The sequence below is a fragment of the Podarcis erhardii genome, assembly GCF_964252035.2.
Source record: "Podarcis erhardii genome assembly, chromosome: 2".
NCBI lineage: Eukaryota > Metazoa > Chordata > Lepidosauria > Squamata > Lacertidae > Podarcis > Podarcis erhardii.
Genome location: NC_138498.1, coordinates 63,988,807 through 64,060,895, shown reverse-complemented (window position 1 = coordinate 64,060,895; position 72,089 = coordinate 63,988,807). Strand labels below are relative to the sequence as shown.

The 72,089-nt window shown below is 44.4% G+C and overlaps 1 protein-coding gene across 1 annotated transcript; it reads right to left on the bottom strand.

Moving 5' to 3' along the window:
* Window positions 1–41,711: 41,711 nt before the first annotated feature.
* On the bottom strand, window positions 41,712–70,647 carry NDST1 (N-deacetylase and N-sulfotransferase 1). Its single transcript, XM_081851428.1, has 14 exons — window positions 70,102–70,647; window positions 65,025–65,507; window positions 63,327–63,414; window positions 62,845–62,999; window positions 60,383–60,568; window positions 59,992–60,120; window positions 57,481–57,663; window positions 56,781–56,877; window positions 55,230–55,353; window positions 52,957–53,131; window positions 51,700–51,870; window positions 49,225–49,334; window positions 48,049–48,151; window positions 41,712–46,423 (listed from the first exon to the last, which is right to left on the bottom strand). The coding sequence occupies exons 1-14, from the start codon at window positions 70,606–70,608 to the stop codon at window positions 46,304–46,306; spliced, it is 2,631 nt and encodes an 876-aa protein (XP_081707554.1). The 5' UTR covers window positions 70,609–70,647; the 3' UTR covers window positions 41,712–46,303.
* Window positions 70,648–72,089: the final 1,442 nt, after the last annotated feature.

Below are 72,089 nucleotides of genomic sequence, written 5' to 3'. Positions count from 1 at the left end.
CGACTGCTGTCCAGCCTATGTCAGTGCAATTTGTGTCTCCTTTCCAACTTCATTCTGCTCAAGGATTTTGCTTTAAGAATTGTGAGAGAACTCTAAGGCAGTTCTCTTAGCTGGAGACACCCTTGCAAATACCAGTCGTCCTCTCTGGGTTAGTTAAATTTCTCAGCCCAACTGGAATCGTTTTTGGGTGAGCTTTTATTGTGACTCAGCATCACTTCTCAGACTCCTGCCTTGTCCTTGGTCCAGCATCACCCTGCTTGAAGCAGCAGTACAGCAGAATACCGTGGCTTGGAGAAGATGCGACTACACCGTGGTAATTGTAGAATTGCAATTGTTGTCAAGCTGGGTGCGAGGAATGGCCTTTGCTTCTGTGCTTGTCATACAGTATTTATGGAGAGAGCCAGCAGAATCTGCACACATCCAGGGAGAATGAGAAACATATGTTTGCCGTTGTCCACTGGCCTAGAAATACTAACCAGATCAGCTTGCACATAGTCAATATGCTGCTGGCTCTGGGAGGATCTCATGGGTGGTCTTGTCGTGAACTGGCTGGGCATCCTCAGCTTTGCAAAGATTCTTGATTGTGTCACATGGTGCCACATCTCAAATCTCTTTCCACAGCAGGTGAACAGGATGGTCTTGAAAGCAAATACAGTAAAAACAATGTAGCTTGCAATCGTCAATATTCCTTAGTAAGTAGGGTTGGCATTGACACCATTAGCAAGAATGGGGTCCTCTGTTCTGACCTGGATATATACAGATTTCTGCAATGGGCTAGAAATGGGGAACTGGTCTCTGTCCAAAAGCACATGCCTGCACTGCTTAGGTAAACTGACAGGTGACTGTGCAGAACACGGCAATCAAATAAGGCACAAAAATGCCTATAGAGAAATGTACTCAAGTGATATGGGGCGTTCATGTTGGAGCTATGTGGGAGGCAAAATGTGCTCATATAAAAATAAAAATAAAAAATCCTTCCAAAAGGCACATCTGTAAGAAAAGAAAAATACTGAAAGCAAGGCAGGGTGTTCTCCTAGGAAATCATCCAAAGCTTGCTGATATCAAAGGGAGGAATGAAATAGCCGTTAGATCATCGCCCTTGTGGTGTTGTTTTAAACAGGCACACAGATTTTCATGCCTGTGGTTTGCATTGAGAAAGCTGAGGACTCTGCTCCTTTAATGTGACCATCCCTTGTCCGTTTAATATCTTCCATTTGGCTAGAGGAGACTGAGCAATGAGAAGTTTCATGGGTATTAGTGGCCCAGAAGTGTCCTCTTCTATTTCATATGCTGTGTTTTATGAGAAGCTTCTTAAAATCACCAGTTCACTTTGCCAAATCTGTATATAATTTGCTCCCTATATGTAGGGTTGCCATATTTCAAAAAGTAAAAACCAGGACACCCCGAAAGTTGTTGAGCTTTTTTTTAATAAGAAACCACCGAAATTGTGTAACCCGCAGGGAATATGAAGAAGATTCTTCCTTTGTGTCCATGGCTTGAATTTGACATGTGTTTGTTTGTTTGTTTGTTTGTTTGTTTTTGTTTGTTATTTAACAAATTTCTATTAGTTTTCAAATCCTTGCAAGCTTTGAAGATTCCAAACATTTCCCAATTCCTACTCATTGGTTTTAAAGGACAAGCCAAGTTAACTGCCTGGCCTGTGCAGAGCAATGGGGTCATGGCTGCATCCGCAGCTCTGCCATCATGCATGGCAATTGGGGCAGAAGGTGAAAGGGAGCAAGATCACAGCACCATCCTGAAACCTGTGCAGTGATCAGATCCAGATCAGGCCTGACGCCGTCACATGACAGCAGTGAATTTGACTTGGGATCTGATGAATCCCAAGCTAGGTTAGTCTCTCCTGTTCCATATGAACCTAAGACAAGTCTGCTGGGTCAGAGCAAGGGCCCATCTAAGTCCATCCTGGTCTCACAGTAGCCGACCAGATGCCTGTGGAAAGCCTGCATGCTGGACATGAGAAAACAGCACTTTGGAGACCTGTTGTTTCCCATCAACAAACTGAAGCTCAATCAATGAATGCTCAAGGATGGGTGGAACTGGATCATGTCTTTGTGACTGAAATATTATGAAGGGTTGCAGAACAAAACTGTGTACGATTTTGCTTTGGCAGTAGCTCATTAGCAGACGCAGAGCTTAAATAAATCTAGCTTTGCATTTTATTTGAATCACACAGTCAGGCACACAAAAAACCACAACCCACCCACCAGAAGTTGCTTTGCACATCCAAACCCACAACATTTTGGATTCTGTCTTGGAAAACCAGCTGTGGCCTAGAGCCACCATCAATGGTTTCTGAAGCGCCAGTGTTGTTCCCTAAATTGTGGCTGATAAGGCTGCATAAGCAGCTCTGGCTCTGACTCATTCTTCATTCCTCACAGAGCACTTGGGCGTAACAGGACTGTTGTGAGATAACCCAGAATTCTCCCACTCTTCTTGCAGCCAGAAATAAATTATGCAAACTACAAAATGTGCTCAGTATTTAAACAAATCAGTCAAATGATACATAAACATCATCCGGCCTCAGTGAAAGGCCGTAGCCACATTCTGTGGCTAATATATAAGGAAAGGAAATGGAGGTCTATAGGGAGAAGCCTGGAACCATGAAATGGCGGGCGGATCCTCAGCCTGTTTGCCTACAATTCCTCCTAGACCCTCCCCACTTCCGATAGTGCCTATCATTCAGTGCCTCTTATCAGCTAGTGCCTAATATTTAGCAAATAAGAAGGAGCAGGAAGGAAGTAAAGCTTGAGAAACCACTGGGAATCAGCAAGGGAAGAATAGGTTGCCTTTCTGTCTATCACCCTCCACCAGTTATTGCAAGAACCTCACAGGTTCCCAAAGGCAGCTTGCAAAAAGTTAAAATTAGAACACGTAACACTTACTATGTATTCCAATAGCTGGGAAAGCACTTGAGCCTGAGTGAGTATTAGCAACATGGAGGTTTGACTACATCCATTGATCATCATAGGATAAAAAAATTAAAAATCATTCATTCATTCATTCATTTTAAAAGCATATTTATAAACCGTCAACTAAAAAAGATCATGGTGGTCCACAATAAAATAATTAAAACATCATAAAATAAAATATGTGGGACAAAATATGTGGGACCAACGCTGAATTAAATCAATTCTCTGAAAATGCACACAGAAACATTTTCAGTAGCATATTGAGTTTTACATGTAATTCACTTCATAGTGAGATTAATCTACGCACGTAGGGTCACTTAATTCACTGCTCCTTCATTTCAGGATGAAAAACTATTGCAAAAAAGAGTAGTAGTATTCTTCAATATGCTGCAGTGGAGAGTTTTCCACAAAAACACAGTGACCTGTCAATGACCTAACAGAGAGAAGCAGTGTCATGGCTGCAACCTTGAAATGCTTTATGTTTATAGACAGGAGCCAGGATTTAAAATAGTGAAACCACTTAATCATTTCACTAACTGAGTAAAGGAAATCTGTGTGCTCATCACACCAATTCTGAAAATCCAGCACCTTTATGAATTGGGTCAGGGAAGAAAACAAGGAATGGCTACACCCATGAGGTAAAAAGTGTTAATCTCGATTATTTGCTGTTTCCATATGTATTCTAACACTGCTTTTAGAAAACATGTTCTCACCAGCACATCTGCTAAGCAGTTAGCCAATGACTTATTGCATCTCCCTGAAGCATCCTTGTTATGCCAAAAGCCCTTGAAGAAGAAATGTATCTGGCTGTCTAGTCTTGCTTGTCCTAGCAGCTTCCTTTCCTTCAAAGTTGCCACTTCCCTACCCACCCACTCCCAAAAAGTGATTGCTCTCCTCTCTGAAACCCCTGAACTAGGTAACTGGGGTAGGTGTTCCTGCCAACTCAACAGCTGGAGTGCTTGGGTTGAACAATGCCAGGTAATGGGGTGGGGTGGGGTGGGGTGTGTGTGTGAGAGAGAGAGTGTGTGTGTGTGTAGATTCTCACTGTTTTTACAGATGGAGTTAGAATGTGCACCGTAGCCCAATGCTGTGCTCTGCATTGCATTATGAGCTGCTTTCCCCATCTGTAAGAAGGCTTGGAGTGCTGGTGTGCATTTCAAATGTATGCTGTAGATGTGACCTAAAGCTGAGATTTTAACCCTTCAAGGGGGCTGCTACATTAACATATTTTGCAGCTCCAAAGTTGATTGGATATGTCCCTGGTAGGCTCCAAAACACTATTGAATTGGGATGTTTGAAGAATTTTAAAAATGATTGATGGTCAGACCACTAGTTTTATTCATCATCTAAATCATCTGTGCTTTTTTTTCTTTAAAAAAAAAGTTTAGGGGTACTTTCATTTTGACTCAATAAAATCACCATTTTATAGTTCAAATTGGGGGAAATAAATACAGTAAATGGACAAAAGTACAAAGATTCACAAAATGTTTAGGGGCATGTGTACCCCTGCGTACTCCCAGGGGGGAAAGCACTGCCAATAGTTAATATCTGGAATTCATAATTCTTTGCTGTCACTATCTAGGTGTGTTATCTGTTTCCCCTACCATGCTCTCAGGACAAATTTGCATTTGTATGCAGCCCAGAAATGAGAGTTCAAGCCAAGCCAAGCCGCATGCTCTGTGGAACACGTAACACTTCAGTTTGGAATTCTGAACAGTCAAGTTTTTCCCCAGGTTAACGGAGTTCAGGTTCTGCTCACCAGTTTGTGAGCAAGCTGAGTTTGTGTCCCAGAACTCCCTGACTCATGTCATTCCTAATTCTAGCTCTCCCGATCAGACAACAAGAAATCAAACTGCATTCTTGACCCATGGACTCATCACTAAGAACCTTCTCTGATAAATAGAATCTTGTCCTGCTCACCTAAATATCTTGCTAAATAATGTACCCAGTGTGCCAGGAGGGTCTTGTAATGTAACCACTTACTGTATGTTTTTAGATTCCCCCCTGGTTTGCCTGGATTAAATGACTGGGCAATCAGATTCACGAAGCAAGGAGAACAGGATAGGAAATCTATTTTTCCTTCCTGACTTCTTACATTTCACCTGCTTCTACCTACACAGCCTCCTCTTGTGGCAAAGGTGTTGGGAGGGTTGAAACATACTTGTTGCAGCTTGTACAATGGAGCGCGGTATTAAAATAACACAGAGCACAGGTCATTCCATTTCCCATTACAGAATCAGAAGACAGCTGCAAGCCTTGTTGACAGACCAGAGCTTCCCCAGAGTTCAGAGCTGTTTGGATCAAGAGTTTCAGTTCTTTGCCATGTGAAAATTATATGAAGGGGGAGGGGCGAGAAAATAGCAGACTTTGCTGTCAGCTACCCATCAAGCAACCCAACCAAAGTTCTACCTGCCTGTGGTTTTGCAAAGAAGAATGCAATGAAAAGACTTGGTGGCTAGACATTGCCTGGAATGTTCATAAATGTGGGCAGGAATCTGGTGCTCCAATACATCAAAGGAACTGGAATATATGGACACATTTTCCCCCACCCTTTTTTTTAAAGTGTCTCTAAGTAACTTTCTAAAACCACTCCAGTTTACCTCTGAGACTCATATTTCCTTACATAAAATGCAAGAAAAGAATACTGTAAACCTTTGCTGCATTCAAAAGAAGAATTTATAGAACTAAAACTATTTTTGCACTGTGAATAAGCCACACTCCTCCTGGTTTCCAGGAAGAAAGGAAGGCTGAGATTTTAAGAAGAGCAGCTTGAAATCACTGCCCACCTCAAAAAAGAAAAGAAAGGGGCGAGAGTAAACTGTAGCAGAAAAGCAACACTTGCCTTGGAGGAAGTTTCCCCATCTCATTTCTAGGGACTACCCAGTAAATAAAGCCTGCAATCTGCATGCACAAACAGATTTCTCTGCATATGGATCAGCTACAGATGGAGTGGAACAGAGTCTGGTATGGGGCAAATGACGCATTCAGCAAAGTGGATGAGAGGCCAGCAGGGGTGGAATTCAGGGCAGCGGGTGGGTACCAGTTCCCAGCCTACCTAATTATTATTGCCTTGAGGGTCTCAGCATTTAACCTTGTAAATTCTGTTTGGCTAACAGAAAACAATAAAAAAAATATTTAGAACATTAAGGTTTTTTATTTTACTTTAATCAAAAAATATTTATAGGCAGATGTATGCATGCATACACACACCATTAGACAGGGAAGCCAGCTCCTGGGAGCTGAGCCCTTTTGGGCCGCCAAATATTTTGGGGTGGGGGCCAGCCCCCCAATGTCCAAAAAGCATGGAGGTGAAGCACAGAGCCGAGTGTGGCATGGCTGCAGTGACCAGCTTCTTCTTCTCCTCCTCCTGCCATGGAGGGGAAGAGGGTCAAAGCAGTCCCACACTGGTGGGGGTGTGAGGAGGAGCAGCCGGCCATTGGAGCCACATGGTTGCCATATTCTGCTGCACCCCAGATCCTCCCGACATCCTGGTGTCACACGCACAACATCCCCCCTTCCCCACTGCCCTCAAAAACTGGTACCTCTGCCATTACATTACAGGAGGCTGCAGCACAGCTGATATTTCTTGTTATGGGTTTTTTTGGCCTGGTTAAAATGATGACCCACAGTGAGAAACATTGTGATATAATGTGTGGGTTCCCTCATATCATCTTTAGACATGTTGCCTTCTTGATCAGGTACCAGTGTTGTGACGTGGGGTTTGTGATTTCAGCTCTCTTGACATAATATGCTGGAGACAGTTCTCTAGTAACACTTCTTTATTAACGCAACAAGACTGAAACTTGAGGAGGGGAGAGCTACATTTATAGGGACAGGGAACAAGCTAGAAAGGATACATTTTGGAGGGAACAATATCAGGCAATCACAGTCCTGCCTTTTGGAGGCAACCAATAAGACAGAGGATCCAAATACAGCAGCTTAAATGAACCAATAGTAGCTGTACCCTCTGGAACCAAAAGGCAGTTACTTTACCCTAATGCAAATACAGACAATAATAATACAGATATAAAAATCCTTTGACTCAATACACAACACCAGAGGGGTTGTTGTTTTTTTAGAAGGGACCATGCATCACTGTGGCTCACCCTGCCAAGTGAACCCGTTGTCATATAATTATAATAATAATAACAATTTATTATTTGTACCCCATCCATCTGACTGGGTTTCCCAAGCCACTCTGAGCGGCACCCAACAGAAGAAGAAGAAGAAGAAGAAGAAGAAGAAGAAGAAGAAGAAGAAGAAGAAGAAGAAGAAGAAGAAGAAGAAGAAGAAATAAAAATTCAAACATTAAAAACTTCCCTAAACAGGACTGCCTTCAGAGGTCTTCTAAAAGTCAGATACAGTGGAACCTCAGTTTTTGAACGTAATCCATTCCGGAAGACAGTTTGACTTTCAAAACGTTCAAGAAACAAGGCAGAAAGGGCTGACTGCAATTTCAATGGAGAAAATTGGAAAAAAAACCTCAGCAGAAGCTGTTCGACCTCAGCGGAAGCAATTACTTCCGGGTTTTCGGCATTCAAAAACCAAAACGTTCAGCTTCAGAGATGCTCAAAAACCAAAGTTCCACTGCAGTTGTTTATTTCCTTGACATCTGATGGGAGGGCGTTCCACAGGGTGGGCGCCACTACCAAAAAGGCCCTCTGTCTGGTCCCCTGTAACCTCACAGTGAGGGAACCACCAGAAGGCCCTTGGCACTGGACCTCAGTGCTGGACCTTCAGGTATACTGGACCAAGGCAGTTTACCAACACTTTGAATATGTGACCAAGTTGTACATAGGGCCTCCCGGCTGTGGCCAGAAGTGTTTTTGACCAATTTAGGATAGTACAGTATTTGCATACCTCATATTGTTAGTATGTCACCTTTCCATAGTTGAAACCATGCTCAAGGTGGCTTACATGACAGAAAAAAATTACGTAATTACAAATATAGCAAAAGTAGTCCTAAAAAATATATAAAACACATCAAAAAGTACACAACCCAATCAGCCAATTTCCACATAAATCATAAGATCTCAAAATAAAGATACAAAAAATATATCAATATCAATAACAGCAACAAGCTCCCTACCTAAACGATACCCCAACCCTAGCCCAAACATTTACTAACCTGTGGGTCTTGTCTCGCAAATGGGTTGCAAAGCCTGCCCAGGTGGGTCACAGGCTTTATAAGTGAACCCAAATATCACATGGGGTGCTTACATTCCCATGAGCAAAACTGTGAATAACTTTGTAAGTTCTATTTCAACAACTTCCACATTAATAGGGACATTAAGCAAATTTTTGCTTGGGTGCCTGAAGTGATGGTTAGGTACAAGGAAACGTGCAGTTAAGATGCACAAAACTGATGGCTCCCAAAGACCTGAGGTCCAAAATTTGTGTAACAATTAACAGATAAATAAATAAATTTGGACTTGGAGGGGTCACCATTCTAGGAAGGCTGGGAACCACTGAGATAGTACACTAGCTGTGTCTTCTCCTATGCCCAAGAATCCAGCCTGTGCGTAGGGGTCAAGAGGCTTCCCACATGAATTAGCATAGAGTACAAAAGCATGTGATGCTGTAGCCAATATTCTGCGTTCTTAGGAACATGGCCCATTACTAAACAGAACTATGGTTCTCTGACTGGAGGTGACATATTGGCTATGGCCTTGGGTCTTCTGCATAGGGTGTGTTTTTACAAGTGAAGCAACATGCTAAGAAGGAAATTGCTCCCTCGTTCTTTGTAGGCTTCGCAGAGTTAATGAGCGAGCATGTCTCCAGGCCCAGAGCCCATTTCAACACGTGGTTTCAATAAGCGGCACTGGGAGGGATACAATAGCTTCTTGTGAAAGAAGCATATGGTTCACTTCAACCACAAGGAAATGGCAGGTGGTAAGGGTGGGAGGGAGATGCTGAAGTTTACAGAAGGAGGGAGGTAACAAATAGAAAGGGTCCCCCTCCCAGCCCATATTTTTTTAACAGTGCTATGGAAAAAGGCATATTAAGTATGTAAATGCTGTTGGAAAAGGACCCCACTAATTTTAATGAGTAGAAATAAGTATGTGGGGCAGAGGATTCATATCAAATGGATATACGTAGCTCAGAAGGAAAGAGTAAGGACAATGAACCCCAGAAAATATGTTGCTCTGTGAGAGGCATTGTGGAGAGACTTTGCCAGAACCAATTAATCACACTTTATAGCTTGTTGCTGAAGCAACAATAAATAATGGAAAACACGCAAGAGGAAGCAACCTTCTGCCCTGTTGCAACAGGAAGCTAATCTTGGAGAGGTTGATGTCTAGGAGAGATACATTTGGAGAAAATTTGTTACTCCTAAATGGTGTCTCCAAACACTGAGTGTGAGTGTTTAATCCCCTTCGAGTTTTGATTGAGAAACAAACCATCTTTCCTAGGCTGTAGTGGTTTTGCATTCTAAGAACTGCCAAGTACATTTTGCCACCAAATAGTAACTGGAAAGCCAGACCAAAATGGGTAAGAGATGACAAAAGAGACCTTTATTTCCCATTTCCTGGACAATTGAGTACAGGTTTCCATAGAAGAGTCATCTTGTAGCCTCATCAAAAGTGCTTCCAGTCCCCAAATCAATACAATGGCTGATATCACAATGACAGGCAGGCAGTAGTCACCAGTTTATTGAAAAAGATACCAATGGTGTAAAATTGCCCATCTGCTAACTTCCGTCTCTGATATTAATGTCTTGTGCTACACTTTCCCGCTGTTGGCAGCCTGTTCTATGTGAATGGCCCCAACTTACTATTTTAAAGAGTCTAGATAAAGTTACTGACCCCCCAAAATGACACGACCAACTCAAGCTATACTTTTTTATTGCTCAAACGGTACATATTTTTGCAACCCCTTATTCAAAACCAATGGGGATAGGATTTTATAAGAAGAAAATTGTGATGTTTGACATTCTTGCAAGGTCTAGTGTTGCTCGCAAAGCATATATGCAAGTTTGATAATAGCTCTGGTGTCCTACAAACAGAAATGTCTTCCATCGTAGAGAATGAATTATTTCACTTTCAAGGTTGAGGAATTGAAAAAAATATTTTGAATAGTTGCTATTGAAGAGCACACTCCATAATGAAATGCTTTTAAATGAAGCTAAGTTTTTCTTGAACGATTTTCAGAAGTAGGCACTGTAATATTTATTTATTTTTAAATCCCCTACCCTCATATCTGAAATTCTGAATAGTGATCAGAAACAATGACTAGACCATGTTGCTTTAGCCAAACAAACCTGGGTGACATTTTCCCTAGTGTAGTTTATCTAGTGCAGGCTTCCTCAAACTTGGCCCTCCAGGTGTTTTGAGACTACAGTTCCCATCATCCCTGACCCCTGGTCCTGCTAGCTAGGGATCACGGGAGTTGTAGGCCAAAAACATCTGGAGGGCCGGAGTTTGAGGAAGCCTGATCTAGTGGAATGTGTTTTGTTTGTTACCTGAGCACCGTTTCATGTGGTGTCCAGGATGTAATTCAATGCTTCAAGTGGGGTCTTCCTAGACTATTGCAATCATAAATCCCAGAGAATAACTTATGACTCCCAAGAATCTCAACAATGTCAACATTCTTCTCCCTCCTTGTTGACTTTTTATTGTCTCACCGCATTGTCTAGACATTGTTTCCTTCAAATTGTCCAGCTTCTGTCTTCCCACAAGAGAAATGCAATAAATAGATAAAAATACAATTACGCCATCATAAACACAGGAATACTGGCTGGTGTGGGCTAAGTATACATGTGCTTTAATGTAATTTATGGACATCACCAAGCAATAGAAGGTCAATGACTTGTCTCATATACACAAACAGCTGATTAAGAACATCCGAAGAGCCCTGCTGATCAAGCCAATGGCCTATCTAGCCCAGAATCCTGTTCTCACAGTGGCCGACCAGATGCCTGTCAGAAGCTTGTGAACCAAACTAACTAAAAAAGAAACCTGGATGGGGTTTTGTTTGTTTGTTTTTACCAAGGCATGATATCTGCTTCGTGTAAGGGTCTTGAAAGATTAACAGCTTGATGATTATACCTAGAACTTGGTACCACTTCCTACACAGTGCTTCTTTGTGCTGAGTAAATAATTATTCTAGGGAGCGAGGTGGAAACATCTAGTGCTTGCAATGGCAGTGTTCTCAGAAGCAAAGGACTCATCCCAAAGAATCAGACTTCTCCTTGGCTATCAGTGAGAAATAGTAAACCATAAATTCTCAAGGCGCTGAATGTGTAGTTTTTAGGTAGTGATGAATTCAGCTGTGAAAGAGTTCTTTTTTCACTGTGATGTTCATGATTCATGGACACATGATTTTTAAATTTGTAGGTTGTCAATCTCATACATTAAATAAAACAAATCTCAGTAACTTTTACTGAAGTAAACAAGACTTCCCGCTTTATTCCAAGGAACACGATAGACTGCTTGGTCAATAACTGGAATGCATTCCAGGCAGCCACTGTGTCCCACAACGCTTTAGTAACTAATTGTGTGATATATATGGCAGTGTTACTTGCACATATATATATTTATACTTTATCATGCTTATCCAAACCATTTATGAACAGGTATAGAAAATGATCCTTATGGAAATTGGTGGCACTTCTCTTTGAATAATGTTCAGTTACTATCTTCACTCTGGTCTTTCTGAGCAACACATTTCATATGTTCTTTCCAAGTATTGATGTACATGTGCCAGTGCAACAGAAATCATTATTGCTTAATTTACACATTTCCTGACTTATTCAATGCTCCTCCTGACAGCCTGTTTATTGAGCGCTCATTCATATTTGCTTGCACAAAGTTTAGACTGTACCTGGTCATTACTGAGCATTCATTCTGATTCAAGGCATTTCTATAACAATAAGCTTTCATTTTGCTTTGATTACAGCGTGTTTATGTCAGGAGCTCGGCCTACTCTCAAGTAGGACCCTGACAGAGACACATGCCCAACTGGCAGGTTCTCTCCCTCCTGGTCTTTCTTTCAGGAGATTCAGCTTTCTTCAGCCTGAACATCACAGCAACTGATGCCAACAGGCATCGGCACACTTAGGGATCCACAGAGTTTGCGCAGCTTGCGTAACAGACCTCAGCAACTCAGCATTTTGGCTAATCTACTTTATTTACATATAAACACACACGGAGCACTGCAACATGACTCCCTCTCTCTCTAGCATCAGACAGCAAAGAGAAAAAGAACAAAGGACAATAGTCCCACTTCACGGAACACAGTAACACAAACATCCTGTCTCCGTCACTTCCCACTGTATGGAGTCAAAACATATACCGTCATGTGAAAGACAACAATCCCATGACTGCAATCATGGAGCTGGAATTCGAACAGTTTACACAACTTCCCATTCATAATTCATTCATCCCACACTTTTCAGTGTATTTCCCTATCACTTTTCTAACTGCAAAAGGTCTGTGTGGGCTGATTTTTTAAAGTAGATTTGTTGCACTAGGGTGCCAGAACACTATGATCCAGTTTAATTGCCCAGACCTAAAGTTCTGGTATGAGCGGAATCTCCCCCCAAAAATAGTGAAGTCTGAGGGCATCCTTCTAGAGCTATTTTTCATAACATACTTCCTCTCCAGTGGATGGTCTCAGGATGATCTCTAGGTATGGTCATTTCCCAACAGGTCCAGGTGGAAATGGGCAAATGAGGCCTTTTCTTCTCTCACCTGTTGACTGTCACTCCATGACAAGGAAATTCTTCAGTTAGCTCTTCTTTCACCATCCATAAAAGTAAAGGATATTTAGTGTTCAACAGATAATGCACACAGAATCATAGAATTGTATACCCTCCACCATTCCTCTGATGAAAATAGGGACATCCCATTCCATAATGATAATTTTACTATTTATACCCCACATATCTTACTGGGTTGCCCCAGCCACTCTGGGCAGCTTCGAACATATATATTAGCATAATAAAACATTATACATTATACAGGATTGCCTTCAGATAGCTTGGGGGTCAGATAACTCCATGCCCTCCAACATTTCTCCTATAAAAATAGGGACATCCTAAGGAAAAGTGGGACATTCCAGGATCAAATCAGAAACTGGGAAGCCTTCTCTAAATCAGGGACACTCCTGGGAAACAGGGACACTTGGAGGGTCTGGAATTCTAGACTTGGAAGGATTATGTAGTCCAGTGGTTCTCAACCTGTGGGTCCCCAGATGTTGTTGGACTACAACTCCCATCATCCCTGAGCTCTGGCCTTGCTAGCTAGGGGTGATGGGAGTTGTAGTTCAACAACATATTTTAGTCCAATGCAGAATGCAGAAATCAACAACATATTCTAGTCCAACGCAATGCAGAAATCTCAACAGGAGGTTCCCCATCCAATCTGAAACCAAAACGGACCCTGCAAATGTGCTAGCAGTTTTATTGCCACGAAGGTTTCAAAGCGAGAAATTTAGTTCTGTCTCTCTCTCTTCTTTTGTAAGAGCTGCTCAAGACACAAGTGAACAGAGTTTTCTAACAGCAGATGAAACCATAAATCTCTTTTTTCATCACTGAACTTTCCACAGAAGCCATCCCAGAAGGAATGTTGGAATCTCTTGGCCTCCCTCTTCTGCCACAGTTCTGCCTTTATTCCGAGCTCTCTTAATAGGTGGACTTGGACCTCAGTCCTCCAGAGCACTCTGCCAAAAAGAGCTGCTTATTCCTGCCAAACACATAAGGCAGCAACTAAAGGCCCAGAAGCAGCAGCTCAGGAAGTGGCCAGTGTTTCTTGCCCACTCAGAGTTTCTAACACAAATCAAAACAATCATCCACACCTGAAAAACCTCGGCTTGGACCATACCACACCTGCATCCACACCTGAAAAACCTCGGCTTGGACCATACCACAAGCTAATAGAGGATCAGAGCTAAAAAAATCCCTACTCAGCCCAAAATGGCAACTGGCTAATCGTGTACTGATATCCCAGGGAAAGGGGGGCCGGGGGCCAGCTGAAGACTGAAGAGGGATAGGGGAAGGTGGAACCAGAATATAAATTCCAGCAAGGCTGTGCCCTCCAAAGCAGTGCTAATGTGCATCCACCTGCAACATTTGATAACAAAGCTGTACTGATGGAGTCCAGAGAGAAGTCTTTGATAACACTTGACTGAGGAAACTGAAGGAAACCTTATATCTTTTGAGGAGGAAGGAACAGAGAGGGGTTGTTGTTGTTGTTGTTGTTGTTGTCTTTCTTAAGTCAGACCTTGTACACAGCAGGGAGACATTCAGCCAAAGACACAGAGTAAAACTCTCTCAGAACTGCACGAACAGAGGGCTCATCCACACTTCTCTTTGCTCTGCCACTTTCCCCTAGGGAAACCCACAGTTTAGTGTTGAACTGGAACAAATGGCAATAGGGTTTTCTGCGGATTGCCACTTGTTCCGATTTAATGCTTAATAGCAGTTTTCCCAGGGGAAAGTGGCAGAACAAAGGCAAAACCCATTCGACCCGTGATTTCCAGGCGTGGAAGGAGCAGAAATGTGGATGAGCCCATAGTTAATGCTTAAATTACAACATGAATAATCCCTGCTGTTGCACTTCCAACAGTGTTTGGCCTCTTGCTGGCTTGACCCACAAACAGGTCCTTCTCATACTTCTGCATATGCAAGCAGAGGAACAGGATTGCAAAAACTACAGTAGTTCAGGTTTAGCACTTTTCAGCCTCAGCACAAAAATTAAAATGCATCCTTCAGTCTCTCCATGGATATCAATGGAACTTCAGTGTGTTTACCCTTTGGCTTGTTGTTTTACTTTACGCTACTAGGAAGAGCACAGAAAGTTAGGCACATGGGAGGGAAAATATTTTGGGAAAGCGACAAGGCGATCCAAATAAAACTGCTCAGATCTGTGCTGGAATCCCAACTGCTGTCAAGTGGCTTCGGAGGTTAAAATCTTTGTGCTCCAGAGCCGACAAATGGGCAGAAACCTTCGCAAGGGTGCGGTTTGCAAAGTGCTCTGGGAAGCTCAGCTGGAAGATGCTGTTTGGAACACAGCACATTTTGTATTGCTATTGGCAAAGCAGAGTGCTTTCATTTTTGGCACAGCTTAAAGGAGCTCAGTAGGCAAGATCATGGAAAGCTGGCAACTTCAGATGAAAGATTCATTAGGCTCGGGGGGGGGGGATTGGAATAAGGCAGCTGAGCTGACTGAACAATGCTTGGTAAAACAAAAACAAATCCCTGAGCTTAATTAGCTCCAAGAATATACATATACATACACACACACACACACACACACACACACACACACACACACACACACCAAGCCAGATCATTACCCTTAAAGAATATGTTTCCAATCGTAGCATTTTCTTGCATTTTGTGTGGCCTACTCTCTGTCATCTTGGGGGACTATGAGGTTGCAGAGTGTCTGGCAAGCTCTCCAGTGGCCCCTGTTACTAGATGCCCAGATGGGGGCTGATGGGCCATAGCACTCCCAAAATGGTGGGCTTGGAAGGGTTGCCCCAATTTGATGTATGTCATAGGGCAATCCTTGACCTTGGTTAACCCTGAAAAATAATCAGCCAGCAGGCAGGCAGGGTTGATACAGGATACATGCCCAATGCCTACGCCAAAACCTGCTGACATCTGTAATTGATAAAGTTGTGGCCTGTTCAATCCCAAAATGGTTGTGCTGTGCTCACTGCAATTTCCCATGCCTTGGCTCCACTGCCTGCAGCTTCACCATGCCTGGACCCGCAAAAGAGGACCATTTGTGTCCTGGTGGTTGTTAAAGTTTTCAGTGCAGGGAGGACAGATGCAGAGCTAAAATGGGAAGTAGAAGAGGGCTGATTACAGCCACGGATCCTGCAGTGGGATACCTTCTCATATGCGGAGAACCAGCGTTATAACCATCTGCAAATGCTTTCGGACAATTGAGCTGAGGCATACATCTCAGGGTTCCTCCCTAGATCTCTGTTTCCTGAGTTCTTACTGGAACTGCCTTGGAAGCGGATTAATCATTCCGTTCTATTCCAGCTCAAAGCTCTGGAAGAGTGTGCGCTGCAGACCGCAAGGCTAAACGAGACCAGCAAGGGAAAATGGGCTGGGAAGGAGAAACAGAAATAGCAACGGAGGGATGTGGATGCTGCTCAAGCCCATTAGCATTCCCGTCCTCAGGATTTTACACAGGAGGAAACTGAATCAGGCGCGCTCCTGGAACAGCAGGAGCTCAATTACACTTTATGGTTCAATGGACTCATCTTCTACACAGGTAGAAAAGTTAACACTCCCAGGGTTTATATGCACAAATGTGTTTTTCAGTCAATACAAGGGCCTCATTTATTCCTGTTTACATACCCAACCAGTATAATTAAAAACGAGTGCGTTGCTGGAACCTGCCCGTTTATTTCCAACGAATCACTTGCCAAGTTCTCTGCTTGCCCAGCTCAATTTAATTTTAGCCTAGTCTCAGTTTAAGCAAATGACCCGAGTGCTATGAAAGTACTTGCTGATGCATTCATTGTTGGCTCTGTTAGGGCGAATGGGGCACTGCCCTACCAACTAATGTCTGTCCCCAGCCAGACCCCACCTGCCTGTCTTCTTACATACAACTGGTCCAGGGAGTGGCTCTGCCACTCATTGGCTCCACCTTCCTGTGATGTTGGTCTCCCTGCCTTCCGTCCTGCCAGTCCCAGTGGGTGCCTGATGGTTCTGGTATTCCAAAGAACAGTCAGAGCTTCCTTCAGCCTGTTGGCTCTCAGTGTGGCCACCCTTCCTCTGCCCTCCACTTCCCACCTCTGAATTATGCTTCCTACTGACCTTTCAGGCAAAGGTGGGGGAGAAGGATTTTTATGTCCAAGGTGTGCCCCCTGCTTCCACACTGCCTAAAGGAACAGTCCATGGAGGCTCAGGTCAATTCTGTGTCCAGGGCAGCAGTCTAGCAGCTCCACCTGGTACTAAGACTGAGACTCTACCCACTCGCGGACTGTCTCACCAGAGTGGTGCATGCTCTAGTTATCTCCCACTTGGACTACTGCAATGCGCTCTATGTGGGGCTACCTTTGAAGGTGACACAGAAACTGCAACTAATCCAGAATGCAGCAGCTAGACTGGTGACTGGGAGCAGCCACCGAGATCACATAACGCTGGTCTTGAAAGACCTACATTGGCTCCCAGTATGTTTCTGAGCACAATTCAAAGTGTTGGTGCTGACCTTTAAAGCCCTAAACAGCCTCGGCCCAGTATACCTGAAGGAGCATCTCCACTTCCATCGTTCAGCCCGGACGCTGAGGTTCAGCTCTGAGGGCCTTCTGGCGGTTCCCTCACTGTGAGAAGTGAGGTTACAGGGAACTAGAGGTTACAGGGAACCTTCTCAGTAGTGGCGTCCACCCTGTGGAAAGCCCTCCCAACAGATATCAAGGAAATAAAAAACTATCTGACTTTTAGAAGACATCTGAAGGCAGCCCTGTTTAGGGAAGTTTTTAATGTTTGGTGTTTTATTGTGCTTTTAATGTTTTGTTGGGAGCTGCCCAAAGCCCAAACCCAATCAGATGGGTGGGGTATAAATAATAAATTATTATTATATCATTATTATCTGATGAACTTGCAATGGGTGAAGGTAGTACCGAAAAGAAATCCATCCGTGATAGACTGCAACCTGTTGTTTTTTTCCTGAGCATGATCCAAAAGAAAATGTTAATACTGGACTGGTACCACCAACCTGACCTTTATGCCATGTCACAGTTTGAACCCTAAAGCAAAGAAACACAGGTTGCTATAAGAGGGGAAACAGAGAACATCTTTGGCTCAACTTGCAGCTTACTTAAAATAAGGCACCGCACCCCAACCACCAAGCAGCATATGGATCCTTAAGAGATCAGGTCCACACAGAGAAACCTGTCTTCATGTTTCATTTTCACTGGATTAGGGCTGTCAGCTGTTTTGTTGACTGAGCCCCAGCGCCTCTTGTGAACATGTAGTAAGTGGAAAATTTGAAAGTGAAGCTTTCCCTGTCACTCATCATGTTAGCTGAGAAAGTCACAGGACCCCACCAGGGGGGAAAAAAGAAATTATTCACTCTAAGGTGTTGGATTGGGACATTTCTTAAATTTTAATAAATCACCTGCCAATTGCAAGTGTTCAGTAAGATTAAATTTGTAATTTTCATCATTTCGTTATTGTTCTGAACTTTAATTAATCCTTGGTCACCAAAAAGGACCCCAAGATAATTTTTGGTGGTGTGTAATCTCTTGTTTGCAGGAATCTCCAATGTAGTCAACACTCAGTAGATCTAAACCTAAAACAGTGGCTCTCTCTCTCACCACCACCACCCCAGGTAATGTCTGGCAGATAAAGGTTGGCAGTGCCAGACAAATCATCTTTCAAGGGAAACATAAGAAAGAGCCTGTTAACTGTGAGTTTATATAACAATAAAAGTAGTAATTAATGATAATGATACTTCACATTCCTTTTTTTTAAAATGATATTTATTGAAGTTTCAAAAAGGTTACAAAAATGTAAAAGAGAAAAAGAAAAAAAAGAACAAAAAATACAAAATACACACAAAAAGAAGTAAAAATAATATAAAAACAATTTTTTAAAAAAACCACACATCATCCTTTCCATATCTTAACTTTCCTTTACTTGTTTCCCTGACCTCCTCACACCTCCCTTTTTTGTATTCTAGTTCAATTAATAATTTCAGCAAATCCTTCCCATTTTTTCTTTTATCTTGATAGTTCATCTAAATATATTGTAACTTTGCATTTTCACCTAATAACATTCAATTTTCAATTAAATAATTTATCTTAAAAAACCTAACCTGTCAATTAAGTCAGCAAATCCTTCCATCTTTCAGTACTGTATTCTGTCATTCAATTTGCCTTAATTTATTTTAACCTTATCTTACCATAAAATATCTTAAAACTTAAGACTTAATACTTATTTATACATAACTCCATATTATTTCTACTAAAGCCAAATAGTTTCCTTCCAACGTTTTTCCTAATATTCATTAATTTTACAATAATTTCCAAAATAAAACTTTAAAAATTTTCTTCCAATCTTCATCCAGCATCTCTTTTTCCTGGTCTCAGGTTATGTCAGTCCTTATTGTCCTTTTCTTCTGATCCATCAACCTGGTAATCTTATGTCTGAAGCTCTTAAGTCTCTTCCATGTCCCTTCTGCAGATCGTCTTCTTGTTTATACTTGCACTTTACCTTATCTTTTGTTGATCTCTTTCTTAGTTTCTTTCCTTTCTCATTGAAGAGTAGATCTCGGGGATGTTCCAACTCAAAAATGTCTCCATCTTTCCTCAAGGGATCAGCCCATTCCTCATAGTTCCATTCCCCACAGTCAACAGCGTAGTCCAGAGGATATTTAAAGACATGCTTCAAGGACCCTCCAAACTTAAGGGCCCCCACAATTCCAGATCTCCAGGTTCAACCTTCAACAACAACAGCTTATGCTCCTGTGGGGCCTCATGCTTCTCCATTTGTATTGCTTGAAGTTCAACAATTTCCTCCCCTGTCTTCTGCATTTGCACTTGCTCCATCAAATCAGGTTCTTGAGTTGGCTCCTGAGTAATTCCTGTATAAATATTCACTGTTTGTCCAAGATTTTTAACTGCAACAGTCATCAAATCCATCTTCTCATGCAACTGTTCTAACAGGGCGCTCGTCTTGCAAAGAGCAAGCACCAAAGTTTCTTTCAGATACATTTTTGTTCAAGGTCACAGTCTGTTCCCAGGATCCTAATCACCACAGCTGGAAAAACCCCAGATCGACTCCAGCAACAATTTAACAAACTCCCTCTAGAGGAGGCAGTTTCTATTTGTATCCATCTTAAAAGCAAATCCAACAAAAGAAAATTACTTTCACTTTTTGAATTTTTAATTCCTTTTAAATGCAAAGGGCAACATTGAAGATAATTTGTATCTCTTCTTTAGCTGTCTGTCAAAAGATGTTTCTTTCACAGTCAATGAACTCACCAAAAGTCTCTGTCTCTGACACCCCGTTCCCAGGTTTGAGACGGTGGAAATTTATCTTTCTTTACTCTCTCTCCTGCAGGTATAAACAGTCAAATTTCCCCTCTTTACTCCTGCTTCAAAGAGGGGTTTGGATGGTTAAAACAGGAGGAATTTTAGATCCTTATGAACAGCTTTTCAAACTTTAGCTTGCACAATTTTTGCTTTGGATTATTTACAAAAACGGAAGGCGGACTTCCTGTTTAGAGCCTTCCCGCTTGAATGCCAAATTAAAATGTTTCTTAGCCCAATTTTCCATTGTACTCACGGGTACTTGTTTTAGAGTCCAATTGTCCACAGGAAAAAGTCAGCGCTCTCCGGCAACGGCTGTGCGGCTTCACTCCGTAAAAATAGTGGTCGATTCAAGACACCACGCCACTCACCCCCACATCGCTTCGGACCCCCCAAAAAGGGGTTTCCTTGCATGTAGGGTGTCAGCCGAATCCCACGTTCCCAGGCTTCCTCCGCCTGGGATTTTTAAGGGGTCTTCGCCTTCGCCGTGGCGGGAAGACCCGATTTTCGCGGAGGGGGTTCCTCTGGATCAGAGGAATTCCGCCATTGCCGTGGCGGGAAGACCCGATTTTCGCGGAGGGGGTTCCTCTGGATCAGAGGAATTCCGCCATTGCCGATGGCGCTAACCCGGAAGTCCAATACTTCACATTCCTAAAGTGCTTTAGAGCGTTCAGGCTGCTTCAGACATATTCATATTGAAATGACTTAAACATTGAACAGTGGAAAGACTGGCTATATACATTATCCATAAATTAGCTAACACCATTAAGCCATCCTACACATACTTACCTGTGTGTAACTCAGTTTTAAAAGAAGTCAACGGAGCTTACATCTGAGTGGACACTGCTGGGAGGCGGGGTCTGTGTTTCTTCTCACACAGATGGGAGAGAAGGAAGATGGAGGCAAACTAGGAAGAATATTGTGTTCACTGCAGCTTAATTTTAGTATGGAATGATTCTTTCAACTTAGAAAGTTAGATAGTATTACTTAGCACAGTGAAAATTGTTATTTAGACATGGTTCTAGTAAGTTGGCAACCCTAATAAACAGAAGCACCAGTGTCAACTTGTGTATTTGGCAACCTTTGCCAATGCTTGTTTGAGACATTTATGCTCATTATTTGTTACATATACAGTGGTACCTCAGGTTACATATGCTTCAGGTTACATATGCTTCAGGTTACATACGCCTCAGGTTACATACGCTTCAGGTTACAGACTCCTCTAACCCAGAAATAGTGCTTCAGGTTAAGAACTTTGCTTCAGGATGAGAACAGAAATTGTGCTCCGGCGGTGGGGCAGCAGCAGGAGGCCCCACTAGCTGAAGTGGTGCTTCAGGTTAAGAACAGTTACAGGTTAAGTATGGACCTCTGGAATGAATTAAGTACTTAACCCGAGGTACCACTGTAATGCTTTTAGAATATACAAAACCTCTTAATTCTGTCCTATCCTTTCATTATAAAGCTAGTGTCTGCAACCCAGAAAAAAATGAAAACTTAAGCATAATAGATGAAGCTTTGAAGTTCACTAGCTGTTTGTTCCAACCTTGAGGATTAAAAAAAAGATAAAGTCCCTTAGCAACTGCTTAGTGATGGCCTAGTAGAAAGGATATAGTTGGGGTGTGGGGGTGTGGATGGCTTTTGCCTAGAGGCAGAGAGCAAAAAAGCTAGGTGGAACTACTAGCTGTGAGGTATGAAGATGAAGGGGAACAATGATGCAAGCATCCTGACCTTTGCTACTCAGTGGATTAAGTTGCCATTCATGTTAAGAGGACAATATTAGAGACATGATATTAGTCTAGCAATTAGTTGTTGTTAGAATTTGTATATCACCTTAAGTATGTAGATCTCAAGGCGGTTCACAACATAAAATTACAATATAAAAAACACAAAATGCATAATAAAAATAAGAACCAAAACAAAACAATAATCCCCCTTCCCGTAACAACACATTTTAAAGGGCACTAAATGTCAATCAGCCCAAGACCTGCTTGAAGATGAATGTTTCACCTAGTGCTTAAAGGTACATAATTAAGGCGCCAGCCAAACCTACCTGGGTATTCCATAGATGGGGAGCCACTGCATAGAGGGCCTAGTCTCATTTTGCTACCCTCCAGACCTCTTGTGGAGGAGGCACACAAAGAAGAGCCTCAGCAGATGACCTTAGAGTCCGGCTAGGTTCATATGGAAAGAGGTGGTCCTTGAGGTATTGCCGTCCTGAGCCATTTAAGGCTTTATAGGACAAAACTAGCACTCTGAATGGGGCCCAGAAACTACCGTAATTGGCAGCCAGTGAGGTTGTGCCAGGATCAGAGGAATACGCTCAGTCTTGCCCCAGTGAGCAACCTGGCCAGCGAATTCTGCCCCAGCTGAGCTGGACGATAGTGAAGGCATTCTGGATTCTGCAAGATAGGACTTTGCTCTCCATCCCATGTCCCTCCCTATAAAAGCAGTTCTCTCTCCATGCCAAGAAAGAGAAAGCAAACACAAAGAGGCTCCTTCGCTCACAACTCTCCCTTCCACATTTTTGCTTGCCGCAATGAACCCTTTGTGTGTGAGAGTACCACCCCACCCTGGACATGTGTGTGGATTAGGGTTAGGCTGCTTAAATAGGATAACTCCTATTCAATTTCTATGCCACTTTTTCCAAGGTAACTCTCCATAAAGTAGAGGACACCCAAGCTGGGTTAAAGTTGGGTTAGGAAAGAAGGCTTATAAACTTCCACTGTTGCTGGTGGCTTATCCTTACATCCTTGTATAGAAAGATCCCAGGCTGCGTGTCTCAGGCCTGATCACCTTGGCAAACAGAGCAAGGTTGCTGTTTTTTGTTGATCCTCAAGACTGGGTCGTAACACTGAAACCTGTCCTCCAATTTCTTGAACGTTTCCGTCCCCTGCAGAAGGCTTTCCTTTTATTTCCTGCCTCATTCTCAGAGAATGATTCTGGTGGGCGTGGTTCAGCTGAGCTTACCTTATCATTGTGAGGTGGCTGTGGATGTTTTCCCCCCCCCCTTGATTCTTTTTTTGTTGCTGTTGCTTCAGTGACTCCTAGATTATGTTCTTCAGACCCTGTCTTCATTCCCCCCAATATTATCAGCACTTAAGCTGTATATTATTAATTCATCCCCATGTGGTTTCTTACCACGCTGTGTGCTTGAAGACCATTTGCTAGACAATGCACTCCATTATAGCCAGACCTTTGTCAACCTATTTTCTATGAAGACCTAGGCCTTTGCTTTGTGAAGCTCACCAGTTCAGGTGTAGGCGCTGCCATTGCCACATCTCCACCTGAGTTTTTAAGAACTTCAGGGGATGAAAAGGAAGCATGCTATGGAGCAAGGCCTCTCATAAATGCAGGAACCAGCACACTTGCTTCTGTTGCTTACAAATGTAAAGCATGACCGCCACAAACATGTTTGCAACTGAACCTATAATTCTGATGGAGATAGGGAGTCCCAACTGACTACAGAACCCAGTGGAGCACAGCCTTGGTGGCAAACATGGGTTTGCTTCTGTGCAATGTGCAATGGCCTTAGATGTCACATTGCAAAGGAAAGATATCACTCTGCAAAGGGAAACAACAGCAGCACCTGCATGCTATTTTTGTTTTGTTTTTAAAATAATTTTTATTAGGTTTTTACATTTTATAACAACAAACACACACAAAAAGACAAAAACAAACAAGTACAATTTCATACCCTAATTTTCTTTACCCTCTTTCATTGACTTCCCCCCACCCCCTCTTCTTACATCCCAATTCCAGTAATTAATTCAGCAAGTTCTTACCTAACCTCTTAAACATATTAATATTACTTTTAAAACTTAATTCTTTTTGTTTGTCTATATTCAACTTATCCAATTCTCTTATAATCATTATTATTATTTTTTTTAAGGTCGATCTAACTTCCCTTCCACAAATTTTTTCATTTATTATATTGATTATAGGTCACATTAACCAAATAAACAAATTGTAACATTTTAGAATTCTATTCTCTCCCCCCTCCCTGCCCCGGTTTCTGTCCCTTCCCAAACAAATGTCCAAAAAACAAACAAAAAATAGTTCTTAGCCCGGATTCCTCACGTCCGAGGCCTTTAATTCTCTGTTAGTCCCTCTCTGCCAATTATATTGGTAGTCCTTTTTGTTGATCCTGGGACCCCGAAGGAGTTCAGTCAGAGTCACATCAAAAAATCTTCCATCCAGAATGTTTGAAAGTGGTTGCTGCGAAAGGTCGGCTACTTTTCCATACTCAAGAGGGAAGTCCCAATCGTGTTGCTTTATTCTTTTTGGTTTTAATGTTCCAAGTACTCCAGGGACTTCCCTCTTCTTCTTTCTCATCTTTCGCAGATTTGTAATCCAAAGGTCTTCTTGCTCATACTCTAACAGTGTGGACTCCTGATTGGTGTTTTCCACTTGTAGTGTCTGCACTCCTTCTTTCCTCTCTGTCAATTCCAAGAGCATCTCTTCCTGCTCAGCTGCAGGTTTTTTATCAGTCATATCCTTTATACATTCAGCAGAGTTGTTTGTTTTAGAATTCAAGGTCGTAAGTGCTTTGTTCATAGCCATACTCTGCTCTTGCAGGATTTCCACGAGAAAGAACATTTTTTCTATCTCCGCCAGTAATTTTCCCTCTGCAGCCATTGTAATGTCACTAATTCCCCCTAGGGGGCTTTCAGTTACTTGGTAGTCCTTTTCCAACAATCTGTTACTTTGTTGTTATCACTACTTTATTTCCAACCACCTCAGTTCAAATGTATCACCTTTAATTCAGAGAGTTATTAAATAACAAGATTCTTAACTTTGTCCACCCGTTTGACAGCTCCTTTGACAGCTGTCAAACTCCTTTCACTTTTTCCTCCGGCACACAAACAGGACACTCCCGGGTTTTTTGGGGGGGGTATTACACACAAAGTTCCAAAGTTCCTCCCTTTCTCTCCAGCACAAAAACTTCTATCAAATTTATGAAAACTTTTAAGTCATAAAAATAGTAATCTTTCCGCCTTAATTCTCCATTCCTTGCTTTAAATCGTCTGTAAGTAGAGGGGGTGCGGACTTCCCTTTAGCGCATCCCCCGATCGTGCCGAATTCAAAAGGTAAAATTTTTTAAAGTCCAGATTCCACTACTCACGGGTTATTTGTTATCCAGTCCGAATTTTGGGAAGAAAGTCAGCGCTCTCCGGCCATGGCTCGCGGCTTCGCTCCACTGAAGTAGCGGTCTACTCTCAGCACCACGCCACTCTCCGTACCCTCTCCGTAGCCTTTAAAAAGGCTCTTCATGGGTCGGGGAGGGTGCTTAAGCTGCCCACCGAGTCACCAAGTCCACAGGCTTCCGCGCCTGCAGTTTCTGAGGGTCCCCGTGTCGCCGGCACGGCAAGACCCGTCTTCAGCGGAGCCGATTCCCTCCGGAGCTCGGAGGGAATCCGCCATTAGCCGTTTGCGCTGACCCGGAAGTCTCCTGCATGCTATTTTTGTATGATGTGTGGGGCAGGTACAACAAGCAAGCAGTCAGCGAGTACATTTTAAATACTAAATATTTAGTTGTGTTTTGATGCTGCACCCGTTGTTGTGAGGTTCATGTTACGTATTCAGTGGTCTGTGTTTGCCTGAGCTTGAGTCAGGACTAAGGATTCTAAGTCCCTGTGTTCTGATTCGATACATGATATACAATCACAGAACATTTCAGGATTTGGGTCATGATTCGCAGCTTGGAAGTTTAGACAGCCAATCACATTGGGAGTGGGAGTGGCCCAGGCCTTCAGAAATGTATATAAGCAGTTGCTTTGGTTGTCAAGTTCTGTTAATTCAATAAAGGTTATTGCTGTTATCACTGTTTCTTGCCTTGTGGGAACCCACCTACACTTCAGTTCAGACCTTCAGTGCCTTGCATGTACAACCTCCTAGGTCCAGCCCATCCTGTGGGCAAACATGGATGCTCAGATATCAAACCCTTGGATAAAACTTCTACACTTTTTAAACTCTTCTTGCTACCGGCAGGCTGCCTACGAGGTCAAAGGACGGTCTCTGCTTGATTCTGTTCCTGGGCCCCAGCTTTGACTGCTTCTCTCTTTCTGGTAATCCCAGCCTCAGGTATAATTCATGTCTTCCTCTTTCTCCTTGCCAGTGCCTCTCGTGTACTTGGTTTCTTGAGGTTTCCATGTGCTTTTCATTTAAAACGAAGGTGGGGAAACCTGTGACTATCCACAACTCCATTTGCCCATGCTGGCTGGGGCTGATGGGAGTTGGAGTCCAACAACACCCTCAGGATCGCAAGGCCTCTCCACTTACCTCCTTGCCTTTGGACCAGTCCAGTTCAGAGCGTAATATTGGGACAGGTTAAAAAGAAGAAGCAAGCAGATCCTCCAGTTTGCTTTGTTCTGCAGGGGCAGGAGGGAAAAGAAGGGAGGGCTGCACAAACTTTTCCCAGACCTGGAAAGGAAATGGCAATTTGACAGTGCCCTCTGTGGGGGCCGCTGGGAGAAGAAGGGCAGATCTGTGTTCTGTTTGGCTGATCTCTTGCCTGCCTGCCGTGGAGTACTAACAGAAGGGCCTTGTACTGTGCACAGGATGGGACAGGAGGGAAGGAGGCATACTGGCCCTCGTGCAGTCAAAGAAACCGCTATTCTCTGGCCGAGGATGCCACAGGGAAGGGGCGTGCGGAAAAACAAACACTGGGCTGAGAGCAGCTTTTCATCGTCAGCAAGAGGGGCTTTCTTTGGAAGGCTGGCTACGTAAACATTGTGACTGGAGGGAGCAGCTTCTGCTGGGAGAAGGAACTGGAGCAAGGCGGCATTAATTAATCTGGAATAATAGGACCTGACCCTGCGTCCGAGCCAAGCGCAGGACCGCTGCGAGGTGTTGGGAGGCGAGGCTTGCTCCCTTCCCCCAGACTTTGAAATGTACCAGTGTTATTCTCGGCATCAGTCCCAGTTCCAGCCGACTCCCTTCAAAAACCACTGTGGGTCAGGACTCCCACTTGGGGCCACGTCTGGAATCTGTCTGCAAAGCTTGTCGGAGCTTTGGTTTCCCCACTGCACTCTGGACATCCCAGACCTTGGCTTGGATTAAAATCACTTTGCAGGCTCTGCCACTAGCACATTCCCAGACCCGATCTGGCCTTCCTCTGGGCTCCTGTCAGGGACTTCGGGCCTGATCTCCTAAGGTTCTCATGCTCAGACCAAGCCCTGGGTTGAGTTCAATGCTCGAGAGATGGAAGCAGGAATCCTGTATGCACTTAGCAGGAAGCTAAGTCCCATTGAACTTGACGGGACGTACTTCAATGTGGGCTTGCACAGGAAACAGAGCTTCATATTAGGGTTTAGTGATGATCTGGTAAAACATAAAGTAACAGTACCTGTATGTCACACAGAGAAGGGCTGTAGCTCTGTGGCACAGCATCTGTTGGGGGGGGGGGGTCCCTGGTCCTCTGGCATCTCCAGGTACACCGTCTGAACCCCTGGAGAACTGCTGCCAGTCAGTGTGGACAATGTTGTGCTAGATCAACCAATGATCTGTCTCAGTATAAGGCAGCTTGCTGTGCTGCTAGGTACCCTTTCCTTAATTTATATAAGAGGAACATAATTGCTTTCTTCTGGAGACTGCTAAATTAAATTAGCTGCAATGTAGACAGGTTAAAAACAAGGAATTTAAAAATGAAGCATACAGTTTAACTCCCCCTGGTGGTTTGAAGCTACATATCTTTTCCCTTTTAGAGTTTTCTTCTTATAAAAAAGTATTAAAAGTACCTTAACATGTTCCTGAGTTTTCCGCTGAGGCTGCTGTCAGGTATGAAATCGTGAAGTAGATGACAGGATCCCAACAGCCATTATGAATGTCATTTTCCTGAGAGTCAAGGAGGAGGTTATCTTGCAAAGTGGAGCAAGAATGAAAGGAATAGCACATCACAGCTGCCATCTTTACTCTGTGTGCTGGGCTGGCCCAGGACATTTTGCAGCCTGAGGGAGAACTGCAAATAGCCTCAACACTGGCTCCAAGACAACGAACCCCACATTCCGTGCCTCTCCCTGTCTCTGGTAATAAAAATACAGTAATAATAAATTAAGTAACAACACTGCCTTTTAATGACTCCCCAAATCAGCCACCTGAGGCTGCTGCTTCACTCTGCCTAATGGTAGGGCTGGTCGTGTGTGTGTGTGTGTGTGTGTGTGTGTGTGTGTGTGTGTAAAAGAGGGAGAAACGCACACACTGGGGGCAAGGCATACTCTTCCTTGTGCAATGAAAGCACATGTGAGAGGGGTGTGAGGCCATGCTGGATAGCTCTGTCCCCACGTGCATGTGTGCGCACACACACACACACACACACACACACACACACACATCTGTTTGGTGTCTTATGAAGGAGACTACATATGCACATACGGTTTTCACATACGGGAAAATTCAGATTGGCCAACAATTCATGTGGAGACCTAGGAGCATATATCAGTATGCGCTTTGGACTACTTCCCTAGCCACCAAATGTGTGGCAGAGGGCCAGAGCCAATACAATCCCCTCACATGTGCTTTCATTAATCCAAAAGAAACCCTGTGCCTTAGGGATGAGGAATCCCCATGGGCACCAATGGGGGACTACCCCCCTAAAAAGCCATGCAGGAAAGGTGCAAGGACAATCCCCTTTCCAAACATGGGTGGTGGGGAGTAGATCAATAAGCCTCCCCTCCCTCCCAGGTGCTGCCTTCCTAGGCAAAATCCGGCTCCCTGTGCCTGTAATTGAACAGACATCTATTTTGGCCTTGAGCAAGAAACAAGGGAAACGTCATTGACAGCTGCTTCCAGAATTGACAAAGATGATTAAAATAGACCTTGCAGTGCCCACTTCATTCTGTATGTCAGGAGGTCCATTCTCACGCCTTCAGATAACAAAGGCCTTTTTACACCAAGGCATCACGCAGATGAGGCTCTATCACATGGCTTTTCTGCATGGATATCAACAAGCCTCTCAGGAAATGGATCCTAATGCTCTAGCTAATGAGTTCATCCAGAGATCACCAACGTATTCAGTGTAGAAGAATTCTATCACTGAAGTCAAGTGCTGTTTCTGCCTCATCCTGCTTGAAAATATGCTCCTTTTCATATGAGTGGCCAAAACCTTCTACCTTGTTTGTTCATCCCACCAAGTGCCTGGTAACCACGGCTTTGGAAAGCAGACTAGTGTCCTAAAAGAAGCAAGAGTTGCTGTGTTTTGAGTGATGGACTCCTAGGGTAAAATGCCTAAAATTCCCATATTCGGTTCCTGTTCAGACAAGTTGGGGCCTTCACCTTGCTGGTTCTTTCCCCTGTTGAATCTTGATGTGCCGGCTCCTCCGTGGATATAAGCTTCTTAACCAGAGATTGGCCTGGCCCATTCATAGTGCTGGAAAAGCTGTGTAACTGGTGCAGAAGAAGAGTCTGGCAGATAGGGAGGGGTCGCAGCTGGGTGGTACTAGGAAGCATCCTGCACTTTGCCTTCTCCAGCAACAAGCCCGGCAGGCTGTCTCTCCTCCACACTTGTTCCAGCAACCCCTGGCCCTTGGCCAGCTGGGTTTTGCCTAGCCTGCAAATTTGCAACAGAGGCAGAAATTAAGAAAATGTATTTGGCAGACGGTGGGGGCACCCGCCACGCCCCATTGACAGAGAAACACATGGCAGGCTGTCTGTCTGTGAGCGCCCACTTCCAACCCCAAAGAGTGCAGACCCTGCCTTGGTCTTTTTAGCTATCATCACTGGGCTTCCGGGTTTCTGGGCTTCCTCTCTCACCCATGTCTTTCTCAAAGGGCTCCTAGCAGCTATTCCGACTTTAATTTTAGACATTTCCCTCGCCTCTTCTGTATTTCAAGTAACCGGGACCTTGCTGGTCTCCCTTGCAATTTCTACATCATGAGGCCAACCATGCCAAACAATCTGCCTTGCTCACGTTCATCAACCACCGGTAAATTTACCATGCTCTCCTATACACGATTAAAGGTAAAGGTAAAGGGACCCCTGAACATTAGGTCCAGTCGTGGCCAACTCTGGAGTTGCAGCGCTCATCTCGCTTTATTGGCCAAGGGAGCCGGCGTACAGCTTCCGGGTCATGTGGCCAGCATGACTAAGCCACTTCTGGTGAACCAGAGCAGCGCACGGAAATGTCGTTTACCTTCCCGCCGGAGCGGTACCTATTTATCTACTTGCACTTTGACGTGCGTTCAAACTGCTAGCTTGGCAAGAGCAGGGGCCGAGCAACGGGAGCTCACCCCATCGCAGGGATTCGAACTGCCAACCTTCTGATCGGCAAGTCCTAGACTCTGTGGTTTAACCCACAGCGCCACCCGTGTCCCTATACATGATTACTCAGAGGTAAATCCCACTGTGATTTGCTTCAAAGTAAGCGTGCATTGGAATGGTGCATTAGCTGGGCCTTCTGAGGATATTAAACTCTCCTCTTTCACATACAGCAGGATATGAAAACTTCAGTTCCACCCTGATCCCCTCCTCTCCGCCCCCCTTCAGACACCGCATTTGGAGCTCTAACTAAACTGCACGTCATTTTTCACTTCGACAGGTTAAAATAAACCTCTTCTGGTTCCCAGTCTGGTATTCATTAGGCTTATTCTTAATTTCCTCAAGCATTTTCCATCGGCCCGAGTCTGGTGGGGGTGAGGTGGAAAAGACCAGCTTCTATCTTTTCATCTGAAGGGGACCCTGTCTGAAGACAACACGGCAACATTCCACAGCCCCTGGATTCAGTTTACACTTCAGTGGCCTGCAGGCCACATCACAAGGGAATCGGTGCAAACCCTGGCGCCTGATGGAAAACCCAGCAGCCAGTCAGCAAATGGAGGCAGACATAACTTCCCCTTACACCAATTCTATGGCAAAATCCATCGGATGATACACCCAGCAACTCTAAATCCCTAGAGCTGCTTTGTCAACCTAACGCCCAACAACTCAAATCCAGGCTGTGCTGGCTGGCTAGGCCAGGGCTAATGGGAGTTGTAGTCCAAAACACCTGGAGGGCACCAGGTTGGCAAAGCCTGCTCAGCTGAGCTGGTTTACCACCAAATATGCAAGCAATGGAGTTGCTGCCAAGGGCCATGATACATTTGCAAACACATGTTTTATCTCATTCGCCAACGTCTTAGGCATGCATACAGCTTTAAAAAATAAAACAGAAGCATAATGTGTCAGTTTTGACCCTAAGCCAGATGGTCAAAATGGGAATCTCAGTGCCAATTTATCCAAGACAGAGGTTCTCAAACTGTGGTCCATGGACTTCCTGGTTGTAGACAAGCTCCATTCAGGTTGTCTATGAAAAGGCTGTGGAACAGTTTAGAGCAGTGGTTCCCAACTGGTGGTCCGCAGACCCAAGGGGGTCTGCATAACCTACCCAGGGGGTCCATGGCATAGAAAACTACCATAGAGATATCAAAAGTAGGGAGTCCATGGCCTGGCTTTTGAAAAACTGGGGGTCCGAAGTACTTAGCTAATTGGGAACAGTTGGTTTAGAATATCTGCACTTGGACCTGTGCTTTAAATTCCTGGATTTTGCCATAATTTATGTGTTGTTTTTTGTGATATTAATCTCCTGGTGTGTGTCTTTTTCTTTTTCTTTGCAGTTCTATTAATGTATTATGAACTTCCTCCTGCAATCCTGATGGATGGATGAAAAGTGGTCCATAAATAGAAGAAACAATAAACAAACAGATAAACTTGAATGATTATTTTTCAGATAACAGCGATCAAGACCATTTCAGTCACAGGAGATCAAACAGAGTAAAAAGCTCTGGCCTGGGGCCTAAGATTTTCATAATACAGGACTATTTTTGATGAAGATACCGGTATAGAAGGGAAACTGTTGTTTTCTTTATCCTCATCTTTAACCCAGAAGCACATCCATGATATTAGAAAAGCAAGGTTTTATTAAGTGGTCCACCAACCACAGCCCTCCCCCCCCCCCGCCCCACAATTTTCAAGTGGGGGAGTTTGAGAGCTGCTCGATTCTCTCTTTGCAATAGCCATTCACCACTTTAAGAGCTCCTTCCCTCAAAGCATTTGCTATTATTCCATTTGAAATGCACCTCTGTGACCCTGCCATTGTCACAAAATGGGGGGAAATAGCACATGCCACTATTAGGAAGAAGTCCACCAATCATTCTCTCCAAAGAATGCTAAGAAAACAGATGCTAATTTCCCTAGGCTTCCATAAAGGTAAAGGGACCCCTGACCGTTAGGTCCAGTCATGGAGGACTCTGGGGTTGTGCTCTCATCTCGCTCTATAGGCCGAGGGAGCCGGCATTTGTCCGCAGGCAGCTTCCAGGTAATGTGGCCAGCATGACTAAGCCGCTTCTGGAGAACCAGAGCAGCGCATGGAAAGGCTGCTTACCTTCCCACCAGAGAAGTACCTATTTATCTACTTGCACTTTGACATGCTCTCGAACTGCTAGGTGGGCAGGAGCTGGACCGAGCAATGGGAGCTCACCCCGTTGTAGGGATTTGAACCGCTGATTAGCAAGCCCTAGGCTCTGTGGTTTAGACCACAGCACCACCTGCGTCCCTTAGGCTTCCATAGGATCCATTATAAACAGTATGTTTGGTGGAGTGTGTGTTTGTGTGATTTACACACTTATGACCATGCTGGCAGCATTCTTTTCCAAACAGAAACTTGTTGCAGGATCTCAGACATCTGCCACTAAAAAGGAGACTGCTCCTTCCACAGTTAATTGGAGATATTGCTAATCTCCAGCCATCTACTATCGGCTCCTGCCGCAGCAGGGTGAGATTAAAGGAGTCAGGACTAATTTATATAAGGAGGTACGCACAACTCATCCCTGCAATTAAATCAGTATAGGAGGAGAGCCTGGTGGGCCTTCGTCCAGGTGCTCAGGGATCCATTCAGGAATGTACTTTGGCTGGTCGCACATAAGGTCAATGGCAGATGTCAACTAGTTCCAAAAACAGTATCGTAAATGCAGTAAAAAAAGTGTAAGAAAAATAGGGTTGAACCATCCGAAGCCAAAGGTTTGAATGAAGCTCTTGTATCTGTAGCCAGCACAGTATTTGCACTCCTGATATAAACAGGTTTTGAGAGCCATCTCTAGGAATTATAGTACTGTAAGGAATCACAGCACAGGACTGGCAATATCCTCAAACTTTGTTTCTCATTACTGGGAGAGGAGGAGTTTGAGCGGGTGAAGCCATGAGAGTATAAGGCAAGGATATGGATAGGGAAATGGTGCAAGTAGATAAATAGGTGGCAGGAAGGTAAACAGCATTTCCATGCGCTCTGGCTTCCATCATCGTGTTCTGTTGCACCAGAAGCAGTTTAGTCATGCTGGCCCCATGACCCAGAAAGTTGTCTGTGGACAAACGTCGGCTCCCTCGGACTGAAAGCAAGATGAGCGCCGCAACCCCATAGTCGCCTTTGACTGGACTTAACCATCCAGGGGTCCTTTACCTTTTACCTCTCCAGATGTTATTGGATTTCAGATTCATTGGCCCAAATTATTGGATTACTCCCATATCGAGTAAACCCAAATTTACAGGGAGAAAGCATCAGGATTGGTGTTGTTTGAGGGTAAATTCATGTGTACCAAGCAAATTAAACGGGAACACAGACAACTGCAAACACACAGCAAAGTGCTGGGTTGTATTTGTAATCTCTCACACTCGTTATTCTTCCTTGCAGCAAATGGAATGTACTTTGTCGTTTCAAATCAAACTTTAAAGGTGCCCTGCATGGAAATCCCGGGATGTAGCTGCCTCCAGTTTGGCAGGCTCATCTACAAGTGGCTCCTGCATCTACAAATGCCATCCACTTTTGTGAAGAGGAAAAGTTACAGACATTTTTCAATTCCCAATTAGAGTAAATGGAGTTGGGGCGGGGAGAGAATCGTTTTTACCAGATCTCATTTTGTTCTGAATATTGAGATGATTTGGAAAGACACAGAATACTGCAAAATAGAGTCCTGCTTCCCAAAGCTACAGATAAAAGTTGAATCTTGTGACTAGTGCACACCTCTAGGATTTATGAAACCTTGATTATCTCTCTTTCACAATACAGTGGTACCTCGGTTTACGAACTTAATCCATTCCGGAAGTCCGTTCTTAAACCGAGGTGCGTTTTCCCTAAGGAGGTCTCCTGCCACCAGTTCCCTTCCACTGTTCGGCTTCCGTTCTTAGACCGAGGTAAAGTTCGCAAACCGGGACACTACTTCCGGTTTTGTAGAGTTCGTAAACCGAATGGTTTGTAAACAGGGCTGTTCTTAAACCAAGGTACCACTGTACGATTTCAGAAGATATTATCTAGCACTCACATGGCTAGGAGATGCCCAGCCTGGTTTCTACCTGCCTCTGAAACCTACCGGTATAGGCTTCAGTGGAGCAGAAAAGATTGGGCTACAAAGCCAGGAGTCCTGCTTCTCTTGTTTTCTACTGTTACCGCTCGTAGGGAAATGTATCTAGGCTCTGATCCAGGGGCAGAGCTATGTTGTTCCAGCCAGCAATGGCAGTGAGTGTGCCGTGGCTGGAGATGGGAGAGGGAGGCAGAAGGCAGAGGTTTGAAGGCCATGGGCGACCTGTAATTAAATACTCTGTAGAGCACTTAAGAGAATGATTGATTGCATATAAAGTGCTGCGTTTAGTGTGGTTAAATTTAAAATGTGTTTACTAGGATGCCAGACTGGCTTGGGAAGGCAAAGTCTAATCTGGGCCCTAAGCAATTTAGAGCCCTCCATGCACAAACTAGGAAATGCCTCACCTGAAGCTCTTTAAACCCTGGGCCCTTTTTTGGAAGGACAGGTCCAACTTCAGAAATGTTAGAGGATGCCCAGAGGCCTGTGTCTGGGAGCAAAACACAGTTCCCTATAGAAAGAGTGATATATGCAGCCCCAGGGGGCTTGGGTGGGGTTCTTCTCCTTCTTTGCATCCCTTCCGATTTCTTAATGGCATAACTGAAGGGAAAGCAGAGCATAAATTTTGTGGTCAATGCTCTCTTTTTATTCTGGGCAGCCACCCCACACAGCAAGGGTGACAGGAAGGTGCTGCTGGGTGACAAGCAACTCTTAGCCAACAAAGCAAGAGCCACTGAGAATGTTGGCAGCCAGAAATGCACTGCTGGAATCTGAAGTTCATGCACACAGCAGCTCTTCACATTGGCAGAGCCGTGCCAATTTCATCTTCCTCCTCCATGAAAGTAACCATCACAGCATTAATACAAATATCCCCTTTCCATAGCTCTGTTGTTTAGAGCATGGTGCTGTTAATGCCAAGGTTGCAGGTTCAATCCTTGCATGGGACAACTGCAAATTACTGCATTGCAAGGTTTGGACTAGATGATCCTCAAGATCCCTTCCATAAAATCTGCAATTCTATGATTTGGGTACTGGATGTAGCAGAATGAAGGGACTTGCAGGACAATTGTGCAGAAGGAAAGAAATGCAGTGCAAACTCTGAAGGATTATGCCTGGCCAAACCACGTATGAGAAAAAGGCTAGTCCTAGACCTCATCGAAAGGCTGTTTTCATCGTATCAGTATTCTGACATGCTCCTGAAAATAGCAGCCTGCCCTCTGCTCACTAACCTTCAGCCTTCATGCTAAGCTACTGCAGTGGAAGGTGGAGCTATGAGCTGTTTGAAAAGTTCACCACAAATAGACTTTCTAAGCTTCTTTTTACTAGCTTGGCACTGTGAGCAGGATATTCAGAGGGGAAACAGAACACACTGCATTCAGGTTTTGAGTGGCAAATGTCTTCAGTGTTCCCAAGGAGGTGTCCACAGAGCCCATAGTGTCCCCCGACTCCAAGCCATTGTCACCCTCAGTTCTTTGGCCTATTTTCCCAGCCTCAGACCAGGCACTGAGGAAGCCGCTGGTGCTCTGAAAATGCTTTGGGGCTTGTGGGTTGTGTTGTTTCCCTGCTGGAATGCTGTCTCAAAGAGGTCAGATGACAAGAAGCCAAATACATTTCCCAGACCCTGTGAGGGGGATGTGGTTTCAGCTAATGTGTTTTGGGGCTTTCTGGCCTTGCTTGTTGTGTAATGTTTCTGCTTCCTCTAATAAACTCGCAGAGTTTTGTCAACAAGACAGCGGTACAAATGAACAATTTGGCTACCTCATTCCCCTCTCTCTGGTCTTCTTTGCTGCACCAGGGTTTCTTTCTTTCTTTCCCAAGAAGCGGTTTCAAAAGCTGGTGTTCATTTACAGAATACATGTGGGACCTGCAACAAAATATTGTAGCATGGAGCCTTCTGTTCAGAATGCCTCATTCCAGGGTCCTCTAGAGGTTGTGGGACTCCATTAGCCTCAGAAATGGCCAGGAGTCATGGGAGCCCTGTCTAACAATGTTTGGAGCACCCAACATTGGCTCTCCCTGCCCTAGTCCATTCCCCTCTTCCTGGTTTTCATTTTCTTTTCCTCTGCCCCGCCCTCCAGCAATAAGTCAGCATTCTTGAGCATGCCAAGTCCTTAGGAAGCTATTTTTGTGTTTTTCTCCTCCTCCTTAAAAAATAAAAATGGATACTTCTGCAAACCTTGCCCCCACCTGTGAACCAAGCACGCTGATATCTTCCAACTTGTACAGTGGTACCTCGGGTTAAGTACTTAATTCGTTCCCGAGGTCCATTCTTAACCTGAAACTGTTCTTAACCTGAAGCACCACTTTAGCTAATGGGGCCTCTTGCTGCTGCCACGCCGCCAGAGCACGATTTCTGTTCTCATCCTGAAGCAAAGTTCTTAACCCGAGGTACTATTTCTGGGTTAGCGGAGTCTGTAACCTGAAGCGTATGTAACCCGAGGTACCACTGTATATAGGTGAAGCTCTTTGGCAAGATGGATCCCTAAGTTTGCTGCTAGTATACATCAGCTTTTCCCAACCTGAAGCTCTCCAGAATTTTTGGAGTAAAACTCTCATCATCCCTGACTATTGCCTATGCTGGCTGAAGTTGATGGAAGGTGGAATCCAGAATGGCACCTGTTTGCGTTGACTTTCCCCCTTAACTTCTAAAAGGCTTGCATCGAGCAAGAAGTTTTCTTTCATACTCCTAATTCCAAGGGCTGTGTAGAAAGCGTGCACTCTTTCTTATTTTTATAGGGTTGAGCTGTGACAGGGAGAAAAATACTGAAAATATTATTTCAAGCCAACACCTTTTCAAGGAGAGTGAGGGGACAATAGCATTCTTGCCAGGATGAGGGTGAAGGGAAGACATCCAGAGGATCTTTGTTGTGTTGTCAAAGAGGGAGGGGGTAAATTAATACTCAAAGCAAGTAAAGCGTTGTATGTGGGACTCAGCTGCAATTACAACACACTAATGCTAAGTCTGGCTTCCTGGTTGAGACGGGATAAATTGAAGAACCCTGCGGTTGACACACTGATGTCAGCCAAGAGGATCGCACACCCACCCCAGACCCCAAATGCTGCTATTTAGGCCACGTGCGTCATAGTCGGAGGAGCAGCCTGCAGCAGAATAGCTCGAGAGGCCCCATGCAGATGAGCCAAGTTGTGCACTGTGGAAATAAGCATAGCCCCTTTTGTCTCTGCCGGGATACAACATTCCACTGTGCTCAGGCAACGAGACCTTTGCACTGTGGTGAACTGTGTGCTTCATTTCCCTGTCTGCCCTTACCCACCCACTCTGCTTCCCTCTCAAAGCACAGAGGAGACCAGCAGGGAGAAAAGATTAAAAGCCACCCCAAGGTCTGGCCACAGTAACTGTCTTTCCAGGGGCCCAGTAACTGTCTTTACAGTGGCTGTCACTACAATCAAATGCAGACAGTATGCAAAGCCCATTGATCCCAAGAGGGTAGTCAGAAAATGCTTAGCATCCTGTTTCTGTGTACAGTATATGCCTGTTCCTTATTCACCAGAACAAGTAGAAACCAAACCCAAGATCCAGTCAGCATCGGGAATTCCTACCAGATGTTGGGTGGCACACTGGCAACATGATCACGTTAGGCTATGTAGAAATTGCTCTGTACTGGTTTCTCCTGGTTCTACTCAAAGTGGAATAGATTTTTGATTTTGGATTGACTTTTGTAGTTTAGGATATCTCCAAGACCATGGAACTCAGCAGCTTGTGATCCATGTTAAAAAAAAATAGCACAAACACTATTAGACCATAAGAACCGGTTGGCCCCACCCAAGCTAACAAGCATAATTTTCTAGCTAGCTCTGTGACCTTTCAAGACATCTCAGGGGCTTTATGTGTGGGTGTTTGACCAAGGATCTGTTTTGTAAGTCAGTGCTCTCCTTTCCCATTAGAGAAATTATTTCACTACAGCTTGCTAACTATAGACAATGATCATGACCCCAAGCGTTCAGCCTCTATTGCATGTGGAAGTCCTTTATTTATTCCATGGGGAAGTCTCCCCAGATGGAGCTCTAACAGCATGTCGAGATTGTCATCTGCTCACCTCTGCATTACCAGCCAGCCCCTGCTTTTTCTCCTAGCTCTAGATTTTATTCAAATTGAGAGTGATAATGATCTACCCAGCGAGTAGCAGAGCACGGACAACCATCTCAGCCAGTAGTACATTTTTAAGTGGGCATCACATACTAAATACTGTCGCCTATTTCCCTGCCAGCAGTGGGTTAACTTACAAGCAAAAGTAAGCCGCAATACCTCTCATTTTTAAAAAGAATTTGTATACTGGAGTTGTGTAGAAGATGCCTCCATTGTACACTCACTGCTTTGACACAGCCTTCGTGCTGAGACATCCTCAAGAAAGGATGGTGTGGTCAGTTGAGTGATATACTGGTTGAATGGGAAGACGCATCTGTCTTTTCAATTCCATCCCTGCCCAAGGCACCCCTTAGCTATTCAGGAGCATAACATCCATTCTAAAGTTTTGAAAAGGAAACAATCTCCCACATATGCTATTCTTTCTTGAAGTATGGTGACTTGATGGTACCCTGGGGTCTAGCCCTTATAGCAGCAATAACTAGGAGACCATTCATCCTTTAAGTAGTAATTACCAGCCCCGAAAGCCCACAAAGCAAGGACTTCCTTCCTCTGAGCAGGAAAGCTTCAGCGCCTGTTGTGGAATTCTTTGCTTACCGCACTGTGTGACTCCATGGGGAACTGTTATCAGTTTTGGAGGCACTCATTGCTTCTGTAAACATGAGAGACTCCTTCCCCGCCCCACCTCAGTTTCATAGGAAGCCCTTAATTCTCAAGGACTAGATGCTCAATGAGCAAACATAGAGGTATTGTCCCCTGGCGGAACAGCAGCCATTGCCCAGAGGCGGCAGAGATTTCTGCAGAGGACAAAGAAAGAAAGTTCCACTGGGTACAGTATGTAAGGCACAACACTGCAATAGCAATGGACCTCCAAACCACCCTTGGGGATGTCCCTCACTGCCATTGCTCCACAAGCTTGAGTGTTTTTGCCTGGGTGGTATGTGTTTTTGAACTCTGATAATGCCACTGGCTTGTCTGGAGAAGAGAGGCTCTGTGTGAGTGAGTGTGTTTAGAAAGTAGCCTACTGGACAAAGGTTGAAATTCGCATTCATTGCTCTGCCCACCTCTGCCTCTGGCCCTGTCCACCCCCAGCAGCATGTGGCCCTTGGAAGGTTGTCCACAAGAGGACACAGCCCTTTGGCTTACAACTCCCCCACCCCTGGCAACAGGGTGCCCTCAATTCCTTTGCATCTGTAGATGCTTCCGTGCTGGATCAGGTAACACGGATCAGGTAGCAATATCCTTCTTACTTCTGCCACCTCTTGTTAGCAGAACTATGCCACGGGGGCACTTCTGCACAATGGGAATTGCATGGTGCTTATGTGTGTTCATTACGGTGTCCCCACAAGATGGCAGCATCAGCTCAGAACTGAATGCAGCTGAAATGTAAAACAAAGTACAGTACAGTGGTACTTTGGTTCTCAAACTTAATCCATTCCAGAATTCCGTTCCAAAACCAAGGTGTGCTTTCCCATAGAAAGTAATGCAAGATGGATTAATTCATTCCAGACTTTAAAAAAAAAATCCTAATACAGCAATTTAACACGAATTTTACTATCTAACAAGACCACTGATCCATAAAATGAAAGCAATAAACACTGTACAGTATTACAGTTACGCAGTCAATCAATCAGTAGCTGAACTGGGTTCCACACAGTCACAAAAACAAAACAAATGAGCCGCAAAAACAAAAACGCAAAATGAATAGCAAAAACAGACAGACCTCAGCGTAACACTCAAAATGGAGCACATTCAGCTTCCGAAAAAAGTTGGCAAACCGGAACACTTACTTCTGGGTTTGCAGTGTTTGGGTTCCAAGTTGTTTGAGTACCAAGGCGTTTGAGAACCAAGGTACCACTGTACAAGGGAGTTGCACCTGCACAACCAGTCATATGAATTGCTGGTTGAAATGCAACTGTGTGGAATGCAATAGTGAGGGAGCATGTGTGCAGTGATGCCTCTTGTTGGGGAAACTTCCGCCAGACTAATATAATCACCAGGGTGTTACAAAGGTGCAGTTGACATTGCTGCAAGTATGTAGAGAACCACTTTGCACAAACTGATGGCTACACAGCTGCACCCTCACAGTCATATTTCAGCCAGCATCTATCATGAATCCACGGCAAGCATAACTTGTCTACGAGCGTTATTTTACCTGCCACCTGGATCCCAGTTTCAAAGCTGATACTGCCACCTTCTGGCAGAATGCATCCATTAACAGCTCACAAAACCTCGGCTATTCTAATGATTCACTTTTAAAAAAAACCACAAAAAATATTCAAAATCCATTGCAAGGTAATCCAAAGATCACATGCTGAAAACCTTGATCGGTCAAAACAAAACAAATTCCTTCCAGTAGCACCTTAAAGACCAACTAAGTCAGTTCTTGGTATGAGCTTTCGTGTGCATGCACACTTCTTCAGATACAGATACAGATGTATCTGAAGAAGTGTGCATGCACACGAAAGCTCATACCAAGAACTGACTTAGTTGGTCTTTAAGGTGCTACTGGAAGGAATTTGTTTTGTTTTGACTATGGCAGACCAACACGGCTACCTATCTGTAACTGAACCTTGATCGGTGTTCAAATTCTCAGCTGAAAACTAAAGATTAAAGGGTTGGAATGAAACTTTTTAAAACGTTTTTTAAAAAATTAAAAGAATAAACCTCTGATCTATTTTTTGGGCTATTTCATTGATGGTAATTATTTTACTGTTGTATATTATGCAATTATGTCAACACTGGTTTTAGCAGTTTTTGCATTGGATCATACGTTAATCAGAGTTCCCATGAAAGTATGTCAGAACTGGGAAGTATCAATCTTCATTTATATATATGGTACTACACTCAACAAACCAGGTCCAATGAATGAACTAGACTGTTCCTCTAGAGCAGCCTATCCCAAGCTAGTGCCTTCCAGAAGTTTTGGATCACAGCTCCCATTATACACAGCCAGCATGGACAATTGTTAGGGATGATGGTTCATGTAGTCCAAAATATCTGGAAGGCACCAGGTTGGGGGAAGCTGCAGTGCTGCATTGTATTATCTCTCTGATTTGCAGTATGCTGTGTAGCCTGCACATCACTGAAAAGGATTTGATGCTATTTTAGAATGCCTCTGTGGTAATACTTTCTGCAGTTTTGCAGTGCCATTAGCCAGGACTTTGCTCAAGTTCCTGTTTGTGAACACAGAAAGTTACTTGCAGAACAGAAACTGAGAGTCCTAGTCCTTGTAAAAAAAGAAAACCAAAACCAAAACATTGATTTGCTGAGCCTTTAAAAAATAAAGTTATGTTCCTCATTTCCATTTCACAAAAGCAGAGAGAGGAGACACACACATGAAGAGACCCCACACAAATGATCTAAAAACAGACAACCCCATTTTATTAGCAGTTAGTTCAACAGGACCTTACATTAGTGACACAGTTTTCTGAACCCAAAATGAGTTCAAGTACAGATTAAAAATAAGGGAGAAAGACTCTTAAATGTATTCCCTCCCCTTTCCTCCCTTCCCACCAAGAAAATACCCCCTTTCCCATGGGAAGCCATACAGAATCTCATGCAAAACATAAAAATCTTCAGAGCGCTCGTCCTTTTATAAAGAACAAACCAAACAAACCCAGTAACAAAACAACTGTCCTCCTTAAAAACCCAGATATTGACAAGATGCCTGACATTTGCTCAGCCTTATGAACGTTGCTGACCAGTGCAAAGGCAGATTTCTCCTCACACTGTATAGGCTAAACCACACCAGCTTTTGGGAGCAGGACAAATTAATACTTTTGAACAATGATCATGTATAAAGGTTTCATCTTTTTTTGCATTTACCGCTTTGGCCATGTGATGCCTGAACCTGACACAACAGCTACCTTCAGGAGCTAAATTCAAAATGCATTTGTAAAAAAACAAAAGCAAAACTTCTGCATCATTTTGCTGCTTTTTGTGTGCACACTGCTCACAAAATTTGCAATGGGGACAAACTTTTGGGCTGCAGCTACCATTGCCTCTGCAGATTACCTGTTAAAGCAATTTCCTGAAGATCTAGTGAGGGCCACCATACGAATCCTTCATACAAATAAATAAGGCAATGGTTATCATGTTACTTAGCATCTAAACCTGTGGCTTGACCTTTCTGGATGTTAGACAGACGGGCATGGGTCAAGAACCAGACAGGAGACTTCACAGCCTCTTGGGCTTCAGCTGTAAAGAATATTTCCCCTATAAAGGGAAGGGTACTATTTTGCAGAAACTTTCACACTAAAACAGGTTTGTTTGTTTTTGCCTTCAACAGGATTGATTTTAAACAAGCATCAAAGCTGCAGCAAGGTCAATACACTATGTGGAAACTATGAGAGAAAGAAAGGCCCAGGATGCTATCTTGTCATAAAGCAAGTCTCCTAGAGCAGGGGTGAGCAAAAGGTAGATCAGGATGCAAGGGCAGATCTCTGGGCGACTTGCAGTGAGGGTTTCCAACTTCTAACATAGTAATAGTAACAACTTTTATGTCTCTGTCTCCCTCTCTGTGTGTTTACTGAAAAGGCTGAGAGATCAGTTATGGTAATGGAAAAACTCCTGGGCTGAGCATGTACTCACCCCTTTTAACCAATTCTAAAAGCCCCACTGAACCATTTTGCAAATATTCAGTGCATGTTGTGGAAAAACCAACCAAGTAGTTGTACCTTGGTTTTCAAACAGCTTAGTTCATGAGCAACTTGGAACTTGAAAGCTGCAAACCCGGAAGTAGGTGTTCCGGTTTGCGAGCTTTGCCTTGGAAGCTGAACATCCGGCGTGGCTTCTGATTGGCTGCAGGACACTCCTGGAAACCATTGGAAGCCGCACCTTGGTTTCCGAAAGTTTTGGAAGTCAAACGGACTTCCAGAACGCATTCTGTTTGAAAACCAAGGTACGACTGTAGACCCCAGCAACTGCCCACCCCGTCCACTGCCACAATTTTGCAGCCAAGCCTTCCTTGCTTCTGCTGCTTTATAGATTTGTCCTTTTTCAATCTGAGTAGCAATTAAATTTGTAGAGGATAGCAGTTTCTGGCCCTGTGCCTTAGGCTGCAAACCCTGGGAAAGGCTACGACAGCATTCTGTGTGTCTTGTCACTTTCATTCACTCCGACATCTGCCCAAAATTAACTCACCAGGGCCTTGAATTGCAGCAGCAGGAGCAGTTGTCCCACATGCAGATTACTTTACTCGTTTGGTTGGTTAAATTACCATTCCCATGGCAAGCCTACTTCCCCAGTTCAACTGCACTCCTAAGCTTATTTATGGCTTCTCACCTGTAGTGCTCACAAAGCACACCACCACTAGATTTAATTGAGCAGGAAAGATGGCCCTGAGCTTCAGGTTTTAAGACTGCCACCAGCAGTGGGCAAAGGGGGGGGGCATGCTTATAAAGGTTACTTGTCCAAATACTAACTCCTGTTGCCAGATCTATTGCTAACATGAAGGCTCCCCTTTAAAACGACAAAGTGCCCAATAGCTAGAAATCCACAGATTAAGGGGAGGGGGGATTTTTTGGTCAAATTCCAGGTTTCAAAACCCTTCAACATAGGACACATGCAGGTGACACAGGGCTAGACTAGACAGGACTATAGCATATGCTATTTGAATGTGGGTCCGCTCCTACCATGCAAGAAATAGTTGAGGAAGAGGGGCGTGTGCGTTTTAAAAGAGCACAGCGCCCTTTCCCAGCCACGGTTCACTTCCTTTCAGTCCCTCTCACTGAAAGCACTTTTCTCCCAGGTAAGCACACTTTTGATATTGGGGCTCAGCTGAGGAGACAAAAACCTGCAGCAGGCGGGGTTCTGCACTCCCTGTTCATGTGCCCCTTTTGCAAGCTCTCTCTTATCCTCTCCCTTTTTTCTATGTGATCAGTATTTAGAATGCAGAGGTGTCTTGCTTTGGCTCCATCGCTCGTGGCATAACCTGGCAGAGGTCGCAACCTTCACGCGGCACAGCCCATATTGCTACAAACAGAAAGTGCTCTCTTGCTTATATCCTAGCACATGGCTTCACGGAAGAAGGAGCTTCCTTGAACAGGGAGTTGGGGGAGAGAAACAGGCAGATCCAAGAGGGCCACTTCTGAAAGTATGAAGCCTTCGTACTGACTACTCTGCTCTTCCTATTTGAAAAGGGGGTAGGTGTTCCTGGGAAGGAAGGGTCTCTTCAATGTCAGTGTAGCTTGGGTCCATTGTCAAAAGTTCCGTAGTGTAGAAGGCCACATGAGAAACGATTTAATCAGGAAGAAGAAGAGGCATCATCTCAACATGAGTAACCCTCCACTGTCACCATCTCCAATTCCGTTTTTTCTTCTTGAGCAGTTGCATATTCCTTACTGGTTACAGTTGTTTAAATAAAGACACTGAATAAAAAGGTAGAGCTGAAAGGCATCTGCTGTTTCTCGACTCATCCGCTAGATGGGGCTCAGGCACAGTGTCAGGGGGAAGAACAGGCCCTGTGTGACTGGGAGTCACTAGGTGGGCCGTGTGCAGGATGGAGAAGCACCTGGCTGGGGAAACCAGTGAAAGGGAAGCTGAGGGAAATGATGCTGTTAATGTCTCCAGCCTCCGCAGCAACCTTCCCCACCCCAGTACCCTCCAAACTCCTGTTGGGACTCCCATCAACCCTGGCCACTGAGCTGGGGCAGCAATAGAAAACATGAATATCAGGCTGTTCAGCCAAATCCATGGCCTTTCTCTGCAGCGACAAAAGGGACAAAATAATAATAATAATAAAGAACCTAATCTGGAATGCAAACTCCGGCATCCATAGTTCTGGCTGGGAAAGGAAAGTTACTAAAATACTGTTTTATCTTAGTGCTCAAGCGGTTCAAAGTTCTTAAGTAACCTTTTTTGGCAGCTGCCAGTCCAAGGCTGTCGTGTACACCCCAGGCCTCCTTTTCATGAGCTGGGAGGGGGGGCCATGTGCGCGAAGAGCAGCTAGGATACTGAATGGCGTCAGTCTTTTAACCACAGGAACCACCACTCACACAAAAACTTTGTGGCTGCAGGCAGGGGTGCAGGATGAGGGCATGTTAAGATAACCCTCTGGAGTGATTTCGCTTGGACAGATGTGTGCGTCTTCCCCATCCTTATCCCCCTCCCATCCCCTGTGCACACCCTTCTTAAAAATCCCCCAATAAGAAGACCGGAGGAGAGAGGGGAGTGGGAAATCCATCTTGTATAACCTAAGTATTGCCAGCACCATAGTCTTTTTCAAAGTCACCATGAATATATATAAAAAAACCACCTCTTTCAGCTAAGAACTCTACTGAGTAACACCATCCCAGTCCGGTCTGGGCTTTATCCCAAATTGCATAAAGTAGGTCCATGCTTGCAGCAGGGGCACTCCCCAATCCAGCTCCAAGGTCATACTGCCCTCGCGGTCCCTTCTCCAAACTTCCATGGGGGCGGGAGCTGTTACTAAGCAAAGCCCCCTGGCTGCCGGCCAGTCCTTCATTTCTTCCTTCTCCATCATCTGTTGAGAAGGAGCTGGCTTGCTGTAATACTATTTCAGGTGATGGGACTCAGATGCGGAGAAAGAGCAGATCCTTGAGCAGATCCTCTTCGCCAGGAAGTGGCATCACAGACTACAGGGGGCAACCTCAACACTAGCGGTAAAGCACAGCACTCCTGGGGAAGATGGAAGAGGTCACTGTAGAGCTGGCTTCGGCCAAGGTGTGTAGCGAAGTCATTCAACTCAGGTGGTTGGTCTCAGACGGTCGTCTTCTTCCAAGCTACAGCATTTAACTGAATGGGCCTGCTATTTCCCCCCGCTGCCCCATTTCCCTCAGATGATCTTGAATGGATATTGCTCAAAATGCTTCTTCCCTGGTTGTGTATATCATCCCACACCATTATCACATCCTTTTGGCTCGGCATACAGGTTCCGAGATCCTCCGCACGGACTCATTCTACTATTGCTCAATACAGAAGATAAGAAGTGGCTATCTTGTGTTCTGGAGTTCCTCCCTCAGCCACGTCGGCAGAGTCTGGCCCATTTTGTACAGGAGCTTGGATAGCTCTATGTTGTGGTCCCTGTAATAGTCCCTCAGGAACGCTCTCGACTGCAAGAGGAGGAAAGCAAAGAATAATGACTAAGGTGCCACTGTGTAAAAACTGTGTTAATACGCAACGGACGTGCCGCATCAGAGGGGACAGCTGACAAGCAGCCTGCTCAGGTGGCTCCCATCAAATATATAAACCCCTTGAAAGAGGGGTGCGGTTTCGGTGCTTGACTGGGCCACACAACAGAAGCTGCCTCTCTACTGCCAGCATGCGGCAGTGCCTTCTTCTGCCAGGGATTCATGGAGGCTGAACTAAAACTTCCAGCAAAAAGATGCCAATGGATTGGGGGTGCTAGGAACTGCAGTTCAACCCAGGAGGGAGATATGCCAGGAGGAAGACAGGATCAATGCACTGCAAGAATCTTCTGGGGCTTTCAAAGCAGTGGTGGGGAAGAAGGGAGAAACCACTGGCAAGTCCATCCCCATTCAAGGCGAATACCACTGATGGAGTTGCCACCTAAGGAAAGCTTCTGGGACCAGGCAGGGCTGGCACATGGGGGATATTTAAGGTGGCAGCAGGGTGGGTGGTTCACTCAGGGAGAGCCATACTTTCCCACTCCTATTCTGTTGGGCTGTCTGCCTTTCTAAGCACCCCCCACCACACCAGCCAGTCACTCATCCAGGCACAAATCACAAAGAGACCAGCTTAAACAAAATGGTGACCCCATGTGTCTGCAGACCATGCCCTGGGACACAGGGGTACCACACAGAGGTCAGCCTAGGCTTAGCATCAAGTGTTCACAGAACAGGTGCCATTAATTTTTACAGCTCCCTGTAAGATGGTTTACATGTTTACATTTTAACGGTTAGACCTTTAACAATAAGTTGCGTAAAGGGCCCCCTGAAACAACAGTTAAATCCCATCTGCACTGCTGACAGATAAGAGGACACAGAAGGGTGGCAGCAGCATGTCATGTTGACCCAGCTCCTCCCAGCAAGCATGCTAACTTCCCCATGGTGAGATCCCACACTTCTGCAGTGAAGGCCTGGTTGTGGGGGAACCACTTTGGCACAGGGCTGATAACGTAGGTATTTCCAGACCTGAAAGTATGACTGGGAAATACATGGGCAAATCCGTCTCTCTTTATCCAGTGATGATCAGGCCCTGCCCACATTTCCCATATTTAGATGCTCACTATTGTGGTATATATGTCTCAAGGCAAATTTTAAAAGATGTTGTATAAACACCAACAATTGGGAAACACTTGCCTGCAAGCGCTCCAATTGCAGAACAGCCTTTACCAAAGGTGTCATGGGCTTTGAAGACACTCGAACTCAGGATGCAAGGGAGAAACGTGCTAAGAGGAAGGCGCTTTTGGCAAATCCACACAATGATCAACTCCCACCCAGAAAGAAATGTCCACACTGTGGAAGGATGTGTGGATCCAGAATTGTCCTCCACAATCACTTAGGGACTCATTGTTAAAACCGTGTTTATGGAAGACAATCTTACTCGGCTACGAGTGATCGCCAAAGAAGAAGAAGAATAGTGGCGTATAGGTTTTCACAACGCTAGTGGCAAGTGTGGGTGGGGCCTGCATGCTGTGTAGAACTCTGGAGATCAGCAGTTGCACCATCAAGATGCCCACAGGTCCAGAAACCTTGAGAGGATTTCAAATACTTACATCTAAATCCATCTCCGGATATTTCCTTCCTTTGCTTTTCCCCAAGCACTTGGTTTTCCCTCCTTCCAGTAGTTGGCACCAGAATCCTTTTTTAGGATCAAACCTGCAAAGGCAAACCACAAAGACTGAACGACGTTACCCAAACTGCCCTCAGCTTCTTACACTGCAGGCTGAATTTATTTAGCCATTTTTACAAGTGCGCCAAACTAGTTATACTTATTTTAACATATGGAAACAATATCTTCCAAGTCCAATATAAGCTCCGTATTATAGTAGTAGTTTTGCAAGGCAATGATTATGTGAAATTATCCCATTATCACTTTTGACATAGTAGTATTTCTGACTTGAGAAAACCTCCAAGGAGGCCTCAATAGCCAGGGGACAACACAGAGAGGTTTCTGTACTTTAATAGACAAAGCAAATATTAATCATACAGTATCAAGGGTTTTTTGGGTTTTTTAAGCATTGGTGCAGGAGTTGTAGTTCTGCTTAAATTGTCTCTCTTCCTTAATTTAGATAATTCCCATTCCCTAAACTGAAACTAGAAGCAGTTGTTATTTTTTTTAAAGCATTTGCTGCCATTTGCGCTTACAAGTTTTGCTTATTTTTCTTTTCATATCAGCTATTATTTCAAATGACAATGCTATATATATATTGGGCAATGCAAAATACTGCTGAGCTAGGACTCTTCTTGAAATCCCTTCATCCAACGTGGTTTTCAAGCTACAACTACACACATTTGTGCAATAGGTTCTGGGTCTCAGATTAAGGAAAGAGAAATAAATTAACACAAAGCTCTGCCACGGAGCGCCAGAAAAATCTGAGCAGAACAGGAAGATGCTGCATCTTCTGAATGTACTGCAATGAAGATTCAGGCAGAATACAAACCTTATTGTTACTGAAACAAGCACAGAATTAATTTATTTCTCTCCTATCTGTAGCCACTGCAGGCCCCTGTATTCCTTAGAAAGGCAGGCTTGCAATGTTCCAGGGTCCTCTACATCTGTAAAGGGAATGTGGTCAACAACCCAGTTCTCCTAAAGTGGCCTCTCAAATCAATTCCTCAATAGCCAGGATCTATGCAACAAACTCTGTGCAAAGAAATCAATCCCAACAGGTAGAAAAGAACATTAAGGACCCAGACTGGCTCAAGGGGAAGAAATGTGAAGGACTCACGCTAGAGTTTTGTGGTAGTCTATGATGTTTGTCACTCCGAGAAATTTCTGGACTGTTTCCATCACTTTGGCTGGTTCTGTGCGTAGCAGCTTGCCATCCAGAACAAGAATCTGAAAGGAAAATGAGCCCTGTAAATTTGCCTCCTTGAGTTCAACTCTGTTTCAAAGCACAATCAAATCCACTCCAAGGTGCAGAGCCTCAGAGCAACCAGAAGTAGTTTGTCCCCCAAGCACTGGTAAGGAAACAAAGTGGAAGACTGGAGTGACCTAGCTTCTCTCCTCGTTGGAGACTGATGGAAGCTATGCATGGGTAATATGCAAATACATGTTATTGATTACTATTTCTGTTCTACTCCTTCCCAAGGGCACAGGGCAGGTAACGCAGCCAGAAGGGTGGGGTATAAATAAAGTAGTAGTAGTAGTAGTAGTAGTAGTAGTAGTGGAAAACCACAGTAATCACAAGTAGGCACACATATTTTGTACATCTGCACACACAAATCTTAAAGACTCACACATTTTTGCTCAACCCTGGCTGCTAAATGGCAAAAGAGAAATAATTTAATAGGGAAATTATAAATGCAATATAAATATAATAGTAGTATAAAATATGCCAGTGTTCCTAGCAGTACCAGGTTGATTTGAAGACCTAGGCCTCACATTCCATAGAGCGAGAGCCAGTTACTGCAATATACCAGGCAGCAACAATATGTCAATAGTGACGCGACTGGTGGTTTCCAGCACCAGCCATTAGGGAGCTTGAGAAGAGAAGTGTTAGGTGGTTAACACCCTAATGCACTCAAAACAGGAAGAGTCGATATCCTGCCTTTGGGCCTATGGCCAATTCCTAAATATATTTACACAAAAGCAAACCCATCTGGCCTAAACCCAACACTGATTTCAACAGCCTTAAGCCTGCTTCTAAATCTGCATTGCCTTGGAGTTTGGCGAGGCTTACTTTCAGTGTAAATGAGCATAAGATTGCTACGAAGAGGGTGAGCACGGAATCACCACTTTTTCTCCCAGCACATTAAGTCTGCACAAGAACCTCTGCCTACGGAAAATAGCTTTCAAATGCAGACCACAGCACAGGCTTTTCAATATAAGCGTCTCTGTGGCTCATTTGCATGGCTTTTTCTTTGACATGAAATCTTTAATGACTACAACATTGCCTTGAGGGGGCCTGGAGGACCTTCCTCACAGTCAAGAGCAGCATACTCATAACTATAAGCATATGCTTATACGCACATATATAAGCTGCCCACAAGATACAAACTTAAACTAGTCAGTATACAAAATCCCAAGTCTGCCGTTTCTTTTCTTCTTAAGTGCTTGGCATACCAAGCCCAAGAGGTCTTCTCATTTTATCATCTGCAGAAGGATTTTTGGACGAGTTCTCAACATATTCCTGTTAAATGGATTTCTTTTTATTGTCCAAGGAAATTCATGGGGGGGGGGGGATTTGAGGGCAGGCAACTAGAGTTTCCTACACACCCTCTTACATTTTTAATGGAGTAAGAATAATGGGCCAGATCAGCACAGGAAGTGCTTCTGCATAACTTCCATCTTTTGCTCTTTTACGATCAGCAGAGCAACCTGGGTGGGGGCCATGTGATAACTCTTTCCTTCCCCCATTATCAGCTGACTTCAGAGGGAGAAAGGACTGGTGCAGGATGGAGCCACATATCTGAGTTCAACTGGCTCCTCATTACAGGTTTTTAACCAGGACAGCATGGAAGTCAGCCTATGCTACAGAGCCTGCCGGTCAGTAATCACGCAGTTCAAAGTTGGAGTTAATTCTTTACGGCAAAAACGTGATCTCCACAGACTTGGCTGAGTGTCAGGACTAATGAGCACAGCAGCTAATTCCCAATGGTCTTGCTCCAGTCCCTGCCTCCCCACAACCACCTATGTCCCCTCTTTTCCAGGGCTTTCCCCAAGCATTCGGAGACAGTGTCTGCATGCAGCCTGTCACTGCTCCACCCGTTTCAGCCCTCTTCTGGTTCTGGGAGAGGGGCAGGGAAAGGGGAGCTTGTCGTAGCAGGAGGGGAAGAGGGGAGACACCTGTGACTCTTCACCAGTCTGATTTATCTCTGCCTCTTGGCCTCCCTCCTCCCACTCGCCTGCTTCAGCTTCTGCCCAATTGACTTCTCTCTGCCACAGACTGTCCTAGCTCACTGAGCCCTGTTACCCCTTCAGCTTCTGACATCTCCTCTTCCCAGTCTTCTCCCTCTGCCCACTCATTGTTCTCCCACCACCATTCCCTGGGCTCTGAGCCTTCTTCCCTTGGTGGTTCCACAGCTGGTTTCTCCCACCAATCCCTTGCATCCAAACACTCTACGACAGTCTATGCAGAAGTGGTTTCTGAAACACTCCAGTTTCATACGTTCTTGTCATGAAAGCCAAGGAGAATCCCTATGTGTTACAGCAACCACAGTCACTATATTTTGATAATATAGAGATTTAGAGTCTTTCCTACCTGGTTAGCATGGAAATTATTCAACCACCGCTCAATGTGGCTAGCATACCAGCCTGGTACTAGGCAACGATTCTGCAACGTCCGGAGCTTCTGAGAGGCCTCAAGCCCAGCTGTGATCACCTCGTGAAAGGTATACTTCAGGGCAACTGGGTCATCATGTGCTCGCTGATGCTTTTGTTTTTTAAGTGGACAGCATTTTAGTTTTACCAAAAGGGGGGGGAAAGAAAAAAAGCCACAGAGGCTCTAGTCAGAACACCTCATTTCAAATAATAATTTCAAATAAATCCTTTAACAGCCCTGTCACACTCCAGTGCCAATGCAAGCAAAGGAATAAGCAGGGCTAGGGTAAGAGAAGATATCAAACTCTCCATAAGGAGGCTTCTTGCAAGGGGAATCTTTAAGACACAAGAGCGTCTTAATATTGCCTGTAGGGTGCAGTAGATGAAGAAGACAAGGAAAACTGAGTACTGGGTGCAGTTACTGTAACTTCTTAATTTGTCTCTGAAATGAGAAGCACTAAGCTTCACAAAGTTGATGGACACAATAAAGTTTTGGGGTTATTGGGAGGTGCATCTGTGAAGTCTAAAGTCCCTTCCAGGTGATCTGTTTATTAAACATTTATCTTGATTTGTTTGTGGGGAGATAAGACGATGTTGCACCAAGCAAGTGTTATCCAGTGCATCTCCCAAACACTTTCCTTATCGCAAAAATGTCAAAGGGATGGGGAGGGGGATCGTTGTACAACAGCTCGAAATCAACTTTATTTGTTCAACCTGGATTTTCTGGTATGTGAAGGAATCCAACCCCAAAATAGCAAAAGTCCAGCACTCTACCTAATGTATGAGTTACTCCCAAAAAATAAATTTCAATAAGGACTGTAAAAATCTACAAACAGATATAAATTAAAATAACTCTAATAATTCACCTGAACTTCCTGTACAAATTTGCCATTGGTAATTTTATGAAGTTGTTTTAAAATGCTGTTTTGGATGTGGCAACCAAATACACACATTTTAAGAGTGCATCCCTGGGCATCTATATGCAGGACAGCTTGTGTGCACAAGTTTCATTTAAAAAAAACACCCTAATGTCAACAATCTATATCAATGCAAAACACTGTTCTGTCCTGAACAGGATACGGCAGATATTTTTCCTGCCAGTTAGAAATTTATGTACAACTTAACTCCAGCCCAACTATTCAATACCCTAGCCAAACTCAAAAATATAGGACAGAGGGGAGGGGACAGAGCAGCTTACCTGGTACCAAGAGTAGGCCCGATCTGCTGGATTAATGAGGATGGTGATTATTTTAGCCTTCGAAAGCAGTGCAGCTGCCCGCCTGGGTGCTACCTCTGAGTCAAAGTAATTGGCACTCTTCTCAAAGTAGAAGTCAGAAGTGGTGTTGGAAGGGATGGGGAAAAACTCCATATACCTTTAAAAAAATGTCAGCGGCAGAAAGGGAGAGATAGATGGCATTTGATGAAGGCAGGACAGAAATGGTTTCAGCCAACTCTTCTAAAGGTAAAAGGTAAAGAACCCCTGAACAGTTAAGCCCAGTCAAACGCAACTATGGGGTTGCGGCACTCATCTCGCTTTTAGGCTGAGGGAGCTGGTATTTGTCCACAGACAGCTTTCTGGGTCATGTGGCCAGCATGACTAAACTGCTTCTGGCACAATGGAACACCATGACAAGTGCCGTTTACCTTCCTACTTCCATGGTACCTATTTATCTATTTGCATTTGCTTTTGAACTGCTAGGTTGGCAGGAGTTAGGACACAGCAACAGGAGCTCACCCCGTCGCAGGGATTTGAACCCACAACCTTCTGATTGGCAAGCCTGACATTGCCAACTGTTCTACAAGGTCCTTTTAAAAAAATAGAGGAAGTACTAGGACATACCGAAAGGTTCCCTGTTTTCAGAGATATTCCAGACCAAGACCAAATCTATCAAGCCATGTGGAATCTCATCCGTTTTAAAGCATCTGGCTCATTACTGTTTATGTCAACAATTATTGTACAATTAGAGATGTGCTCTTCTAGATCAAAGGATTATCAGACTGAGATTTAATACATTTATAGAGAAGGCTAACACTCATTCAACTGCAGTTTTAACTACCACAGATTGCCAGGACGGGGTGGGGGTTGTCAATTGTTGACTACTGCCCCGGTCATGCAACGGACAGCAAAGAAGAGGGGTTGTGAGGTGTGTGCAAAACACATTAGACACAGTGTACTTTTCTTTTGTGGTTTCTCACAGCGTAACCCAGCCGAATAAAACATGCTTACAGAGCAGAAATCACTGGTGCTTGCTCTGAGTGTGGAGAGTGCATCAAGCATGCACACCCAGTTCTGCATTTCATGCTTACTTCGATGATCTGCAAACAAAGCAGTGTAGGCAGCCTCCTGAGCTTAGTGTATTCTTGCTGCCACAAAACAATAATAATTTTAAAAACTGCCTGCTTCTTCCACACATGTTAGGCATCTGTCCTTTCGGAGCCCGCGTCAGCTGAGCAGACTGCCAACATGAGCCTAGGAAGCTTCCCTACACTGAGTAAGACCACTGGGACTTTGTTTTTGGGTGGGCAAACAGCAGGTGGTCAGCACCCCAGCAATCCCGCATAGGAAGCTGCTTTATACCTTGTCAGCCTACAGTAGAAAGTACTGTTTATGTGTGCGACGACAGCGGCAAGAATGTTATTTGCCCAGGGATGGAAAGAAGAAAGTGCCCCATCGAAAGAAGAATGGATAATGAAGATGATGGACTATGCAGAGATGGCAAGGCTGACTGGGAAGATCAGGCACCAAGAGGATAACAAATTTAATAGAGAATGGCATAACTTTATAGACTATATTAAAGAACACTGTAAAAATCTAAAAACGTTAGCAGGATTGACACAGCACTTGTAATTTAACATGACAAAGGATAAAATTGAAGTATAGTAATTTGGATAAATGCAATTAGATGCAGTTAAAAAAGGAAGATAACTTTTGGAAGCCGTGGAAGCGATGGGGGGGGGGAGTCCAGGAGTTCACTGAACCCCATAAAGGTACTGATATGGACTAGTGTGTGTATATATAAAAAATTTGTTTTTTCTTTTTGAAACTTTGAAAATAAAAATTACACACACACACACACACACACACACACACACACTGTCATCCTATTGGTTCATTTAGCTCAGTATTGTCTACACCTTGAGTTCCTTGATGTTGTTGGACTACAAGTCCCATCATTCCTAGCCAGCATGGCCAGTGGCCAGGGATCATGGGCGTTGTAGTTCATGAACATCAGGAGACCCAAGGTTAAGAAAGACTGGTCTACACAGACTGGTAGCAGCAGCTCGCCAGCCCTACCTGGATACTGAACCATGGATTGAACCTCAAATCGCCTGCATGAAAGGAGATGCTCCGCCACAGAGCTATGGACTCTCCCCAAAAGGCTTCCACTTCCATATTGCTGATGTTGCAAGCCACCCTTGTAAGCCCAAAATGCAGCTTCCCACCCTCCCAGCACTGGGGCTGAAACCTACCAGTCAATGCCTTTGTGGTAATTATGCCCATTGAAGAACTGGATCTCCTCAAAGGTCTCCGAGCTCGGATAATTACTGCTCAGGTCAGGATGCATCCCCAGGAACAGGTAGAGAGCTGTGGTACCTTTTCACAGAAGGGGAAAGAAAACAGAGCTGAAAACTTGTTTTCCCACCAAGCATCTGCCAGATGTTTGTTCTCCAGCTTGTGTGACGTTCTTGGATCTCTAAGCACCGGCAGGTTTAATATATTTATTCCCCAGGACGGGTGCTGCAAGTTCACCAGGTGCTCCTAAATCCTTTCCGTCTCCTATCTCTCAATACACAAATGTTGTTTCTCACACCAGAGAATAGCTAAAGACGAGACAATGGCAGGCTTGCATGCATCGCTAAGCCATGGTTAATGCAAAACAAGTTTTATTTTAAAGAAAACAAAATTCCACTGCTAATGGGTGCAATTTGTTTGTTGTTCATAAATCACGGTTAAGCCACTGGGGATGGGTTCACGTGATCAAATGAACCATGACTTAATAAACCACAGCTTAGCGCTACATTTGAACCAGTTCAATATGATGTTAGAAACATAGGAAGCCTCTCAGCTCTATTGGAAGACACCAAGGATCAGACCTGGGATCTTCTGTATGTAAAACGGATGCTCTGCCACAGAGCTACAGCCATCCCCTGTCAAGGTATAGTCCTGAGCTAACTTCAGGGCATGCAATGCATTTTTACACCCAAGAAGCCCTTCAAAAATCCTGTGTTGGAAAATCCTAGCTATTGCTGCATACCGAGGGGTTTCACCTCAGCTATGAGTGGTTGAAAAGGCACTGGGGAAAGTACTGGTGTGCAGGAAGGGGAATCTTACATTAGCCTCAGATTGCAGCAAAACAAAAATGCGGCAAAATGCTGCCCTGCGGATTGCTCTCTACTCAGGAGCCCAGCCACTCCACTCCACTCCCCCTCTCCCACTTTTCTGTTTTGCCTTACCAGAAAGCATGCCATGGCCTCCTTGCATGCTATATACAGTGTTTCTTAAACACTTGTCATTGGTCCTACTAGCTAGGGATGATGGGAGTCCAACAACAGCTGAGAAACACTGCTATAAGACTTCAGCAGACTTTGGGATTCCTCCAAGCCTTGTAATACCGTGTGTGTTTGTGTGTGAGTGTGTGTGTGTGTGTGATGTTAGTGGCAGGTGTGTTCCACGCACACGGTGTAGATCAACGTGCTACAGCAGCAGGAGGGACTTCTTCAACCCCCAAACTACATTACATCTTGGGGAACCTCCCACTGGCAGCTTACCAGTGGACAGTTAGGATGCTCACCTTTCTCCAGTGAGAAAGGTTCCTGACAGGCAAAAGTCAGAGGTCCCCCCCCCTTTCAGTCCAACAGCCAGGCAAGCAAGAGGCATAATAATGACAGTTCAAGGACACACTAGGGAAAAGAGCTCAGGGAGGGTGTGGAGCAGAGCTGGCAAAAAAAGAACAGCCTGAGCGAGAGTACCAAAGGCAAAATAGAGAGGCTGAGGTTCAGCATCCCTGGGTTAGAGCTCACCTGTCTTCTGAGGGCCAATTATTAGCAGCTTGGGGAACCGGTCACAGGTCTTCTCTTTGGACCAAATGTCCTTGTGGCGTTTGTCCTCACAGGGATCCTGAAACATGGGAACGTGTTGGGATCAAACAAGTGGAAAATTGAGGCTTGCATGCCGCAAATCAAAATAATCCGTTCTTACTGGAGGGGGTCCCTCAAAAGCCAGCAATGAGTTGTGTCCATTGCAGCCAGATGCACTGTCTTTGCAGCAAGCATGCTAGGCCTGCTTCATACCTGGTACTCCAAGGTCACGTCTAAGTATTGTGGATTCGCACCTTACAAGCGGAAGAAAACTTTCACACAGTGCTCTGCTCACCTCTAAAGGCAGCATAATGATGGGTAAAAGCAAACCATGAGAAACAGATCATATCACACTTGCAGTTTTCAGATCTGGGACCAGATTGGTGTGGTGTGCTCTGTTTCTAGAGAGAAGAATGCAGCAGCAAACAGGCACATCGTTCGAATATTGCTGCACATGCACAACTACTATCTATTCCAAAGATGTTTCATGTTCATAATTGTTGGACCAGCTGTTTATTCTGATAGAGTGTCTCTACGGAGCTTTGGTTTCAAAAGAAACAAGCCAATCAAACAGAAAGAACACTGAGCGCGTTTACTTGAATGCCTTTGGCTATGCAGGCCTGGAAAGGCAGCTGACCCATACCTGCCATAGAGGGTCTTTCTCCTCTGAGAATATCTGGAAATACTTCTGTGCCAGCTGCACAGGTGGCAGTGTCTGCAACTTCAAGTTAGTCCAGGAGTTGAGGAAGCGGACCAGGTGTCTAAAGGTGTATAAACCCAGGCGATCGTTTCCATAATTGGAGAGGTGAGTCATGAAGATACTGATCTTTGGGGCGGGGGGGGGAGGTGGGAGGGAAGAAAGGACAGCACAGAAGACAAGGAAATTAATTGGTGTGGTTAGTCAAAACGATATCGTGCCACCTTGGCTTTCAACCCATGGTTTGTTTTGGAGAGAAACAATGTGGCTGGCATGAGCAGCCAGACCATGGTGTTCACCAGAAGCAGAAAAGGGGGTGGGGAGAGAGATTGAACATAAGAACACAGGAAGAACCCTACTGGATCAGGCCAAAGGCCCTTCTAGTCCTTCATCCTGTTTTCACAGTGGCCAACCAGATGCCTATAGGAAGCCCACAAACAAGACCTGTGCTCTCCCCATCTGTGATTCTCAGCAATCAGAAGAACTCGCCATTTCAGCAATGTGCACCAGCACACTGGCACTGCTTGTTCACAATAAACCATAATGTTTTAGGGCTCATACACAACTTCCACTTATGCTGCGTTTAGGAAGCGCAGGTCCAAGCAGTTTTCTGCCTTACCCACACTTTCTAGGCACATATCCAAGCGGCTTTCCCCTTGCCCTGCTTCTTTCCAAGGGAAAGCCTGCTCTTTAGGGATAGATCGTAACAAATGGCAATCCTGGGGAAACCTGAATTGCTGTTGGCTCTGATTGAGTGCTAAAGAGCGGGTTTCCCCAGGAGGACAAGAGGAAGTGTGAAAAGTCCTTAGTGTGACATGCAAAGCAGGCCATATTGTGCCACAAAGAAAGAGGAATAGTGAAAAATTGTGCACCATTTCCGCATGCATAAATTTGCTGACTTGCTTAGCAGGTTACTCTGAATTAATTGTTCGGCAACTTAAGTGTCTTCTTTCCTAGTCACTGGTCAATCAACCAGAAATAAACTTATCTCCGACTCACAGATCAACAGAAACAAATTCATCCACCAAATTTATTCATGGCCCAGATAACTCAGCATATGACCCAGCCTAACCCACAGACCTTCCCCACCAAACATCCTATCTCATGACAAGACAGAAATGAACAACAAGATAACTAAGCAAATGCAAAGGGAGCAAGGGTCAGTGGGAACAGAAGCAGCCCTAGAAATCTGGAGAGGAAACCAGATTTGAGGCATTTTCCCTCTCTGAACAGATAGCCTGGAAGAGATAGCAGCTTTAGTAGACTTCCAGACTACTTCAAAATGTTGGATCACGTGCATTTTCTAGGATCATAAAAGGCAAAAAGACATTCATTTACATTCATTTCAAACTGCTGGCAAACACCTAAAGCTATGCAATTTGATCACTTCAAATCCGATGGCCCTGGATTCCTGCATCAAGACCTTCTCAAGCAATTTTATACAGCAGAGAAATTGTGTGCCTCACATAACTATAGAAATCTCCCATGCAATCTTCTAAAATCTGGGACACCATGCTTATGCACAAACCTACTTAGCAAGTGAAGCAAGCAATGGATCTCAGCTTTTAAAGAGATGCTGTGGGGCCCAGGATGTGGTTTCCACTTACCAAACAATGCTCCAAACAAATACAAATGCATTTCTCTGTCACTATGATTTTGGCTACATAGCTTAAAAATCCAAACTCAGCAGCTTCTTCTTCTTCTTTTAAATTTTATTTATCATTTTGAATTTTAAAAATTTGCACATTGACATTTTACCAAAATACAAACTGTACATAATAATAATAATAATAATTTAATATTGCATCATCAACTTCCCTTCCCCCACTTCCATGGTTCGTTTATTAACCCTTTACCACTGCATATTCCAATAATTCCGTACTCTCTCTTTTTCAGTTTTATTTCAGTAAACTTCATACTGCTGAATTTATTCTAAGCCTGCTAATGTTTTTTTTTGGGGGGGGTAATATTTTTATTTGATTTTGCAAGTATAAAATTACAACAATACCAAATACATATCCATATTTAGAGATTACTCCGAATCTCTAGACTTCCCACCTTCCCTTCCATGGGTCCTATTGCCAACCTTTTCAAACCTTGCTAACATTTTAATCTGTTTACAGTGATTTTTCTAATATTCTGCAAATCTTTTCCAGTCTTCCTTAAAAGTTCTTTCAACCTATTCAGGAGCTTCTTCTCAGGCTGCTTTACCACCACCCAAACTCACCCATAACGCACCAAGGTCTGTCACTCAGGGAGTTACCTTTTCCCCATTTTCTCAGTGATCTTGTTGCTTTCCTTCTATTTGGTGCTTGTGGTTTTAGACTTTATTTCAAAATGCCATAGAAGAAGAAGAAGAGGAGGAGGAGGAGGAGGAGGAGGAGGAGGAGGAGGAGGAGGAGGAGGTTCTACACACTGCAATTAGAACCTTCCATTGTTCATCAAAGCAGCACTTACAGGGTTAAGTAGCACAGTCAGAAAAAGCTCGCCTCCGTTGATTATCTTATCCAGTTCATTGGACCCACCAGGGTATTCATTATAGAATATGGTATGTGTGAACAAGCCGCATGTTTGCCGTGGGAGAACCTGGAAAGAAGCAGAAAGAAAACATATAGCAAGTTACAGATGTTTTTGAAAAGGAGAAAGAGAATCAGCCCATTCCAGTGCTCCTTATAAATTCTGAGCAGATGGTGGAAGATGTCCTCGCTGTCCCTCCAGGAAACAAACACACAGGTTGCCTGAACTTACGTTAGTGGATCCCTCTTAAACAATATGGGGAGCTTGAGCTTATTCACGTACAGGAGAGAGGATGAAGCAAGAAAGATAAGCGAAGGCCCTTCCTACTTACCATGATTCCATTGTGGATGAAGCCTCGTCTGAAGCGGGCTGGTTTGAGGTGAGGGTACTCTTCCGTGCTGGTGACTCGGATCCCCCACACTTGTTTCCAGGCCTCATACAATTGCACATGGACTGGGTACACCCCTGAATGATGAGGTGCCACTGCATAGCCCATATCAGTGGGGATGCCATGCTCCTAAGAGGAGAGAGAGAGAGAGAGAGAGAGGTCATAACTGTATCAGCTGGAGTAACCAGTGGACTTTTAATGAAAGGCTCCCACCGCAAGTGAATGGAATCCAGCCTTTAAGGGCTTTTTTAAAAGAAGATCTTATTACCTCCCCTCCCCACTGCAGTCTATATCATCCCAAAGTAGCAGAGATGTCAGCATCCTATTTCAGGGAACTGGGAAAGACGGTTCAAGGTGTAAATTCTGTGAGATACAGGAGAGAGCAGCGAATGGGTCCGACAACTGTTAATACCAAGCTCCTACTCAACTTATCACACAGATGATATGGCCAACGTGTAGCCTTCTAGCAAGTTTTGCCAGCAAGGCTTTTACGTGCTCCAGTGACCCTAGCACAAGACTGGGTGCTCTTCAGCAGATGCAAGAAGAATAACTGAAGAACAAAACCTGGAACATTACATTTCAGCCTGTTTTACAGGCACCAGGCATTCCGTGTTAAGTCTGAGCAACTCTCCCATGGGGACACGGAGAAGCCTATAGTAGCACATTTTATGAAGTCACAGCTTACACAACACTATAGAATACACCCAAGAGTTATCCAGCACAGCTTCCGTGCTTCATTGTTTTAAGAAAGATCTTCTGCAAGATTTTATGGCTATGTTTAAATTTCTCCCCTTTTCCCAGGTTCTTTTCATTTGTTCACGTAATCGCAAAGGAGCAACCTGCAAATTCTTTTTTTTGTGTGTATGATGCACCAAAGGGCATCTCTGGCAAAACTCCTTAAAAAAAGGATTAATGATTTAATCTTTTAGTTCTCTTCTCCCTCGAGTGGGCTTGTTCAAGCAGACTCTCTGCTGTGCTGAAAGAGTAACAAAGAGAAGTGAGCTGTGCATCCCACAGACGGCACTATCAAGAACTGGTTGCTTGGCAGCACCCATCTTTTGAAAAGGTCAGATAAAGAACTGTACTGAAAGGTGTTGGATGCTATCTGACACCTGGAACCAAGAGGGTGAATGAATAAATAAAAACCTATTTGCAACAGGATGAAGAACCGACTTGTAACTAAACTGTGAGGTTAGGTGAAATGAAGGAATTTTCAAGAATTCCTCAGACAAAAGAAGTTAGCACATCAACAGAAAAGTTGGGTAGAAAGGAAACAAGCAAAGTTTATGCCGTTCTTGAAAACTGGTAAAAGGTCCCCTGACCATTAGGTCCAGTCGTGGCCGACTCTGGGGTTGTGGCGCTCATCTTGCTTTACTGGCCAAGGGAGCCGGCGTACAGCTTCCGGGTCATGTGGCCAGCATGACTAAGCAGCTTCTGGCGAACCAGAGCAGCGCACGGAAACGCCGTTTACCTTCCCGCTGGAGTGGTACCTATTTATCTACTTGCACTTTGACGTGCTTTCAAACTGCTAGGTTGGCAGGAGCAGGGACCGAGCAACGGGGGCTCACTCCGTCGCGGGGATTTGAACCACCGACCTTCTGATTGGCAAGCCCTAGGCTCTGTGGTTTAGACCACAGCGCCACCCGTGTCCCTGGAGCAAAGCAGGATTACCAGGGACACTATTTGTCCCTGTGCCAGAGAATGGTATGCGCTCAAGGTTAGAGAGGCTGAGATTCCACACAGCATAACCATCGGTTTGCTCTCCTGGACATTTTCGTTTTGAATTTGATAACAAAATCTGAAGGTGGATTTTAGGTTTAAGAAAAGAGGCTCATGGGCACTAGTTGTGAAAGACTAGGATCACAGACAGAGTACTGTAGGAAGGGATCACAGGAACCAAGATCCCCCTTCCAGAAAGAGATAGGAAATGGTGGGATTACAGATCAGTGGTTGAACATAAGAAGACAACAAGAGAGGAGAGGAGGAAAGCAGGCCATGCTTTCTTCCTGGAGGTCCAATTCATTATCATGCTATGAAGGGTGCAACACCTCAGACTGACAATACAGTAGGAGAAGCTGGTTCTATAAGACCCCTGGGGAGACTTGAATGTTGGGATGTTTTTACACACACCACACTCCTTGCATAAATAGTAGACAGGAGCCCAAAAAATGGTTGTTCTGTTTTCTGCAGCAGCCAACGAGACATTTTTAAGAATGCTGTGCTGATGCAACGCATTGTGGCAATGTCCTAGCAGTGCTAGGTTTTTCATTTTGCAATTGCAAACTCATCAATCTGAACAATAAACAAATGATCGACTCGTGCCTTCCTTCCATCTTTTGAGGTACAACCCGCTTTTTGTTTTGCCCCAGCCTTCTGCTTCTGTCCCCAGAAAGCGTCTTACTTACAACTGCAAATTTCTTGTTCATGGTCATTTGGTCAGCCAGCACAGATTGGTTATGGAAGAGGTGAGGCTGCATGTGACTCCACATGTGGGGGAACCACCAAAACTCCTTCACGTACGAGAGCAGCAGGTCATCTCCTTCGTCTTCCGCGTCCGTACCTGACAGACCCAAACCACTAGTGTCACGACTAAAAACCGAAGACATGCAATGGAATGCCATTCCTCCCACAGGCTCAAACCAACCATGTGCTTTGCCCAGTAGAACATGAAAACCTCAGTAACCACCCTGCACACAACACACAGACTGATCAAGCCTTGGACCTCCAGGGGCAAAAATACGAAAGGGAAGGGAAGCTTTCCTGGTGAATCTGATCCACAAAGCTATCATCACCTACCAGGCAGATCTTCTAGCCTAGCCCTCAACACAATGCGAAAGACCGGAGAGCCCAAATAAGGTCACGCACACACCCCACAAATCCTTCTTACCTGTGTGGAAGAATTTCCCTGAGTAACCCAGATTGAAGGTGAAGTTGGGGATATGGGTGCGCAGTTCATTCTGAGTGTCAAAGAGAGCCTACAGAGTGGGATGAAAAGCAACATTTAAAACCATAGCCTATTCGCTTTAGAAAGCAGGGGGAATAGAAGTCCCAGCTTCTGGAGGAAGAGGATGAGAAGGAGCTGCAGCATGGTGTCTTCTCACATAGCATAGGCCTTTTTTTTTTTTTTTTTTACATTATCCCAGTGGTGGTGGGGTAGGGAGCACAGTGCATAAGCTTCCATCCCACCAGTATAAATGCAAGGAGGCCTTAGTACCAATTCAAAACATCGGTTTTCCTCACATGCCCTTATATATACACATTTCAGTCATTAACATGCAAGCTGCAATATCACTCTTACCAGGAAGGTGCAGCTTACATTTTCCGCAGCCTCCTAGACCTCAAAGGTCACCATCTGCTAATAACCCAGTTTTGGGATTCCCATAACACCTTTGCCACCATAAGCAAGCACTTGATAGTTCACGTGAGCAAATAGTATAGTGACTAGATTAGCCTTTGTTAGATAAATACTAGTTATTTAAAAGTGGAGGTGTCTGGAGTAGAAGTGGGGGCAAGTAAGCGTTCAGATGTTCCTCATCAGGCACAAATAAATCCTGCTTAATTACTCATCTGGGACTTTGTTTGGAGAGCTACACTCTCTATTTTTGTTAAGAAAGCAGAGAAAAGGCAATGGTTTAACAATAATTCTATGGGAAACAAAGCTGAGACAGACATGTGCCTAAGAGACCTAGTGATAAATCTGTTGCACATTGTGCTTTTTGCTTTAAAAAAAAAAGGAAAGTGTTCAAGCCTTAAACCATCATTTCCCTAAGCCAAACAAAATAAATCGTGGTTGTTAACATCAGTCTAACTTTCTTCTTGCTCTTCTCAAAGGAATCAGTTAATGATCCCTCTCCCTAAGATATAGAAATATTAGGAAGAGTGGTCATTAACTGATTCCTACACACACACATTATTCTCACCTATTTCTGGTAATATACCGTTATGTAGTAAAAGGTTCATTTTATCCCTAGACAACAAAAGTTTGTTCCAAGTTCTGAGCTTTCTTAGTTTGTTCTTGTTTCTTTGATCTTACTAAAAATAGTTTTTGTAGCACCTTGAAGACAAACTTTCACAGCCTACAGTTCTCTTTATCAGATGTTGAAAAACAAGTGATGTTGGGCTAAGTTAAGATTTTTAATTTTAGTGCTTCCCAATTTAATCTCAAGGAAATCCATCTCTACATTTTTGCACTTGTGTAACTATTCACAGCAATCCTGATTTAAAGGGCTTTCAACTAAAGCAATAATATGTTGGCTGTGAACAACAGGTTTTTTAAAAAAGAAATGGTTACTGAGTCTACATTAAAATTCCATGAGGCTGGGACACCTGATTACGCTTCCTGCATTTCAAATGTCACCATCCCAGTCTCACACATTCTGGGAATGACAGAAGCACAAACACCACACTAGATCCAGTGTGGTAGAGGTAGAAGAACAGCGGAACAGCAGTAAGGATTCAGGGATCCAGGGCACAGCTCCTAGCATGATGTAGCTTTCAGCCCAAAGAAATGGATCCACAGGACAGCTAGCCCCACATCTCCCCCAAATCCCAACCTCAAAAGCAAAACCTGGCTGTGTATCATTACCTTTACATCATCCACTTTCATCCGTGTGCCTTCCTTGCCAACAAAAATATCATCAATGTCCACCAAGACGTAGCGGTCCAGGGGGAGGGAAAGCCTCTTGCCAGTGAGGAAAGAAACAGCGTCGACAAAGACCAGCTTGTGCAGCCAAAAGTTGAGGTTGTTGCCAAAGAGGACTCTCTGGATGCCATCGTGGAGGCCCAGATCCTGAACCACAGTGGTATGGAGTGCTGCATCAATGCTCATGTGTGGGATGGATTCTGCCGACTTGGTTTTGGCCAGGAGGATGGGTTCGTAGGTGGAATGGTTTGACTGGAAGACTGTCCAGTCCTCGCCTGGAAGGAGTCCCTTCTCTACTTCACTGGGCCGTGTGATGTACAGGAGTGGTGATTTGGGGTTGATGCTGCAGTCCTTCAGCGCAAGGTTGGAGTGGAGAAAAAGGGGGAAGCCTTTCAGCTGAGCACTCAGCAAGCTGTTCTCATTGGCCTGTAGGGAGATCACATGAACTGAATTTATACCCCATTTGTGTTGCGTGTATACAGGATGACATCATTTGCGAGGCTTTATGATTTTCCATATAGGAGGAAGGAACAGAGAATTTGAGGGGTTACCTCTTTGGTTCTGCTGTGTGAAGTATTTATTTGCAAGTTGTGTCACATAAGCAAAATTTCTTGGAGCTGCCAACAATAAGGAAAAGAACAGAGAGGAAGCAGAGTATGAAAGCGGGTGAAGAACTAGAGCCCTATTTGTCTCAGATTTATTTATTAAGAATGCTTAAGAGGCAATATAATGGCACAATGTGATTGGTGTACAGGTTAACTGAATTCCTGAAAGCACACGTGGTACTGAGTGTGTCACTTCAGGTTTGCAAGAGCAGGGGAGCAGTCTATGGAATTCAAGCGTTTCCTTGCTACTATAAACTACTAAACATGGGTGTTCTGTTGGCTCCAAGAGCAGCTCTGGTGGTTAAGAACATAAGTTAAGGCTGGTGCACCATCCAGTACAGTATCCCCATCCTCACAGTGGCCAATCAGAAGATGCTCTTGGGGAGCCTGCAAACAGGACCCAAGTGCAACAGCACTCTGTCCTCCTGTGGCCTCCAGCAACTGGTATTCAGAATCATACTGCCTCCAAGAGCGAAGGTAGAACATAGGCTACATGTGGCCACTAACTCTGATAGCTTATTCTTCATGAATTTGTCTAATCTTCATTTAAGGCCATTCATTTTTGAAATTTCCACTCATACCAAAGAAGATGTAAGAGGAGGAAAGTGAGGGGAGCAGGCCTAAGCCAGAGAGGGTTGGAAGGTGGTATACACATTTAAACTTTGCTTAAATGTGATGGGCGTGGATGGATCACAAGGGAAGCCCTACAGGATTACAGTGGAACCTCGGTTTTCGAGCGTCTCGGAAGCCAAACATTTCAGTTTTCAAACGCCAAAAACCCAGCAGTAATTGCTTCAGTTTTTGAACACGCCTCAGAAGTCAAACAGCTTATGAGGCACATTTCTCAATTTTCTCGATTTGCTGACCGCCCACTGAGCCTCGGTTGCCGAACGTTTTAGAAGTCGAACAGTCTTCCAGAACAGATTATGTTCGACAACAGAGGTTCCACTGCATTAGATTGGAGGGAGGAAACTCTGACTAGGATGAAGTGGCTGCTGCTTGGGGAAGGACGCGGAGGTGAAGAGATCAGATACAGCCTTTTTATATACAAACCAAGCCAAGCTGAATTCTGTGGCTTAGAGAGCCCCTCTGGACCAGAGTGCCTCTCTGAAACAGCTGCAAAGAAATGGTTAGGTCAGCAGCCTTTGCAGTTGGGCTCTTATATTTTGGTTGTAGTCTTATATTTAGGCTATATGTTTTAGTACTGTGATGGGCTCTTCCCGTCATATATTCTGGACCCTTCTGCTTCTCTCATTTGTGTCAATAGAAAGGAAAGCCACTGTTTTATTATTGCAATGTGCATGTTGTGTGGTCTGTGTACTTTCCACCAGTAAAGTTCACTGAAATACACACAGAATATAGTTTGTGTGATGAACTAATTATTTTTCAAGGACAGGCTTTATCCAACTGTATGTCTGGAAAGGGATCAACATGCAGTGTAGCCATACTACTTAGCACCCAATCAAATTATCTTTCAAAGATATAACTATGTAAATGGACAGAAAGCCAGAGGGTTAGAAAGCAAGGGAGGGAGACTGATTCTTCTTTGCCACTCTGAAAATTTAAACCAATTTAATATAGTACTGCTTTCGTGGGTTCGAGCCAAGGAAGCAAGAGAAATCAGAATGGAAGAGAAAACAGACTGCTGTGCAAAAAATGTCTGTCAAAAGCAGCAGGACAGCTCTTGGTCTCAGGATAAAGCCTCATTTACACGCTTCATTTCTGCCCTGGATTCTTAACCTTCTTGGCTTACCCATTCAAGCAGGGAAAAACGCAATAGACCTGTGGCAAATGCCATACGGTTTGTGTTAGCCTGCATCCCCTCCTACTTGACTTCTTGGAAACCAAATCCAAGAATCACTAGGGGAAGCAGGGACACAGGGTGGGGGGTGGCCTTGTCAAGTCATAATGCTAGGCAGGGATGCCCGGATGGCCCCCAAATCCCTGTTACAATCTGTTCTCTTCACACATTAACCAGTTCCCAAGAGGACCATTACTGTTATCTTTTTTACTGTCACCAGCAGAACCAAAGGCGCTGCAGCCTCATCTCAAAAGGCGCAGATTTGTAAATCCGCTCTTGGCATCAGTTAAAATACACAGCCCTTTTACTTATCAGGCTCGATGCTGGCAAGACATCAAGCCATTCAATAGCAAGTAGTGACTGTGAGAAGGTGTCCAAGAAAGGCTGACATTTTGCAAGCTGAAGCTCTTCCAGGTCCCTGCTGTTCACACATGAGCCAGCATGTGGCAGATACAGATGCCTTCAGAAAGCACCTGTGCTATTGTAATACAGGTGGGCTACTGCTTAAGAGTCTAGGCAATCTATCGTATCAGCAATAGCCAACAGTAATGAATTTCAGAGAAGCATGTTGTCAAGCCAAGCCCTCAAAGCTGCGTTCACTCTCAGCACTGTTGTACCACTAACTGCAGAAGGAATGAGATGGAAGAATGTTCCCTCAGGAAGACCTGTGTACATACCATACATTTTAAGAACTTTCCCCACCAAAGAATCTTGGGACCTACAGTTTGTTAAGGGTGCTGGGAAATGCAGTTCTGTGGGAAGTAAACTACAGTTCCCAATATTCTTGGGGGAGAGTACTTTAAATGTACAGTGTATAGACAATATTGGGTCCAAGGAAAAAAGGGGAGGAAACTGAAGTGCTTTTTTTATTTAAAAAAAAGAGTAAAGCAAACTTCTGTCCTGAGAAGTACACAACTAAGGATCTACTTTACAGCCCTCTTCACCAGCTAAGGACTGTCGCATTGTTAAAATTATTTTTATTTAGGACTGGTTCAGAAGTACACACAGGTCCTGCTTACCAAACGCAAAGTGTTCCCCGACAATCGTTCATTTGGTGAGCATTCACATAACGAGTCCACGATTTACGTGGATGCCCAAGGGAACATTTCTAATCTGGGATTTTTCCAATCTTTCTTCCCACTTTTTCAATGGTTTCTTACTGAAATGGCTGCAGCCAACCAGCAAAAGAGAGAGAAAGGGAAAACTGATTTTTCCAGTCTCTCCTGCTCCCTGATTTGTCCTGCTCTCTGATGTGTCTGCCCGAAAATGGCTGCCACCAACCAGCAAAGCACAAACAAGCAAGGAAGGAAGGAAATGGGCAAACTCCAGCTGTTTGGGTATCTGAATCTGTGGTGTATATAGAAAGGTATGGGCATAATTATATACAAATATAATTATGCATTCCTCCCACCACATACATGGAAGAACCTAATACAGCAATCTGAAAACTGCGGGAGTGTTCGCAGTTACACGTGTTTGATTATAACATTATGATGCAAGCTTCTGGCCTTCCCCCTTAGGTCTTGGACCTGAGTCCAAGGTTTATGTCACTCTTTGAAGCTCTTCATCCATTCTCTTTAAAACAGACTGGATTTACACTGCAACAAAATAAGGTGGCATTGGAGCAGCAAAATCTGAGGGCATAACTAGCGCAATATTTGGCGGGGGAGATGCTAGGCCACCCTTGTGACTCCTGTGTTTATTTTCTATTTGTAGGGAGTGTAACACAGACGATCCTAATCTTGCTGTAGGACTAGGCCATGTGTTCATGCAGAGAGACTGATCTGTGCTCCATAGTTGGACTAACCTTGTCCCCATGAAATGATGTTGGTCTGGGGGAGAAGTTTTGATGCTTTTATTGCTGTAAACTGCTTTGATATTTTTTTTATGATACAGCAGAATACACATATTTTTTAAAAAATAAATAAGATTCCTATGAAAATTAGCATCAAAAAAATTCAGCTCATGTAATTGTAACTACAGTGCAACTGCTCATTCTACATGTCTATTTTATACAAGCAACCCATCAGTGAAATTGTGTCTATCTGAAACACCATTGAAAAAGCCTGCAAACACCCTATTCCATCCCACCCTGCCCCGGTCCACCCCTTTTCAAAACATTTTTGTGACATTTCAGGTCACTTCTGGGTTTGGCACAGCATGTGCATGCATAATTGTACACATATTGAACATGTGTAAACGGGGGGTTGCCTATAGTTGATTTTCATCTTTTAATTTTCATCTGTTGCTATAATTGTTCCCTGTTTTATATACATTATAAAACGAAACAATAATAAAACACTTTACCCCCCCAAAAAAACCCATGTTTTTTAAGCTTGCGTCAGAAAATGTGATTTAATTCAGTATGTTTATTTTACTTGTATTAAATAAACACAGCTACATTCTTTGAAACTGCCCAGGTCTGCCTAATACTGTACTTGCCATTGGCATCCATTCAACGACCGTATATGAAACCGATTTCCCCCCCCCACACACACATAAAAATAAAGCACTAGAAAAATTTCCTGCAGGAAATTCGCACCCCATCACTGGAGGTGGCCTGATTCTTCCCCACCTGCTCCCACAAAAGCTTTGCCCAAACCAAAGCCAGTACCTTGAAGAAGCCAATGATTCCTACACCGTACTCAACACAGTACTTGTCCAAGAGCTCGCGGTTCCAGGCGTCCAGGTTCACATACTTCAGGATGTTCTCGTAAATGATCAGTGCAAAGCGCCCTCGGTCCTTGTCCGTCAGTGTGGGCATGTCCCCCTTCCCTGGAGCAATCTCCGTCAGGTATTTGAAGCGACTGGACTCCAAGATGGCCACTATCTCCTGGCCCAACTGGGAGTAGAGACTTTCCACAAACACAAGAACCAAAGGGTCTGTGCGAGAAGAATCCACCACTTTGATGGGCTTCAGCGGAAGCAGGCGAGAAGGGGCGACCTTCGGTTCATCACAATCCGGGCTTGGGATGTCCCCCGAGGGCTCCAGTCCCCTCTTCCACCCATATAAATAATAGGCCGAGACAAAAACGCTGAGTAGGCAGAAGGCAAACAGCAAGAACAGCACCACCTGAGGAGACACCTGCCGGAAGCTCCTCCGAATCCTTACCAAAGTCATCCTTGCTTTGATAGAGTGTGTTCGGGTTCCTTCCCCACCCCACCCCACCCAGCCCCCCTCCCTCCCTCCAGATCTTGATGCAGGAAAGGACAATTTCCCTAAGAGGCAGCGTGTGTGCGTGCACAATCGCCCCTGTGGAAGTCCGTTATCCCTCCTGGTCTTTTTTCATGTCACCATGGCAAATCCATTCAGAGTTCCTTTCTGAGGCAGAAAAACCAAGAGCTTCGCATCATCACTGACGCATCATCAGGACGGAAACTGGGCAGTCTTGGGGTTCCGGAACATCTCTCAACAGGTGAAGGCGCATGGCGAATCCTTGGGCATGTACCAGAAGCGTCCTTCTGCGTTTAAAAGGAAAAGGGCAACAAGGTATTAGCAAATTCCCTCTGGGAAGAACATAGTCTCACAACCTGGAAGATCCCACAAACTCAAGCCGCCTCCCAAACATAGCATATTCCCACAGAGAAACCTTTATTTATGGACCCCTCGGTGGTCCATGCCTTTGATGAAAAAAGTTGCCACAGCTGAAGTTGGCCTGGACCGATAAAAGGGTAGGGAAATAAACTTTGCACGCGTTCAGGCGCTATGCCACTTATCCAAGGGAGTGCACTTATTTTTATCTCCAGGCATGACAAGAGTTGGATTGTGTCAAATGGATTATTGTGAGTAGCAGCGTTCTCCCAGCCTGTATGAATCCTACCTCCCTTTTAACTAAAACTATTTTTTATGGGAGGGGGGTGTCTCTAGGCTTCTAGGGCTTTTCTATCTCACAGAAGCTTTTCGGAAGAAAAAGCTAAGGAAATTCAAGATAGGTGTTTTGCATGTGTGGTGTTTAAATGCAAATGTAGCTTGCTGGGTCCTCCCGGGGCCTTTAGTCTGCATAAGGCAGATAGTGCATTACAGGCCAGCTTCAGCCCTCAAGCTCAGCTTTCATTATTAGGCTAGATATGTAGGTCTACAGCCCCTCCTCCTGCAAGCTCATTCTTGGTGTACCAGTCAAAGGGCCAGCTGCCATACAATCTAGAGGCCTAAACACCCAGTGGGCACAGGGAGAGCCCGCAGTTTGCTTTCCCAGCATAGTTGTTCACCCCCACATAGCTTTGAGGAAGCCGCCACGCACTCTGCACCTGCTTCAGCTTAGTGTCAATCACTTGCCAACACACCACAAGAAGCCTTTAATACTTAATAGTTCAACAGTGCAGAGAACCGTAAGAATACTGCTGTTTCTTTGTACACTTAAGAAAAGCTAGAGCGGGGGCCCGTTGCCCAGCTTTAACCCACAAAAAAACCAAAAAAAAGTGAAACAATTCTGATTTCGCTCACAGAGTTTGGAACAGCCATTCCAAGGCCAGCACCCAGGGAAAGACCACAGATTCAAGCCACGTTTCACCTGCAACTCCTAAACAACTACAAGATGTCCTCTGTCAAGAAACAGCCTCAACAATCCACACAGAGGCAAAACTTCCCATTTGATTCTTTTC

Excerpts from the sequence above, each read along its gene's own strand:
- NDST1 (XM_081851428.1), bottom strand. The coding sequence starts at position 70,608 with ATGACTTTGGTAAGGATTCGGAGGAGCTTCCGGCAGGTGTCTCCTCAG. Across the intron at positions 60,121-60,382 it reads TCATCCACAATGGAATCATG|GTTCTCCCACGGCAAACATG; the intron begins GTAAGTAGGAAG and ends GCTTCTTTCCAG. Across the intron at positions 49,335-51,699 it reads ATAATTTCCATGCTAACCAG|ATTCTTGTTCTGGATGGCAA; the intron begins GTAGGAAAGACT and ends TTTTCCTTTCAG.